We start from the raw sequence: 69,815 nt of genomic DNA, 5'->3' as shown, positions 1-69,815 counted from the left end.
CCCAACATTTATAAGCTATGCGAGCTTCATCATGGTACATCATGGTACGGCCTAGCCGGAGTGTCTTAAAAAAGGGCCACGACAGATGTAACTGCATCTCTTCTGAGATGTTTGAAAGTACTGTGTAATGATCAGGTGATGACCAATGATTTTGATATCTGGTTATTTAACTGGTAGAACAACTGGAGGACAAAATCAGCCGTTAAATGTTATGAACTTGTTGAGTAAAACAGGATAACAGTCGACCTCTCATTGTTTCTGTGCTGCTATCTGTGCTGGGGCGATTGTGGCTCAAGAGTTGGGAGTTCGCCTTGTAATTGGAAGGTTGCCGGTTCGAGCCCCGGCTTGGACAGTCTCAGTCGTTGTGTCCTTGGGCAAGACACTTCACCCGTTGCCTACTGGTGGTGGTCAGAGGGCCCGGTGGTGCCAGTGTTCGGCAGCCTCGCCTCTGTCAGTGCGCCCCAGGGTGGCTGTGGCTACAATGTAGCTGCCATCACCAGTGTGTGAATGTGTGCATGAATGGGTGGATGACTGGATATGTAAAGCGCTTTGGGGTCCTTAGGGACTAGTAAAGCACTATATAAATACAGGCCATTTACCATCCTGTGTGTGTATTACTGACCAGCATGTCTTATCATCAGCGTGTTACACTCCAGTCGATTTAGTGTAGTGGGACAGAAACCTGACCCCTCTCATGCCACATCATGACAGCTACACATTCTGTTCCATCTCTGGAGGTGAATGCTGGACCAAGAACCAGGATTCTGCTTTTATTCAATAAACTGGAGTGTATCTGTGTACAGGGGGCTACAGGCAAACGTTTGCATGATTCTTTTCCCTCTGTGTGTTTGCAGGCTCACTTCGAATTAGCCTTTGTAGTTAGATATAAGCCAGATGAGCAACCCTCCTTAAGGCCGCACCATGATGCCTCCACATTCACTGTAAACATTGCACTCAACCAAGTAGACCTTGATTACCAGGTGAGTGTCAAGCGCTCCATTTCCACCTACGTTTCAGTTAACATGTATTTTGGTTTTATTCGCACAGAGACCAAATCATTACAAATTCATTCTTTTGATCACAGAATGAAATAAACCCATTCTTCATGCAAACATTAAAAGACAAACAGCTGGTTTACCAGCAGCCCAAATCTGAATGTTGATTGTCCTCTTCAGTTTGTGGCAGTGAGGCATAGAAAAAAAGGCTTTTGTATCATTTCTGTTAATGAAGAGCTCAGGAAATTGTTGAAGGGTTGTTAATGATCATAAAACTGCCACAGCCATCAGCTGCTGATATGTACTGTTTCTTGGCTGCAGGGTGGTGGATGCAGGTTCCTCCGCTATGACTGCTCCATTCAGGCTCCTCGTAAAGGCTGGGCCCTTCTGCACCCGGGCCGTCTCACCCACTACCACGAAGGTCTGCCCACCACCGCCGGTGTCCGCTACATCGCAGTGTCCTTTGTGGATCCCTGAGCTCACAAAGATGGCTGAACTTGACCAAGCGGGACACATTGACCACATGGTCCAGCATCATTCTCTGCATTATCCGATTTAAAGCAGAATTGTTTTTGTTTTCATCAACTCATTTCCTTTATTCTGATATGGCTTCTGTCACACTCACACGGTGATTAACTATTAGCTGCATTAGACAAACTTTTCTGTAGTGAAACATGAAAAACACAATTTTATCACCACTTAAGATGAGAACTTTTATTTAAAGTGATCTTTTGCCCATGAGTATTTTTCAGCAGCAGTCTGCAGGTGTTACCCATCATATGCTCATTTGTATTCAGGCCAGTAACCATCAAAGGTGTAATTTGAATAATTGTTGACTGGCTCACTGAGGTTTGAAAGGCCTAAGTTATCTATTTGTTCATAGGTTTTGTCATAATTAAGCATTTCTGTAAGGTGCACCACTTCTTGTCAGGTTTTTGAACAGCTTCAAAGGGATATTTAAGAAACCAATAGGTGATGTCATAGCTCACACACTTCTTATGTGAAAGGAGGAAGTGAGGTTGTGGATAAGCGTGCACATAAAGACGTCACAAACACACAGGAGATGACTTTTTTTTTTTTTTTTAAATACATTTTATAATACCGTATGTTCATTTTGACTTTAGAATACTTGCAGTGCTGAAATCACCAAGAGCTCACAGAATGGCAGCATTTGTTGCTGGAGAAGCTGTGTCATTCAGCATTCATGGTGCTGGATCGATGGACAGCTGGATGTTTAATTGGTTTATTTTGCATTTCTTTGATCTCAGTTCTGTTTTTTTAAAGAGGTAACGCTGCAAAAACCAACGTGGGTCAGGCATAGGAAGCCTGTAAATGCTTGGACCCATTAGTTTTATTGGGCCATCCAGATGGCAGCTTGTGTAGTAACACAAGTCATGTTTTCAGCTGAACTTCATTGCAGGCAGCTTACCTTTGATTTGTAAAAATAAGTTTTGCTTGATTTTACGTCAGCAAATATATCTTTACTGTAGCTAAAGCAGCTTTATTCAGACACTCCAAAGCCTGTTTTGTACTGTATTAGATAAAAGCCACACTGAGAAGTTTCATATTGGAATTAGGGCTGCCACGATTAGTCGACTAGTCACGATTATGTCGACTATTAAAATCGTCGACGACTAATTTAATAGTCGACGCATCGTTTGAAGCTTTGTAAGATCACAAAGGACGCAGGAATGAGTAGTAGGATTTAAGGGTGTAATAACGGACTGAAACAGAAGATGGCAGCACTGCATGTACAAGGATGCCAGCTGCCGTTAAACCCCGAAGAAGAAGAAGCTGTGTCCCAGAATTCATAGCGCAGCTGTCAACAATGGCGGCAGCTAGTTAGTTTTAACTTTACTCTTATTATTCTTTCTGGGTCACAAAATAAACGTTTAACATATTTTCAGGCGAGAATGTAGCTGTGTAAACCTCAAATATCTGCTCAGTTTATCAAGACACCACATATTTTCAAAAGCTCTCCGACGTTTTCGGAGACGTCTGTTACCCACTAGCTCGTTAGCTAGGCGGGGGCAAGGCTAACTAGAGCCGCGAGAACACCGGACTCCCGGCAAATCGTTTTCAAACCCACCACTGTCTTTCGCTACTCAGGTTAAACATGATATATAAGTCACTTAGATAACTTAAAATGTTATTGTTTGGCTTTCTTTAGTATTTTATTTGTTCCTGAGTAAATCGGTTTGGCTAAGATTAAAGTTATAGTTTTTGCACAGCTAAATAAACTTCAAGCAGACAGCTGATCATCAGAAGTTTGAGACGCTGGATAATATACTCCGGTGTCCTGTTATATTTTAGAAAGCAAGGAGTTTATTAAACTTCACCGAAACAATCTGCAAATTTCATTAAAAATTAATAAACTACCATCTTGTCTTTATTTTTAGTTAGCACAAACACTTCAAGCTGTAAGCTAATGATAGTTATATAAGACCAGATGCTGCTGGTGCAATAAGCTGTATGTCCAATGGATGATGATCTGATTAGTCGACTAATCGCAAAAATAATCGGTGACTAGTCGACTATCAAAATAATCGTTTGTGGCAGCCCTAATTGGAATCACAGCTCACTTTTATTCTTGAAACGGATGTTCATGAGCTTAAATTTATAGGACAGTGAGATTCAGTCTCACTGAACGGTCTGACTCAAAACCATCAAGTTGTGTGTATAAACATATTTAAGAATAATGATGATTAAAAGTCTCAGCAGTGCTCAGTGAGAGGGCTCGTCTTATGAAACAGCGCCTCTGGTTTGGTGGTTCAGCTGAGAGCACCATCAGGAAACCAGCCAACCAGGAGAAGTCTGATGCCAAGTGTTAAAATTTAGATATTAAACTTTGTAATAATTCTTCCCCATGGACGCACAAGTTATTTTATTTGTATAGCACTCCAGTTCCTGGCCAATCACAAAAAGAGCTCTTTAGCAAATAAACTGGCAACTTTGTGCTGATGTCAAACAATCTGACAGAACAAACTCAGCAGTTAACAGGCCAATAACTATTGGTGGGTGTAGATGAAGTTTTATTCTGTAATTTAAAACAGTCACATTAATAAGTGTACATCAAGCAGTTAAAATACAAAGCTAAAAATGGAAAAAAAAGAAAAATGTAAAAGCAATGTAAAAACAAAATTTCAGGTCAGATATTTCTGTGGTAATGTTACATTTCACAACAAAAGTGGTCACAAGCGGAAGCGATCAGAGAAGTTTGGAGACTCCGGGACTGTAAGAGGAACTTCGCTCTTCTTCACAGCTACAGGTTTGTAGTGTCTGATGGGCTGAGCTTTGTGCACCTGCAAAGTGTGACATACACTGTGTCAGACCACAGACAGGCTGTAAAGTACTGATAGCGCAATAACATACAAGTATACAGTATCATTACACGGAGCCCTGTAATGACTGTGCAACGTTTCACACGACCAGCTCAAACTGTCTGTCACACAGGTCATCCTACTGGGACGTGGCACGGCCTTATGGTTGATATTTGATATGAAGCACCTTGTGGCAACTGTTGTGATTTGGTGCTGTGTTAATAAAATGACATTGAGTACACACACACACACACACACACACACACACACACACACACACACACACACCTCAGTGCTCTGTCCAAGTCAGAGGGTTAGCTGAAGAACACTGGAATGTGCAAATGTTACCAAAGACTTCCTCTGATAGTTTCCCAGTAAAGGTTTTAATGGTGACCACAGGAGCAGCGCTGCTGTTTTGGACGGTCGTTTTCTTTCACTTAACCTGAGCTCAGCGTCTCAGTAGCAGCTCCGCCTCTTTGCAGTGTATAAACAGACTGTAGCTGCACCTTAAACTGTGCCAGCGTCATCATCATCACTGCTGCTGTTGTGTTAACAGTCTTTGTTCAAAACTGGGGGCTGTGTGAGCTGCCAAACGTGCATTTTTCTATCCATCTGTAGCTCTAGATCTACACACACCAGCACCAGGCGCTGCTGATACTTTCTGCAGTTACCTGCTCTTGTCGCAGCCGGGCAACCTCCTCCTTCTGTCTCTGCTCTTCTTCTCGTCTCTGCTCTGCCTCCATGTGCGCCCGCAGAACCTCCTTCTCACTGGTCACTCGCTCGTACTCCTGCCACTCTCGGGCACGCCGCTCTGTTGCCAGTTCAAAGGCCTCTACAACTATGGAAGAATTATTGCCTTCAGAGTGCAGTGACAGATGACAGTGAAGACAGAGGACACAGTGAGTGACACAACCTTGAAGAGTGGTTCAGCCTCAGCAAAGCTGAAGCACTCTTCAAGACACATGCAATTTTCAGACAGTATTCAACACCAGCGCTGCACCTGCCCATTACTTTTATCATCCATTAGTCATTCTCAGATCAATCAGACAATAGTGAGATATTTATCAAGAGCCAGTAAATGTGGCTCCAGTGTTTGATAATCAAACTCAAAACTGCTTTTCTGATAATTGCACTGAATACTCGCAGCAACAACAAAGCGCAGACATGTGGCTGCAGCTGTATCGCAGCGTTCTACATGTCAGCTGAAGCAAACACCTCTGTGCCTAGGTGGAGTCTCCAGGTAATCTGATTTGCTAAGAGCAATATAACGCTCATATTTGTCATTGACATTCCTCAGAGAGAGAAATTATAAAGCATAAACTGCTTTATAGTTTGTCAGACTGTCATTTGAACATTTTGGCAAATGTGGCATTCAGCTGAGGAAAGGAGATGTGACAACAGCACAACAGACAATCTCTATACAGCTGCAACCTCCCATCATGCATCACAGCAATGATAATAAACACAAAGGATCTGTTTTAGTCTAAACTGAGCGTCCTTACCCACTGCAGGCCGGGCCTCTTTCTTGGGCCTGAAAGGCTCCTTGTGAATGACGGTGTTGGGCCGAGCTTTAAATACTGCTGCTTCCTCTTGATGTTTCTGTTCTTCTTTCACCTGTGAGGTACAGATGTTGTGAGTGTTATTCAAATAAAAAAAATGAAAATAAAGTGAAAAATCCCATCATACCATCTGCTCCCAGCGACTGTTCTTCACAGTTCCCCGTTCATCCAGAAGCAGCCTAAAAGGCTCAGGCTTGGTAGGCTCCAGCTTCTTCTTCTCTGGCAGGGCCACACTGTCAAAGTCAGGCAGCGGCTGGGCCTTAAACTGTGGTATCTGGAAAATATTCAGGCGACAGAGTCACTCAGTAACTCTGTACTGTGAAACTCTCGACGACAGACTGAAAGTCAGACTACCTCTTCGTTTCGCTTTTCCTCCAACTTTTTCTCTCTCAAGGCTTTTCTTTCACGCTCCCTCTGCTCAAAGGAGAAAGGACAGACCTCCACACGGTGGTTCTCAGGTAGCCGGGGCTGAAAGGGCAGGCCGAAGTGAGGCACTGGGGGGGCCTTAACTGGTGACGGCTGCTTGACCTGACAAAGACAGTTTTATGGGTATAGCTGCAGTAGATGGTGCACAGAGCCATAGCAAAGACACACGTCCTTACCTCCTCGACCTTGCGATCTAGTCGAACTCTCTTCTTGAGGGCAAAGGCAGGAGACTCGGGAACAGTCGGATTTGCAACTTTCTTTTCTGGCAGTCCCTGTTGATGAGAGGATTCTTAAAACAGTATTCCCACACAGTAAAATCTGCCTTTCTGCAATGAAAAAACAACTTTGAAACTCATCAGTGTTTAAACTCACCACAACTCCTTCCAGAACCTTTTTGGGCAGAGGCTTGGCTTTAAAGTTCTGGGGCTTTTCGTCATCCTCCTGGGGCTTCTTTGTGGCCTGCCTCTCCTGGAGCCTTTTTTCAATCTCCAGCTCGAAGCCTTCGGGTACGGTGGGCTCCTTCACTGCTGGCTTTTTTAGGTCCTCTGCACTCTCCAGTATCTTCCTGTTCAGCTCCAGCGCCTTGATTTTAAAGCTGCGTTTAAAAGCCAACATTAGTCAATGGTCACTAGATCAAAATGTAACGCTGTCACAGTGAAGTGACCCAAACGTAGCTTCTGCCACAAACTACAACTGTAGCGGCAAAAACACGTCACATCAATCAAGACATTTCAGCATTTTGGCCTCTGTAACTGTTGAAGCTGCAGCCATGCACATACTGATCCATGATTCCTAAATAATCAGCTGTATTTTGTATAATAACAGTCCTTAAAGAAACCCTGCAATGCCACATTTTCCATGTGTTAGCAAAAGGAGGAGGTTTACAGTGGCTCATCTGAAACATCTTAGTGCATTTATTATTTCTATGCTATTGTAAGTCATTATTGTCAGGCTGTCCTAAACACTGCATGAAAAACCTTCAGTTGATGCCAAATATACTGCACCAAAAGTACTGACAGGGACTAGAAAGTAAGAGAGCACACACTGGCTTCTCTTTAGTGGCTCCAGATTCTGATTTAAAATCCTTCCCCTCAAACACAAGTTTGGATTCAGGAGGCAGACGCTCTCTACTTTTAAGATTAGGCTTCAAACTTTCCTTTTTGCTTATAGTTAGCACTGGATCAGGTCACCCGAACACTTTAAATACAACGTTTTTTGCAAAACACCAGAAATCTGTTGTGAAACCACGTTTCCCAACACAAAGTGACGGCACATTACAAGAACCTCCAACCAGAAAAGGCCAAGCTTCTCACTTTGCAAGTTTTTCCGCCTCCTCAGCCTCCAGCTCAGCAGAGCACTTAACAGTAGGCGGCCGGCTCCTCTGACGAGTCATCAGGTATGGGGAGTGGGGCTGAGTGAGCTTCAGGTGGTTCCCCTTTGCTGTGGCGGGTCCTGTTGAAACAGGATGCAGATACAATGAAAACCTGCAATAATGTTTTTTTTTTTTAACCCTTATCTGAAAAGTGTCACAGAGAGTCAGCATGCACCACACCTCTCTCTTGACTTCTACGACTGTGCATATGGTAGCGGGTGGGGGTTCGCTTCTGGAACTGCTCGATCTGCTGGGCCATGGGCACATAAGCGCTCGCCTCTTCCGCCTTTCTCTTGTTGCCTGTTGACAGGTTGAAAGGTTTGGGCACTGTGGCACCTTTCCGAGCCTTTGCCTGAAAACAAGTATAATCAGTTTTTTTTCCCCCCATCTCACCTTAGCTTAAATATGCAGATGTTTCATCAAGTTTCTTTTAGCTGCTGTTAACAAAGATGAACTTTATAGTGGGCTGCAATGAACTGGCAATAAAGCAAGTTGTGTCACTTACTGGGGAGGACGGTTTGCGAAGCTGACTGACAAAGTCCACTTCCTTCTCTGTGTTGCATGAAGTGGAGGACTTAACACGGGTATCTGTACTGAAGTGGAAGTCTTTGGGCACAGTTGTAGACAGGAACGTCTTCTTTGGTGGTGGATCTGAAATGACAGTGGTTTGGTTTGGTTTTTTTAAACCAAACAAGTAAAGTGAACACTTTTAACCCCCAGAACTCTAAACTCATCAGAACTGCTAACAGGAGTCATTTTGACCTGCAACAACAGTAATGGCAAAGACAGCGCTTCTGGGTCATCTCAGATCCTTTAAAAATGCACATGAGAATAAACCAATAAACAAAGGGTACAACACATAAAACTGACACCTAAACAATTTACTTGAATAAGAACATTATGAAAAGTGAAAAATGTGGTAGTACATGTGCTGAAATAGAGGTGTGAAAACACTTAAACAGACCGATCAACTCATTGTCTGCATTGTAAACTTAACCACAGAGCAGGTTACAAAAATGTAAGAAACATTTAATTTCTATAAAAAGTAAAACAGTCAAGTTTCATCCGTTTCCTTCACATAGTCTTTGCTGATTGGACCTGAAGCACCACCCACACTGCAGCTCAGTTCTGACACATCTGCTTCACCATCTGATTGACTGCTCTCTCCACACACTTGACTGCTCAGTTCACCCAGCATGCCTAGCAACACTTTCATTTTACTTTAGTCTCTATAGGTCACAATGACATCTTTGACAGTTCAGAGTATGAGTGGTCGTACTATTTCTCCCCTCTTAAAAAACAAATTCACCAAAAAAAACAAACAAACAAATTTTAGGAATATTTCTGGAAACACAGGCTGATGAAAAAAAAAAAATGATGGGGTTTTATTTTTCACAGCTCCTTTTGTTTACGGTAAATGCCAAAGGGTCAAACGTACCCGTTGGCAGTTCTAGAGTTAGAGTGTTACTACTGGCTGTAGCACCACAGTCTGAAACATGTACTCACTCCCAGCTAGAGCAGCCTTGTAGCTGGCCTCATTCTTCTTCCGGTGAAGAGCAACTTCCTTCTGAAGGTTCCTGATGCGCTCCAGCTCCAGCTCCTCAGAGGTGCTCGGCCTGCGGGTCACAGATTTTTGTAGACTTTAATCTTTAGTAAAGGTACATCTGTACCCCCGTCTCTCATTTAGAGGCTCAACATGTCAACGTTCTCTTCATGACCCTACTACTTAAAAAAAAAAAAAAAAAAAAGGCGACTGGCTCAAGCTCAAGGACTCATTTACACCAAATCCCAGACACTACACCTGCTACCATCATCCACCTTCCCACATGTTTGGGTGGGGTACTGTCTTAAAGAAGGATTCCTACAATGTGAGTACTGGAGGTCAGCCCAGTACTCAGAACAAACCTGAACAAGAGAAATTCAAGCACTTCATGCACTGCAACCATTGATCATCGTAATTATTAAGCATCCTATCCTGTCAATTAATCACATAATCAGACAAGAAATTATTTTTACTTATGAGCAATAATCAAAAGAGGAAAAAAGGGTTTAAAATGAACTGCTCATTGGTTTCCATTTTACAAATGTCAGTCAAAGAACAGTCAAAGGTCAAAATCAAATAAGGTATACATAAAATCTCTACTCTGACACAAAATAAATGTCTGTGGCATTTGGCTGTTTGGGAAGAGGGAATGTTTTAGAAGTGACTTGGCAGCAGCAGACGGATGCAGAGCGACACAGGGCGAGCTTTCTGATGTGAGGGGTTTGTGACATTTAGTGTAGTCATCTGTTTTTTGTTGTTGTTTTTTTTTTTTTCAAAACAATGAGGCGACTCCTGAATGTCACAGATTGCTAAGAACCAACCAAAGGCAGGAAGAACTATATAAACACCTGTTTTTGTGAGGCCTGATGTGGCTGTATCGCCTGATACCTGTCCATGAGGAGGAGAACTCTGCAGCGGTTACCTGTGCCTCAACAACAGCCGCACACAGGAGTGACTGATACTGCAGCAGTAAGCAAAACGACCGGGCTGGAGAGTTCAAACAGCTGGAGACCAACCAACTCTCTAACCCCACTCCACACGCCAAATCACACAAATCCCCGTTTCTCCACAATAACTCAGGCTGTCAGTAGCAGCTCATTTACACTGTGGGAATGATTTACCTGACAATGGAAAAATACTTATGACACGACACTAATGTGACAAATGCAAATTTTCTGGCCATACACTGTAACAAAACACAAGATTAATGTATGGTGGGTCTTTTAGCCATTATGTAGCGCTTACCTTTGCTTTAACAATGAACAATTTGTTGTTCCCCTCCGACACGGCGCCATTATTTACCCAGCCAGATCCAAAATGCATGTATCTGTCCCTGCTTTCAAAGCTTTAATCCTGGCAGCAGTGTAAGGTGAGGGGTGCTCTACAAGCTACATGGTGGTGACCAAACTGGTGAGACTCTCACAGAGACATCACTACTTTCAGGGATTCAAATAAAGCTGCACAGTATGATCACAGGCCCCCGAAAAAGTTTCCCTCCATGGACAGATGATCCAAGCAGTCCGTCTAATATTTACAGTCATGAATAATGTTTTACCCACGAGGGTAGTGAGTCGGGTCATGTGACTGAAAACTGAACACACTTCTCACAAGTCCAGATTCTCTGTTTATAACCACTTTAAGACTAACAAATATCTGATTTTCATCCTTTTCTCTAGTTTTATACTCTCCAGCCTTCCTTCTGTTACCAGTATCAGCTCACCCTCCGTCCTGCTTACAAACTTGGAACCTGCCGTTTATTTTTAGCCGTCTTAAAACCGCTCGCTCTACCATGAAGTAAATACATATGAGCCAGTTTTACTTTATCATTCTACACAAATGCTGAACATTTCCAGCCGAGAGCATTTTAACATTAATTTCAAGTTCTTTCTCATTGTACATTCAAGGATAGATAAAGGTGTAAGGCACAGTCTTACTCTGTGAGTGTGGAGGTGGAAGCTGCTGCGTGGGTCTGATGTTCTCTCTTTGAATTTAGCCGCTCACTCCTGCGGGGACCAAACCCAGAAAGCAGCTGCTCACTCCTGGATTTTTGGGCAACAGGACATCTACATTAAACTGCTGTAACTGAAAACTCTAAGAAAAAAGCTGAAGGTGAAGAGATGGTTTCTTAGCTTTCTAACTGGTAGAAAGTGTGCATGTGCTGGACTCTCAGCTTTTTCAGGTTTAGAATGATGACAGGATACTTCTAATACTCACTCTTTGCATTTCTTTGATGGTGGTGCAGCTGGACCGCTGGTCATGTCTTTACGCTTTGAAACTCTAAAATAAATTAGAACAGAAGCAGTTCTCAAACTTGAACCGATTACACACAGATGCTGTTCTATAACCATCGTGTTTTTACGCAGGGGCTGGATCAGACAGCGAAGCTGCAGTGTTTAAGGTTTGGACTCTGCATGGTACAAAGAGTACTGCACACCCACTTAGAGGAGTTGCCAATACATACATGCAATGCCACACATTTATTAAGTATTTATTAATGTATTTACACTTGTCTCTTCCACAATGTCAGTCTTACTTTTACTGTTTTGAACCAGCTTCATTTTCACCTTCTTTCCTTCCTGCACTCGGCACCAGTGGCACTTTTATTGTGACGACTATTTTTACTTTTTATCGTTCTGCTGTAACAAAACACTTTTCTTTGTGGGATCAATAAATTATCTGTCCATATTTATCATGTAGGGTTTGTGTAGAACCTATTTAATACAAATGATATACAACAGGAAACTGTCAATGAATGACTGGATGCCAGAATTTCATGAGTGCCGTCTCGTGTACAGCCCCTTTGGCAAAACCCAACAAGTCTTCTACTGAGTGCATCATGTGGGAAAGAAACCTTTTGTGTGAAAGTTTCACATGGTTACACAAAAGTAACAACTACATCAACTGTACCTGCGTGGCTGTGCAGAGACTTTAATAACAGGCCTTTGCTTTGAACGGACATCGTTCTGTGTGCGACGTTCAGCACCCCAGGACGTCACAATGTTTGCAGGTGGAGATGCCGATATGCTGGGACCTGGAACATAAAAACAATTACAGATAGTCACACATTAACCAAGTTACAAGGACAGAAAATAATGACTAAAGATGCACGGGGGTGTTGACTAACCAGAGTCACCGTCAGTGTTTGTTTGAGACAACATCACATGCTCAGGCTCATCACTTGTCAGATGCAGCTGGTCCGGTCTCGAAGGTGTGATAAGATGATCACTTTCTCCCACAGTGTGCATTTCTGCCCACGAGAGATTCGATGGTCAAAACTTTTCAATTCTGGTCACTAGTACACTACAGATTCGATTGTAAAACCCCACTTTTTTAGTTAGAAATCCCACCTGAGGGGCCATTCCAGTTTAGGAGAAAAAGAAAACATTAACCTAATAAAGTCTGACTTTAAATGGAACGCTCAGTCAAATCCTCAGGACTGACGATCAAATAGAGCAAGCCTATTCAAATGGTGGCAAACAGGCTACATGCAGCCCAGAAGCAACCTCTGAGTGTCCCTGCCTGTGGTCCTGGCAGAATTTTTTTTTTTTTCTTACAGCATAGTGTAGACTGTGAATGCAACACTCCTAGTAGGCTAGCAACATTCAACCCACAATGCAGCGTGATGTTGTAAACATTAAGCTATCATGGCACCAGTTCCCCAATGTTAAGAAAGTAGCAGTCGTCATCCTCATCCTCTGTTTGGGTCAACGTACACATGTGAATCAAGCTTTTCACACATGAACTCAATAAAAAGCAGCTCTCGTTGTTCACTGACTGACACTTCACCACTGCCTTTGGATTACACTGACATCTTACGAGCCAAAAGTTGCCGCTCTTGTTCAGAAAAAAGTCACGTCTCCCATTAATAATGTAAGAGGTAACTGTAGCCTACATATCAACATAATGTGGGATGTCTAACAAGCCATGCCTAATTACAGGTGTTGATTTAAAACAAACCTGTATTCCCTCAGTGTGCAGCAGTAAATGTTGTATTCATATGTGTTACTGCTATGGTTTGTGCATTTGATAGGATTGATTGTTCTTTTTTTAAATTCTGTTAAATGCTCTTTAAGATGTGTCTGAGTCACCAAAATATTTATTTTATTTTGAAAGGGAATTATCAAAACGTCTGTTGTTTTTTTTTATAAATTCAAATGTGAAGAAAAAGTATTGCTAGTACTGCAGACGCTATTCAGTTATAGCTCATTTAATGTTTTTTTTATGGACCTTTAGGTGTGCATTTGTGAGCGGTCACCAGATTTAAAAGGAACAAAGTGAATAAACATTACTTGTTTTTCCAATACATTTGTGTTGGTTTGAAATTCATCATGATCTGCTGCTACTGGCTGCAAAAATATCTCTACAAAAAAATAAATAATAATAATAATCTAGCCCAAATAACTTTTTAGTTGAATAGCCGTGAAATAGAGGATCAAACTCCATTAAACAAAAAGACACTATAGTAGTTTGTTGACCTCGAGTGCTGCTGATCTGACCCAAGCTAAAAACGACTCTTCCTCCCTCATATTTTAAATATCACAGTCAGGACGTGCTGGTTAGCTCAGTGAGAGACCAGCAAACCATTGGCCACATGGCCAGAGTGCAGCGACGCATGCTTGAGCTGCAGCCCTTTGCTGCATGTCTTCACCCCTACTCTCTACTTTCTTGCTCATCTATCCAATAGAGGCATAAATGCACAAAAAATGTTTTTAGAAAACAATTAAAAAACACCGCAGTCAGGACTAACACGTGGTAATATTCCCTAGTCCTCTGGATTACAATGGAGACCCTACTCTGCAGAAGAATGCCAGAGTTACCAATCTCACAGTTAGTTGTGACAGTTTGTTGAACATGCTTCCTGGAATAGGGCCCTGTTGATGTCTTTGTTTTGGTTTTGCAACCATTATGAGGCAACAAACCACAATGCATTGCCATTCCAAGAACAATCACTGGTGTGTGTTTATATACATCATCGGGAATTCAATGGGGATGTGGCAAACAGCACCTAGAGGCCAACTTCAAGCCTGTAGCACAAATTACCATCAACTGTGGGATTTACCAATGAGATGCTCTGTCCCCACTGCTGTTCTTCACAGGCCTGAACCCCCTCAGCCCGACCATTAACAAGACTCGCTAGGGATACAGACTACAGAATGGAGCCACCTTCGCTTCATGGAGGACACGAAGCTGTATTCAAGGAGTGAACGTGGCATTGATTCACTGATCTATACAACAAGGATCTACAGTAGTGACACAGCTATATAATCCAGATTGCAGATGTGTCGTTGGACGGTAATAAAGAGAGGGGGGGTAGTCAGAATCGAGTGGGTTGCACTACCAGAAGGCAACATTGCAGATATCAAGGAAAGTTAAAAGTACTTGGGAATCCCACAGGTAAATGAACGCCACAGTCACCAAATACCCAACATGACAAATCTGAATTTTAAAAAACTGGACTAAATTTCAATAAAACTCATTTTCAATGTAAAAGATACACACAGGCTACAAAACAGATCTTTTTTTTTTATATATATAATACAACACTCTTAAAATAAATATGCAGGGACACTGAAGCTCTTGTAAATATGAAATTAAATAGTAAAATGGTAAAATGAGGAACTGACTGGTTAATATACAGCGCTTTTCTGCTCTGAGCATTCTATAAAACCGCCTCATTCAACCATTCACACAAGCAACAAATATCAAACATTAGTACCCCAATGGATGCATCAGAGAGCAACCCGGGGTTTGCATCTTGCCCAAGGATATTAGGCAAACAGACTGGAACAGCCCAGCATCAGAGCACCAACTTTCTAACTAAAGATGACCTGCTCTACCTCCTCAGCTTAAACTCTCTCTCTACATTCAAAACACTTGGAGATGACAATATGACCTGCGAGTGGACACTTTGGTTAAAACTGTTAGCCAACATCCTAAGATAAAGGATACTGGAAAATGGTAGGAATGACGTACGCAAGTTTTTGTGAAACAAGTCACCAAAAAGCCTTCTTCAAAAAGTGATCGCTGCCTGTTAGATCCGCTTTTGTAGCCCTCCATAACAACACCCACTTGCTGTATGCCCAGCAGGGTATCCTTTAAAATGCATATTGTTGGATAAAGATGTGCAGAGGACACTTACCAAACCACTTGTCGTCGGTTTCAGCATTCACTAGTTCTTTGAAGTCAACGACGTGGGACGGGGCATCAAACTCGTAGCGCTCCGAAGTATCCCCGGACTCGTTCTCGGCCATGTTTTCAGGTTATTTCTTCGACAACTCACTAAACAGGGAACTACGAAGATTGCAAACTTCAAATTATCAATCTTTCAGCCAAAAAACAGTTTTATTTGCAACAACCAAACTGAGGTGACTTGCACCCACATAAACCACGGCTAGGTTGCATTCTATCGTTATGGCTTCATGGGAGACTATTGGCCGTGTTAGCCAAGACAACAGACCAAACTGGCTGGAAAAGGTCAAAAGCATTTACTTCTCGTCTCCTACGAGAATTTATCCCACAATAATGTCACGTTAGCTTTGCAATTGCGGTTCCGAGTCGCTTTTTCTTCATAGAAACAGAATATAAACGGTAACATTGCTGATAAGGAAACAACTGCCGAGCTAGCGTTACATACGTCTTCACGAGAAGGTACTATTAACATAAACCCAACTATAAACTCACTCCATTATACACATAACAATATGCAACACTATATTTTTAGTGAGCTAAAAAACTACATCTGAAAATAAGGCAGCAATAAATAATGTAAATGACTGCAAAAACTCACCGTCTTTGCTCACTGCGACTAAAAGGGAAAACAAACAAGCCGCGCAGCGCTCAACGGAAGCGTTTAAATTTGCCACTGTTTTGAACCAGCCAATGACAAACGTTGTATTCACCAACTTGTCACTTATTGGCTTATGCAATGTAAAAACGTATTACGTAACCACGTAATCACAAAACTTAAAATCTGCGTGATTTTGTACAGTGATGTGTGTAATTTTGAATACGCCGGCTCCAGTCCACATAATACTGAATATACGTTGTTATTTTTTAGAAATACACACCCACAAGTTGTTAAATTCAGTGTCACAAACTGAATCATCCAAAAGTAGAAATGTTTAATGTGTGACTTTCTTTTCGTTCTCTTAAAGATCGTTAAATAGGCAGCCACTTTTTCTTCCTCCAAACTTTTATGTCTTATAAACAGTGTAAATGGGTACATTCATCAGCTAAGGAAAAAAAAATGCAAAAAAATGATGGAACAAAAAATAAATAAATAAAAAATCAGCAAACGTTGCAGTTACACATCATGATGTCAGTGTATGATAGCACATACAGATAAACGCACACAACTAAATTATAAAGTAATGAAATGCACGACTGATTTTGTTCCTGCCTATGTGTTAACCCTGCGACAGACTGGCGACCTGTCCAGTGTGTACCCTGCCTCTTTAACTTGTGTGGGTAATATACAGGGTAATACATCTGCAACACGAGCTATCAGCGGTGACCCTTCGGTATATTGAATCAATAACATAGAACTTCAGAAATGATGAAGGGGATACTGTGGGTGTCAGCTAACCTTGTTTCATATAATTTAATAGATAAATGCTTTATATACCAACTGCGCTCTAAACACGAACATCCCTGGGAGGCTGTACTCAGGGGCACAACCTTCAGCCTCTCGGTTAGGGCTAAACAATGACTTTTCATAATATATTATTTTGGTTGGCTAAGTTGCCGTTCACTCATGACTTCAACGTATCCTATTGGCTGAAAGTATGTGGTTTGGCCGGGACAATCCTCGTAGCGCTTTCGGGGGCGGGACTGTTAGTTCTGACAGGAAAACTAAAGAAAGGCGAGTATCTCGCAGGAAAAAGGTAAAACTCTGATTGCTCAGAATCTCCCTTTGCTTTTTAAAATTCTTAGCGTTGAAACTGGTATCAAGTAATATGCTTCCTTCTCTAAAGTGTGTGTGTTTAGGTCGACAAGAGGCCAGCTATCATGAAGAAGTAAGCAAAGTTAGCAAGCTAATGATTAGCTTCCGTAGACGAAAGGGAAACTGCAGCTAGGTAGAAGTTAGCCGACACTCTGGTGACCTAAAGAGGTCAACGGGCTACTTCAGAACTGAGGAAACATTAGCGTGCCAAGTTTTATGTAACTTCATTTCACCAGCGTTGAGCTGAGTTACAAGTGCCCCTCCATCGGAGGCACGTATCATTAAGGAAGTGAAGTTCTAAATCAGCATAATATTACAAAATCCCCAGATAACCGAGGCTTAAACTCTCAGCAGTGTATAACGGTAAACTATCTTGTTGTGAAGTAGTTAATGGTTCTTATAGGTATTTACAGAAAAGACTAGTCGTTTATAGTATAACTGTAAAGTTAGTTAGGAGATCGATGTACTCAAAATATGTCTGCCTTTACTGAACTGCGTTTGAGCGGACGTCTGAACCTTCAGGAAATAGTGATGTCACAGAAATACATCCTGAAATTACTGCTTTGGATAAAGAAGAGTCACAGCGCTTGAATGGGTTTATCGAGACAATTTAAAAGCCAAATTGTGGCATTTGTGAGCCAACATATTTATATTGGGTGCCATATTTAGTCAAAAGGACAGAAATTTGGTCTTAACTATCATAACTGTACTTTATTGTGTAGTGATGTGTTCAGTGTTATTGCCACACACACACACACACACACACACACACACACACACACACCAAAAATACTATAAGAAGTTTCATTTTTGACATGGTTGTCATATGTAATAAAAAGATGTCCACTAATGCTTTTAGCAAAACTCATAATTATTTATGTAAGAGATTAGTTCAGTAGATTCATTTTTCTAAAAAGGCAGCTTGGTCCAAAATAACTTGGAAAGTTGAAAAATAAAATTTAGTTTTTAATAATTTCAATTATCAAGGAAAAAAAAAAAAAACAAACTCCCTGGCCCTGTGGGGGGAAAGTTATTGGCCCCCTTGAGTTGAATTCAGTTTCACTCACCACAGGGCCTGATTACTGTCAGGCCAGTTTAATCAAGAAATTGCTTAAATACAACCTGTGTCACAACGTGAAGTAGGCTAAAAGATCTCAAAAAGTAACAAACCATGCCAAAGTCTAAAGAAACTCAAAAAGAGTTGAGAAACAAAGTAACTGACATCTGTCTGGAAATGTTTACAAAGCCATTTTTAAGGTTTTGGGACTCCAGGGCACCACAGTGAGAGCCATTATCCACAAATAAAGAACACTTGGAACAGTGGTGAACTTCCCAAAATTGACAATGGGCGATATATTTGCACATGCACAGACTTTTTGATGGGCAGAGCAATGTAATCATGGACTGATTTGCATGTTTTAAAATACAGAAGAAGGCCAAACATGGACAAACTAATTTCCCCCCAAAATTAGGGCTGTCAGCCCTAATGCGGTCATCACGATTAATGCGATTAAAATTTTGAATGCGCTCAACCCATCTGGAGCGCAGAATGAACAAACTTTGGACTAACTGCTGAAATGCGTTGATAGAGACATTTCAGGGATTTTAATTCAGTCTGCGCTCCAGATGAGTTAATTGTTCATCGCGTTGGTCGTGATGATGGCACGTTAACGCTGACAGCACTAAAAAAAAAATATAAAGTCGCCAATTTGGGATTTCTTTGGCTTTAAACCAGATGACAGAGGTAAACCTAAGGATGTAACCAAAGCGGTGTGCCGCTTGTGCAGACGTATAGTGCTCAAACACGGCTAACTTACATGAGCATGTACGTGTCCACCATCCGGCTGAGTATGCTAGGCTATCACCAGCTTCTGCAGCTCCATCAACAAGCATCTGGGCGCACTCTGAGGAAGGGGCATTTGCTCACAGATGAATGAGGGTGCTGTTAAAGCAGCGCTATTATTTTTCTTTCTGTTGACTGCTTCTATTAGCTCCATCATTATTAGCAAACTTACTCATAGGCAAATGAATCAATCAGTCAATAAATAAATACTTTTTTTTTTTTTTTACGGATCTTGGAAGCTAGCTGACCAAAATGAGTAACATCCAAGCCATCAATACATATCGCCAACTATTCATCTAATGCCCATCTCCACTAGTAAGGTAGCCGCAGTAGAAGATATGTCACTGATAACAAGAACTCCTCACAGTACTTGCAGGTCTTCACCTGAAGTCAAGCTCTTCGAGCCTTTGCAAGCAATGGAAACAGGCAAGGTGAGGATTAGTAAGTGTCAGAACTGCAATCCTTGATGAAACAACGCATTCGAAATACATCAGGAAGATGACCTCCTGAGTTTAGCTGCTCCAAGAATGCCTAAGACAGCTGAAGATGGAGAGTGATGAGGAAGAGGAAGTATGGATGACTGAGCCCCTGCGGATGAAGGAAGGATGAAGGAAGTGGATGACATCAAGAAATCCTACCAGTTCCTAGAAGAGGCCGGCCTACAGGACAGCACAGAGGCTGTGATCATGGCACATGCCTCTATGGATCTAAGCACCAGATCCATAAAGGCGGCTGTCACAGCTGACAGGACCCAAGTTACAGACTGTGCAAAGGGACCCTGGAAACTGTGAAACACATAGTACCAGGATAAAACCTGGTGAGTGTTGTTCCTGGAATCCAGCACATTCCAGGAACAACATCTGAGACCTCTTTCCAGGAGAAGAGCGCAGTCCTAGGAACAGCTAAGATACAGAACGCATAATAGCAGGATGTCAAGTTGGGACTCAATATGCCTCCTGTCTGGAAAAACTAGTCACATGCATTGTTCAGGTGTGAGTTGGGCCCATTCTTCAACACAAACATTCTTCAAATTCTGTGGTGGTCCTTGGCTCTTGGACGACACTTCTGATAAGTCTTTTCCTGCAGGGAACCATCCGATCCACAAAGGATTGGATGTTTCCCAACATCTGGGAAGAATTTTATGTCAGTAGCGCCTTTACAAATATATTCCCTTTGAAAACTGGTGACATGTTCAATACTTATTTTACCTGCTGTATTTAAAAACTAGTCCACCTACCTAGATACAGCAAGCTTCTTTATTTTATTTTTTTAACAAACCTGTGTTGTGCCTAATTTAGGGAAAATATGATTCAGCACCACTTTCCTCCTTGGGACCCTTAAAGGATGTTTTGGAATATAATTCTCAAACTTGGATAAACTTTTCTTCCATGTTTTCATTCATTGTGTGGTTGAACTTCATGCAGCTGTACACTTTTTTTTTCTTTTTTTTTGGTGTTACAAACATACATCACAACGCACGGTTTTCAAAGCTCAACTGTTGAGGATTGACCATGACATGTGTGAGTGCTCACACTCTGCAGGAAACCGTTATTTTGCGGCACAAGCAATAGAAAAGAATGTGTTTCAGATCCCTGCATTCCATTTTCAGGCAAAGCAGTGGCTCTCTGATACAGTTGTGTCTGGTTTAGTTACAGAGGGATATTAATAATGTCCTCATCAGGCACTCTACCTGCAAAGACAGGAAATAACCACAACTGACAAAAGCTAGAACTGTTTTGCCTAACGTTCAAAATAAGCTGTGATGAAACATTACAGTTGAAGTTATTTTGTGATTGTTGAGAAATGTGCAAACATTTTAGGGACCTTGCTTCAGCTCTGTCCAAGCACACATTATTTTCTTCTTAGTTTTACGTAGTATTTTCTCACCTTTTCAGATTTCTTATTTCCCTGATTTTGTGTTTTCACAAGAGCTCAAACCACTCTCCCTAACAAGTTTGTCTTTGGCAATAAACCTTTGTGTTAATTTAAATCTCTAGCTTGGCTGATGGATTCTGTACTTTGACTTTTTTCAGATGGCGGCAATCAGAAAGAAACTGGTGATAGTCGGTGATGGAGCCTGTGGCAAGACTTGCCTCCTCATAGTGTTCAGCAAGGATCAGTTCCCTGAGGTCTATGTGCCTACAGTGTTTGAAAACTACGTGGCAGATATTGAGGTGGATGGTAAACAGGTAAGCTGTTCATTCTAACAATAAATGTCAGATTGTTTTATATTTATTGTAGCACAGTAGCATAGCAGTGTGTGTGCTATGTGTGAGGCTAAGAGTTTTAAGACGGGACATATCTAAAGTACTTTAACACTAGCCAATTTCATAAATAGCACATTATATTGTAACTATTGATTGATGTATGTATGTTAATATTGAAGCTGAAACTAGCTTTAATTATTTTCTCTATCTTGGATAGCTTTATGAATGTTAATATAGATATAGCTGATAGAGTTGTGATATTCATTACTGCAAAATTTGCTTTTAACTTTTTGGTCAGCCACCTGCACAAAATGCAGCCACACGGATGATTTCTGTGGTTAATAAGTTCAGAGTTGACTTTAAGTACACCTTGAGTAAAGCTTAACAATAAATAATTTTAACATGGCAGTCTACCACTAATAGATAGTATTAGTCACATGCATTGCTCAGGTGTGATTTTGGTCCATTCTTCCACACAAACAGTCTTCAAGTCCTGAACGTTACATAGGCCCCTTCTATGAACTCTGACCTTTAGTTCTTTCCAAAGATTTTCAGTTGGGTTCAGGTCAGGTGACTGGCTGGACCATTTCAACAGCTTTATTTTCTTTCTTTGAAACCAGTTGACAGGTTCGTTGACAGTGTTGTCTTGCTGAAATATCCACCTTCATCCTGGTAGAAGGCAGCAGATTTAATCAAGAACGTCTCGCTTCATTTTTCTATTCATCTTTCCTTCAATGACATGAAGCGTGTCAGTGCCGTATGCTGAAAAACATCCCCACACCATGATGTTCCAACCTCCAATTTTCAGTGTTGGTATGGTGTTTGTGAGGCGATATGTTGTGACCTCCCAGCATGGTGTGTAGACCAAGTTTGGTATCATCTGACCAGACTAACTTTCCCAGTATTTCACAGGCTTGTTTAAATGTTGTTCAGCAAACTTTCTGTAGCTCCATAAGTGCTCCTTGGCTCTTTGACAACTCTTCTGATAATTCTTTTCACTCTTCTGTCTGAAGTCTTGTGGGGAGCATCTGGTCGTGGCTCGTTGATGGTAAAATGATGTTCTTTTCACCTCCAGATCATGGCCCCAACAGTACTTACTGGATCCTTCAGTAGTTTAGAAATTCTCCTGTAACCCATTCCATCAGTATGGTTGCAAAGGTCTAAAAGAGCTTATTTTACATTATATACATTATTTATGGACATCAGTGGTTTGACTTGTTTGTATGTGTGGATTGGATGGTTACCAACATCTGGTAGGAATTTCTGTCAATAACAACTTTAGAAATATATTTACTTAGAAAATTGGTGACATGTTCAATACTTACCTGCTGTATGCAAAGTGTTAAGGCCAGTCAAACTTCGATACAAGAGCAATGAATTTAGTTCAGCATAGAGCTGGGCGATATGAGATTTTTTCATATCACGATATGTTTTTTTCATTTCAGGCGATAACGATATCTATCACGATATAAGCCAAATAACTATATTTGTAAGATTTAAATGTGCCATTGCTCACAAGTAAAATGTGAAATAATCAGCAGCTTGTTTTTAAATATTTATTTCCCATAATAAGTTCAACAGGGTAGATGTACTTAAGGAACATGAGACTTTTTCAGATAAATAAAGGCAAATATTGCAAACTACACAAAAGCAGCCGCTAAAGCGTTTAAGTTTCAAAATAGAACAAACGAAACAGACTAAATTGTCAATTCCACTTAGAAACAAAATATTAATTCTAAAAATAAATCTTAGTTTGTTTTACAGAAGAACAGACAAAACTGACTAACTTTTGTCAATATCAAATAAACTGAGAACTAAAAGGAAATTCTCAAACTCTCCTTGTTGTATAGCTTAGCTTTTCAAACAGTTTTAACAGTTACTTTAGTCTGACAAAAGTCGAATGACGAATTAGCGCTTCCAGTCAGAGACTGAGGCTACGTCCACACGTACACGGGTATTTTTGAAAACGGAGATTTTCCGTTTTCGTTTTAAAAAATAATCCCGTCCACACATAAAGGCAGAAATGAAGGAAAACGCTGCTATGAACATGCCAAAGCAGCAGGTGGCGCTAGATTCCTAATCGTGCAGAAATGTTGGCCAATCAGAAGTCTAGAAGCCTCGGTGGGAAAAAGTAAACAAAGCTGGGGCATAGAAGCAGAACCGAGTCGTATGTGTGGACGGACAGTAACTGTGTGTACATGTAAGCATTTAAACACTGCAGAGAGTAGAATTAACAGTAACAGTATTGTAGAAATTCATTTCACCGAAACAATAACGTGGCGCACAGTGTGACGCATGCACCAGTTTATTGTATTTCCAGACTTGCTTTCGGCACAATTTACAGTGCACGCTGCTGTTTTTTGTCAGACTTGAAATAGCCGAAATACCTTCACACTACGGAACTTCTATGGCTCTTCCGTTCGACAATCTCTCCGGCATTGGAACCATCATCTGTTTTCTCTTCGGTCACGCTCAGTTGATTTTTCTAGTCGGCACACTCATTTCCTCCATTATGCGCTGGCTCCATTACCCGCTGGCTGCTTCCCAAACAAACACACGTGCGGCTTGGCACTTGTGCTGTACGTAACAAGTCACGCGACGTGACGCTGCGGCCCTGATTGGTTCGGCTCTGCGCTACCTAATTTGGATTGGCTGACCTTTTTTTTTTTTTTTTTTAAGAGGACAAGAGCGGCGAAGTCTATCGCGATAGCTTAATTTCTCTATCGAGTAAAAGTTATATCGCGATACATATCGTTATCGTTCTATCGCCTAGCTCTAGTTCAGCATAATGAGGCACATCACAAACTAACCACCTCCTATTACCAGTTTTAAATCTCTGTTTATATCTAACTGTACATACTCGTGTACATACCCTTTCAAACTGAATTTCTGTAATACTGCATCTCACCTGCAGTATCTGTGCAGCTCACGCTTTGGATTGACTGATCAAGCAAAACATGATCTGGAGCCGGGTCATAATTTTACAGCTTAGCAAGAAAACAAACAAAAATGAATCCATTTCCCTCCCAGTTGTAAAACTGGAGCGAGGTCTGTCCATCCAAACTATCTATGAATGCAAAATCAAAACAATTATCAATGCATTACTCGGTATAGAAATTACTTGTAGATCACATTAATCTTGAGAGAATGTCTCAAACAAGGATCTTGGGGGCAGATGTCACCAAGAGGTTGGTGGGTTGTGCTGCTCTTTTCTTCTCTACTGTCGCCCCCTTAAGTTTGTCTGCACCTTCATCAGTCGAGTGCTCATGCCCTCGATTTTAGGACTCTGTGTAAGCTAGAACACTAATCAATGATTTACACCTCATGCACTTACATACATGCCTGAATGGCTTCCATCCACCTGTCTTCATAGCATGCTGTTACATGATAAAAATGGGCCTGTGTTTGAGGACCCTAAGCAGGATTGGTGTGTGTAGTAGGAATTAACTATAGTCCCTCCCCTGCAGGTGGAGCTGGCCTTGTGGGACACAGCAGGTCAGGAGGACTATGACCGACTGCGGCCTCTGTCATATCCAGACACAGATGTCATCCTCATGTGCTTTTCCATTGACAGCCCTGACAGTTTAGGTGAGTCTGTTTCTGTTGGTTTCATTAAAAAAAATGAAAAAACTCTTTTATATCTGCTGCATGTTTACCTTGTCCACATTGTACCTGATGCAGAGAATATTCCGGAGAAGTGGACTCCAGAAGTGAAGCACTTCTGTCCCAATGTGCCCATTATTCTTGTGGGAAACAAGAAAGACCTGCGAAATGATGAGCACACACGCCGAGAGTTGGCTAAAATGAAACAGGTCAGTGACGGCATGCACTCATACAGTTTCATATTAATCCCACCACACAAACACTACACTAACATAACTAATGACAAAAATGTCCATAACTTTTGTGTGTCAGCCTTTAGTCTACTACAGTTTCCACTAACATTCATTAGGTTTTTTTTATAGGGCTGCAGCCACTGATAATGAAGACAAATATATTTACTAACTTTTGTTTTGATATAAAGTGTGATATAAGTGAAAAGTTTGGACACAGTTTCTCATTCAATGGTTTTTCTTTATTTTCATGACTGTTTACATTGTAGATTCTCACTGAAGGCATCAAAACTATGAATGAACACATAAGTGTGAAATAACTGAAAACATATTTGATATTTTAGATTCTTCCTAACAGCCCCTTTGCTTTGATTCCTGCTTTGCACACTCTTGGCGTTCTCTCCATGAGCTTCATGAGGTCGTCTCCTGAAATGGTTTCCAACAGTCTTGAAGGAGTTCCCAGAGATGATGAGCACTTGTTGGTCCTTTTGCCTTCACTCTGCGCTCCATCTCATCCCAAACCATCTCCACTGGGTTTAGGTCAGGTGACTGTGGAGGCCAGGCCTCCATCACTCTCTTGGTCAAACAGCCGTGACACAGCCTGGAGGTGTGTTTGGGGTCACTGTGCTGTTGAAAAATCAATGATGGGATGGCATGTTGCTGCAGGATGCTGTGGTAGCCTTGCTGGTTCAGTGTGTCGTTAGTTTTGAATAAATCTCCAATAGTGTCACCAGCAAAGCCCCCTGACACAATCACGTCTCCTCCTCCATGCTTCACAGTGCATGCATGTAGAGACCATTGTTCACCATTTCTGCGTCACGGGTGGAACCAAACATCTCAAATTCTGACTCATCAGACCAAAGCACAGATGTCCACTGGTCTAATGTCCATTCCTTGTGTTTCTTGGCCCAAACAAATCTCTTCTGCTTGTTGCTTTTCCTTAGTCGTGGTTTCTTAGCAGCTATTTGACCATAAAGGCCTGATTCACACAGTCTCCTCTGAACATGTAGAGAGATGTCTGTTACTGGAGCTCTGTGTGGCATGTATCTGGGCTCTAATCTGAGCTGCTGTTAACTTGTGATTTCTGAGGCTGGTGACTCGGATGAATGTGTCCTCAGCAGCAGAGGACTGGGGCGTCCTCATGTGAGACAGTTTCATCATAGCGTTTGGTTCTTGCGACTGCACTCGGGGACACAATCAAAGTTTTCCAGACTGACTGACCTTCAGTTCTTAAAGTAACGATGGGCTGTTGTTTCTCTTTACTTAGCTGATTGGTTCTTGCCATAATATGAATTCTAACAGTTGTCAAATAGGGCTGTCAGCTGTGTACCAACCTGACTGCTGCACAACACAACTGATGGTCCCAACCTCATTAAGAAGGCAACAAATGAACCCTGACAGGCACACCTGTGAAGTGAAACCATGTCAGGTGACAACATCATGAAGCTCACTGAGAGAAGGCCAAGGGTTTGCAGCGCTGTCAACAAAGCAAAAAAATCATATTTTGCATGGTTGGATCTTAACAAGGTTCCAAGTAGAGCTTCAATATGCAACATGAAGAAATGGGAGTGAGACAAAACAATTATTTTTGAAAACAACATTTAAACTGAAACAGGCTGTTTTACAGCTGAACAAAAGTTTAGGTCCACACCTCAAAAAAAACCTGTAAACCCCCCAAAACAGAAATCAAAGGTCCAAACATGAACTCGGTCATGAGCAGCTCCACCGTGTTGATCACATCAGAAATTACTTCCGGCATGCTTGATGATTTGCTGGTAAAGTTAAGACAGGCTTCTGCATATACCATACTGTGGACAGGTGTGCTTTATACATTTACAGTAAAGAGTTCAGATGGGGAGTGTCTGGAATTGATTGATTGTAATCTGTGGGCTAAATGTGCTCACAGCCAATCTGTGGGAGGGATCAAAGACTTATTTCACTCAATGACAAACAAATCAAGATTACTTTTATGTTTTTGTTTCTGGACCTTCGGTTACTCTTACTGATCTCCATTAAAATTAATCTACCATGAACATTAGAGTGTGTTCATTTCTTCTAAGTGAGCAAACGTATAAATCCCACAGAGGGTCGAATAATGATTTCACTTCTTCTTTTTCATTGGATTGAGCTGGTTTTCCTTCATGGTTTTGTTCTTCCCAAACAGGAACCTGTGAAGTCAGAGGAGGCGAGAGAAATGGCCAACCGGATCAATGCCTTTGGTTACTTGGAGTGCTCAGCCAAGACGAAGGATGGTGTGAGGGAGGTGTTTGAGATGGCCACCAGGGCGGCGCTACAGGCCAAGAAACGAGGCAGAAAGAGTGGCTGCCTTCTGCTATAGAGTGTCAAGTTACACAGGTTAGGGAGGACAGGAGGAAAGGATCCTTGCCAACAAAATCATTCCTCCTGTTTCTACGTTGTCACCATGCTGTGCAGAATTGAATGGGTCCTTTTCAGGAATAAGGGAGAAAATCAAACTAGGTCAAAAGGGGAGTGTAAGCATTCATGTCCAAGGTTTAATCTGCCTTTAATCTGTAATCATATCTTTGGATTCATCAAACCTAAAATCAAGAGAACATGGAAAGAAGGAACCATCTCTCTTAAAGAGGTGCGTTGGGATTTCCAGACCTATGAAGTGGTCTCCGTTATTCTAAATTGCAGCCTGATGGTCTGTACACGAGCCCATCTTTAGAACTGATCCATCCCAGGTGTTCAGTACATTCACAGCTGTGTACCATATGAACAAGTTTCTGGAGGACTTGGCTTGTGGCGTTTCTTTCAGTTAACATCCTATTAGTCTGTACTTTTGTCATTTCCTTTATTTCTCTGCAATGACCATCCAACTCTATACAGACCTGATTTCCTCCTTTATGATGATGAAGTAACCTGTCGCTGCAGGTTCACATTCAAAATCCACACTACCGCTCAAAAGTACAAGTTGCCAAATGTCAAATTAAATAATTCAATAAAAATCACACTTTTATTCTTTATTATTGATATTAAAAAGTTAGAAATAATGATTTTTGCAAAAACAATTGAGTCTTTCCAGCATTCTACCATCAGTTTGCTGACATTTTAGTTCATTCTTCCAGAAGCTCCCAGTTTAATGTGGGTGAGAGTGGACTGAGATCCAATGACTGTGCTGGGTTCTCAGCTGCTTCTGTATAGTTTAGTCATTCTATGGCTCACTGTGCTGTTGCAGTCAGTCAGCATCCACAGGATCCGATGTTGTCCTGAATTTCCCAGAATTTCCCACTTCACCCCAAAGACCTCCAAAACTTATACAAAGTGCCACTTGACAGGTGGCAGGCACACCTCCACGATCCTTCAGTCTTTGTCTCAGAAATATTCTTTTTGACCCAAATACCTCTGTTAGGTTTATCTGTTCATAAAACTTTCTCCCTGACTTCCTCTGTCCAACATCTGTTCTTTTTTCCCCACGTTATTTCTAAAGCACTTTAAAAACAACATAACAGCTGACCAAAGTGCTGTACAGAAAATAAGAGAACAAAAGAATAAATCAGTAAAAGTACATACAAAGGGTAAGAAGACGACAACTCTCACTGGGTTAAAAGCCAGGTGTGTGAGTTAAAAGTTGTGTTTTTAAACGGGTTTTAAAAACAGTGAGGGATGGAGCCTGCCTGACCTCCAGAGGCAGCTCATCCCACATTTTGGGAGCCAAAGCTGCAGAAGCTGGGTCTCCTTTGGATTTATAAAAGCACCTGGTTAGCTGATGTAAGAGCATGTGACGGCATGTAAGGGTGAAGCAGCTCAGGGGCAAAACCATTAAGAGAATTAAAAACAAAATAATTTTAAAATGGATTCAAAACCTTTACCCATCTATTCATTTTATAAGGTGGTCTCTTTTTTCCCCACTGTTTTTAAGCAGGCATTCCTGATCTGCTTCTCAGCTCTTGTTGTTTAGTGTTTAACAGGTGTTGTTCTCAGACAGCAGACTCATGTATTTGGCCTGCTGCTCAGTTGGGCTGTTCTATAAAGGGAATAATATTGTGTACAATGTTCTGGGCAGTTTCCTGCATGCAATAGCGTTCACTTTCATAGCACATTATGGTTGAACACACAAAGGATGATGTTTCAGTTACTCAGCTAGCTAAAAGTTAAAAAATGTAATGAATTAACATTCTAACATGATAAACTTGAATTAGTAACAACATGCCATTGGAACACTGTGTGCTAAAAATCGGCCTTTCTACTCCAATACAGGTATTCCAATAAAATTACAGTAATGCATGATTACATTAGTTGTGTATGATGTAGTCATAGACTGTGGTTCATTTCTGACTTTTTGTTTTTCAAAATAAAAGTCTGCGCTTCTCTTTCAAAACAAGGACTTTGTGTGATGCCAAACCTTGTGTGTAAGATTAAATTACCAGTGTTTTGTACAACTTTTCAAAATTTGATTGCTCGATTTTGTTTTTCAAGTCATTAAACTGATGTGGACTGTCTAACACTGTATGTAGTTGGCTATAGAAGCGCTAACAAAGGCAAATGATCCTGAACAGAGTTTTTGTTAACTGTCAGATATTAAAGAGGCCTCGGTGTACCTCTGACACAGAGGAGTGGATGTTTATAGAAGAAAGGATTGTGTTCGAGTTGAGCAGTTCCAGTTTTAATGCCACACCTCCATGTTTCTGATCCGGTCTTGTTCACCTGCTGTCTTGAAGAGTTAATATAATGTACAATTTCTACAACACTAATTCCATCAGTGCTACAGTTAGACTGTAACTAGAAGGCTTTTAAGACTGGACACACTTGGTAAAGAACAGTGTTTCTCTTCTAATATCTTTGTGTTGTACTGATGGAATTAGGGCTCTGGAAATTTACATTATGCTACTTTAAAGCATGTTGTGAGGCTAATATGTAACTCATTATTTAAGTACAAGTTTGAACATTTATAGTGTACCTATATGTTTTGTTTTTCTTTCCTGCTCTGCATTCCATTGTATGCTATTTTAACTATGGGATATTCCATCAGCTTACTTTTGTATTATTTGCACATAGCTTCAAATGTCTGTGTCATATAAAAACACACAATGTCCAAATTCTGAAATGCAAAATGCAAGGATCTTCTATAGGATTGGTTATTTGTAAGCAAAATATTCTTTTATATCCAGTAGTCTTTTGTAAAGTTTTCTAAAGGAAATACATTCGAGAATGACCAAATCTGCTGTGTGTGTCACTTCTCATGTGTTTTGTCCTCTTACCCACTTAAGAGTGTCCAAGTCTTGGCTCAAGATGGTGAGCATGATGGTCTGTGTAGATGTCCATGTGTCTGCAAACGTATAACAGGAACATATTCCCCATCGATGCTATAACCTCATCAATAGCCAAGTTTAATCCCAACTCCATACTGCAAACATTCAACTGTTATAATATTCAAGTATTCCAGATAAGCAATGAGTCTAGTTTTGCCTCACAAAGGAAAAATAACATAAAAACCACAGTGTAATTACTGGCCAACACTTGGCAGACTTATGATGTAAGTGTGTGTGAGCCCCACATTTAAGGGCTTTAGATGCAGAGAGATGCAGAGAGGCTGGAGAAGGTTATGAAAGCCATTCTAAAAACCTGACAGTTTAGCAGTTCAGCGGATAAAATGACTGTTGCTGTTTTTTCAAAAACAATGCACTGCACATCAAACCTCATCCCAACAATGACATATGGTGGAGGAAGCATGTTTTGGGATCGACGCCTGATCTCTTCATCCTCAAATATATTCCATTGTGGACACAGACAACTGGAGACCCCGAGGAGTCATTACTTTAAAGTCTGACACTAGTGGGCATGCAAGTGGAAGTACATCTGAGGCTTTACAGTCATTAAAGGAACAATAAATTGAATCAATGAGTCTGATTATTTGCACTGGATCTAGCGAGCGATTCACAAGTTGAATCTTAGGACAGTTTGATGAAATAAGATAAATTACCCAAAGCATGGATGTAAATTAATATCAGAATTATTCAAAAAAAAATCAGGGAGGCCTGTGCTTAACCCACATGAGGTGGTGTAGCATGATGCGATGATATTTTATAATCAAGATATTCCATAACTGTTGATGAACTGAAACACCTCGCAGAAGGACTGGTCCAAAGTTGTTCTTCGTTACTGTGCAAGTGTCACGAGCAACTGTAGAAAAACCTGTGATGAAGACTGGTCCAGTGAACACTCGTTAAGATTTTACAACAGAAAGCACCAATAAATAAAGATGAACTCGCAAGTTCCACTTTATTGCTGTGAGGAATCTCAAAACATTCTTCTTTTGGAGTGTTATATGTGTATATTGTCGTATATATCACTGTGTAAACAGTTTTTCAGCTGTACCAAACACAGCTCCACGCTCTGTCAGGTTTATGTGACCAGTGCTGGATCCCACAAACCACCCGCCTACACAGCAAATATCCATGTGTGCTTTACTCTAATGAGGTTGCTTATCTTCTCTTTGAGCTCTACATACTCAAAAGAATAACACAACATATTTTTCTTCTCTACATTTTTATCCTATAGACTTGCAGTATATAAGGAGATGACTAGATTTGAATCAAGTATGATTACTGCATTTAATGGGTGGAAGTGCAGAAACTGAAATTGCACTTTGAACTTAAAAGGTCGTACTATGACTATAGATAATATAGAGCATATTTACTCTGAGGTCTGCATGACACCTGCAAAGTGTTGTGCATGATAACTCTTACATGTCATTCTTAGATCCAGCACTCATGTGGTTCAGCCATCCTCTGAACCACTCACCTGCAGTTATCAGGCTGAACCCACTGAACAAAACTGCATGAAAAACACCTGCGAAATATAATAACTCACTATATTTAATATTAACATGTTGTACAATAAAGTGTATGACTTTTCTTTAGTGTTTCTGAAGAAACACTAAAGAAAAGTTCACATTTTTATGATGTTTCTTGCAACTGTAAATGTGAACAACAATGTTGGCACCACATGACATATGGTGCCTCAGGCACAGTGAGTAATCTTCATCTTCGTTCTATAATATCTGGTGGAGTCCTGTCACAAAGTCCTGATAGTACGGCTCTGAAATGATAACAAAAAGAGAACTAAGGCAGTGAGCTGGTTTTTTGACTGGACATTTTGCAAACACCCACAAACCTGTGTCAGGGTCAATGTACGAGTGTCTTATGAGAAAGTCCAAGACTACCATGGCAGAGTTGGGTTTGAAGTCATCAGTGACCAGCAGTTCCTTCACCTGAAACAAGATGCTATATTTTATATCTTTGTGTCATCTATATCTCAACCCATGCAGTACTGGCTCCTAGAAGCTGAATTCCCAAATTATAGTATGAGAAAAACACTAACCTTATCTATGGGGAGGAGGTAAAACTCCTGCACCTCTCCATCCCCTATTATGGGCTTAAACTCCAAAGGAAGTTCCAAATCAAAGACAAACTGGCTTTCTGGAAACACACCCTCTTCATCCTCATATGTGTAGCTTGAAAATAAAATAAAACAAAGGCAGCTAAATTGTCTCTTTGAAAATCCAATTATGTAACTAACTGTTTCATAAAGCAATGATTCTCCAGAACAGGAGGTTCTTCCAGAGGTGTCACTGTGAGGCTGTGATCCAGCCACACCAAAGCTGCAGTATATCAACACCAGTACCGGTGCCCTTCTACCATTCTGACTACTAAAACGCATGTTTTCTTATACCCAGTATTTAATTCATTTTTATCACACTATTCCAATTAATGCAAAAACAGTGTTCACAGACTTGTGTTTGTTCTGCCTGTTATAGCAACACGATCGAGCTGCAGCTGCTGAGAGGTTCTAAGCAGCTGCGCAGGCTTTGAAGTGACAGATCTGTAGATCACAATCAAACAATCAACAATCAAAAATACAATGTAGAAATGTAAAAAGATATTGCAAATAAAAATAGTTCTGGTTTTATAGACAGAAGCTGTTTGATGGTTTTCTGTGGTACATCACAGCGGAATGAGCCTTTTCCACAGTGACTCCTGTTACTGTCCAGCAACAAATATACTGATAAAAATAACAAATTCAACTTCCACATTTTGTATACATACATATATGTATGTATGTGTATATATATATATATATATATATATATATATATATATATATATATATATATTAGGGGTGCAACGATACACAAAATTCACGGTTCGGTTCGGTTCGGTACTTTGGTGTCACGGTTCGATATTTTTTCGATACAAAAAAAATGTTCATGCCTTTTTAATTTGTCATTTATTAAAATTATAAATATATATTTTAACTCAAAAGTACAGTTTTTAAATTTAACCCTAACCCTTGTGCGTGTTTTTTATTTTGACAGCGAATGCGCACCTGCAGACCACTTATGTGCAGCCCTGGTTATTTAGCTCGTCATATTGCAGCCACAGAAATTCTTTTGTCCATGAAACCATAAAGCTGCACTTTCTTTTTGCCTTATAGTCTGATTTGTCATAACTTCTCCGTTTTGTGGTAAGCTTTTCTTTGGCTGTCACTTCTTCACCCTGACCTGTCTTATTTGGCTCAGCAGAACTAAAATATATATGCTGCTGGTTTTACACACGCACTCACATAAGCTCAGCGATTCTCTGCGCGATCAACCTCTCACATGTTTAAGCTGCGGGAGATTTCACTTGTCATGTTTGCATAGTAAGCTAACGATTAATAAGACGATGTCAGAGGAATTGGTGCACAAATTATCATCACTCACAGATCAGTGCTGTCGCTCTCTATACACAGTTCGCACGATTGCAAAGTGAAAGCAAAAAAACAAGCGCATATTGAAACGCGATTTCAATATGTCACATATTGACAGTGGCTCACCGATGCCAATGACATAAATACCCAGCTACATTTCTGAAAGAATGCAAAAGCATTGACATATATTTTTCCTTCCTACAATAGCCCGACGGGCAGGGAAGAGATAGATTTTGGTAGCCCGACTGAAAAAATTGCTAGCCCCAGGACGTCGGGCTAGCGATATTGCGAGCCCTGTATCTGATTGAGGAATCACTCATCTTTGGAAAAGAGAGTTTATTACAGAGAAATGGCTCTTTCCAAAATAAAAGCTATACTATCCGCTTCTTCTGGGCTATATTCTCAGCAGCATAAGGAGAATCATGTGCTAACAGCTGTCTAAATGACTCGGCTAAAGTTAGTAGCATGCTTGTTGTTTTTGTCTTTGCACTAGGATGATGTCGGCGTAAATGTGCAGTCATATTCGTTGTGTTCCCACTAGTGCTTTCAGGTTAATCTCGTTGAAATGACCTTAACGCCACAACACGGCAAATCTCCGTTAACGAGCTACCGCCGATCGCCCCATGCATGGGGCTAGACGGCCAACACGTTAACGAGCTAACTGCGCTAACACACTAGTTCCCACCCATGTAATTGAGCATTGCATGGCACATCCAACATACTGTTTTACTTTAGTCCATGACTCGCTTACCTTCAGGGTCATACGTCACATGAAAACCAAAATAATTCCAAACGCCAGATCTGAATGAGGGTGGGGGAGGTCCATGTTGCAAGGAGAGCTTAACTTCTGTCTTGCTAGCTTGCCCTGCGCTCTTCCTTCTGACTATGCTGTCTGTGTTGAGCGCTCAGTGGATCTGCGCTGGACAGTGCAGCCTAGGCGGAGTAGTCGAACGCAGATTCACTGAGCGCTCAACACAGACAGCATCGTCAGAAGGAAAGTTGATAAAATAAATTACAAATGTTATATTGTTCGATACATATGCGTACCGAACCGAAAGCACTGTATCGAACGGTTCAATATCGATACGAATATCGTTGCACCCCTAATATATATAGGAGCAGAGGATCGCAAGTTTGATCCCCGCCTGGGGCGTCTGTATCCAGTAAGGGTCCTAAAGCTAGACCCCATATGCTAAGTGAGCCTACTGCAGACATGAGCAAGACACATAAATATGAAGGCATGCCGGCTCGGTCGTCGCCCGGATCAACGAGGTCCGCGTCAGGTGTTGAGGAACCAGGGCACCCTGACGAGAAGCGGGCTACTAGAGACGAAAACAGGGCGTTGTTGGAATGCTACTACGCAAGTAACCCTGGCGGAATTGGTTACATGAATAGGATGAGGGACCTATGGATTCTTCGATACCCAACATCCACAATGACGGCGAAACAACTAGTAGCTCAGTGTTCCAACATTCGAAAGAAGGGACTACTCTCACAGCTAGAGATTGACGAGGTACAACATAAATGCTACGGCAAGGGGGAGCCAGGACGCCAGGTCAGGGGGGAGATTGGGTACAAAGCCCCAAGTGCGATAGGAGAAGGATCGTTGAGTGCGAGAGGAACTGACCTGAAAGATAGGATCATGGCCAAGCTTGAAACCTGGATCCCCCGTAGCCGGTTACCAAGATTACGTGAAGTACCCTCAGAAGGTCTGCTAGATGATGTTAATGCAGCACTACGGATGATACCTACAGCCACGCTTACCGACACTAACAAGCTGATCTACAATACGGCAGCAGTGATCAGTGAGATGCTTGGCTACAAGTTGAACAGCCACAAGGGGCAGTACCCTCCATGGAGAAGGAGGCTAGAGGGCAAGATCAAATTAGCACGGAGGGAGGTTAGCCAACTAACAGAATTGCAGAAAGGTGCGACAAAGAAGGTGCATAAAAAAAGTACAGCAAGCTGTCCATACCTGAGGCCTTGGAAACTGCCAAGCAAAGATTCACAGCCTTGGCCAGCTGCTTGAGGAGGTACACAAGAGATAGAAGGCAGGAGAATAAACCAGCTGTTCTCCACAGAACCAGCAAAGGTGTACTCTCAGTGGCAAGGGAACAATAAGAGAACAGCACCACCAAGGCTGGAGACGGAGCAATACTGGAAGAGCATATGGGAGAAGGACACAACCCATAACAGCAATGCTCAGTGGCTAGTGGATCTGAGGGCAGACCATAGCAACCTCCCTGAACAGGGTCCAGTAACCATCACGGTGGCAGACATCCAAGCAAGGGTCTCTAGTATGAAGAGTTGGACAGCACCAGGCCCCGACATGGTTCACGCCTACTGGCTGAAGAAGCTGACTGCCCTCCACGAGCATCTGGCAGCACATATGAACCAGCTGCTAGTTGACGAGAGACACCCGGAATGGCTAACCAAAGGTCGGACGGTCCTGATCCTCAAGGACCCCAAGAAGGGATGGGTCCCATCCAACTACCGACCAATAACCTGCCTCAGTACTACATGGAAGCTCCTGTCAAGCATCATATCGGCTAAGATGAACAGGCACATGGGTCAATACATGAGCGGGGCACAGAAAGGGATTGGCAAGAATACCAGAGGCGCAAAACACCAGCTACTGGTAGACAGAACAGTCAGCCGAGACTGCAAGACCAGGGTCACCAACCTGTGCACTGCCTGGTTGGTTACAAGAAGGTCTATGACTCAATGCCCCACAGCTGGATACTGGAATGCCTAGAATTGTACAAGATCAATGGGACCCTGAGAGCCTTCATCAGGAACTCAATGGGGATGTGGCGTACAACACTAGAGGCCAACTCCAAGCCCATAGCACAAGTCACCATCAAGTGCGGGATCTACCAAGGAGATGCTCTGTCCCCACTGCTGTTCTGCATAGGCCTGAACCCCCCTCAGTGAGATCATTAACAAGACTGGCTACGGATACCGACTATGGAACGGAGCAGTTGTCAGCCACCTCCTGTACATGGATGACATCAAGCTGTACGCCAAGAGTGAACGAGACGTTGATTCACTGATCCACACGACCAGGATATACAGCAATGACATCGGGATGTCATTCGGGCTGGAGAAGTGTAGTCGGATGATAACAAAGAGAGGGAAGGTAGTCAGAACTGAGGGGATCGAACTACTAGAAGGCAACATTGCAGACATAGAGGTAGGGATGGGTATCGTTTAGGTTTTATCCGATACCGGTGCCAAATCGGTACTTTTGAAACGGTGCCGGTGCTTAAACGGTGCTCGAACCGGTGCTTAAAGAATGGAGAACACAAACTTTGTCCAAAAACCTCTCATGTTCAGCTGGGTTTTTTTGTAAAAAGATAACAATGTGTGCCTTTTCTGCAGCTATGTGGCATATATGGCATCACTCTTGGCTGGAAGCAGTGCTTAATCAATGGAAAAAACACAAACTTTGTCCAAAAACCTCTCATGTTTAACTGTTTCCCACTTTTTCTTTGGTCATTTTAGCCTTTTTGGCCAGGGTGAAGGGAGTATCTGCCATCAAACAAGAAGACAGCCGCATGTAGCTATGATGATGTTTGCTAGTTCACCTCACATGCATTAATGTAATAACGTGGTTAGCCTACTCAACGTAAATTACACACAAACAACATGAAGCTACTCACGCAGAGAAGAACGGCTGCTGCTGCATCATCATCCGTCATCATTTCTGCTACACTGGCAGGGCTAGGGGCCAGGACTCTATTCTTCGGGTTTTTGGGGGATGTTGCTCTGGGTCCGATAACTGGCAACCCACCCGACATGCACGGTGTGAGGTCTCGCAGCAAGCTATCAAATACGGCGCATTTCTGGGCTTTTTAAAAAAAACGCTATGCGTCGCCAGGTGTTTCATCGGATTTGAGGTGTTACCTCCTTTGCACAGTATCACAGTATCAGCTTAAAGCACTTGTTGCAGGCTGCTGAGTTTGCTTATTTTGCTGTGAAGTACAGCCAGACTTTTGACCGCTTCGCCTTGGACATTTTTAATCTGTAGCTCTGCTCTAACAGAACGTACGTACCCGGCCCCGCCTACTATCCTCGGAAACGTAAAATGATTGGCTAGAAGTGTATCACAGCTCAGGAAAAAAAAGCACCGAAATAAAGCACCGAAATGTGCGCTGCTTTTCGGTCTGGTTACTACCGTTTATGTCAGAACCGGTGCCACCGGTACCCATCCCTGTGTAAAGATGCCCCTGAGATAATCCAGCACATAACAGCAGGGTGCAAGATGCTAGCAGGCAGGGCATACATGGAATGCCATAACCAAGTGGCCAGCATAGTATACAGAAACATCTGTGCCGAGTATGGCCTGGAAGTTCAGAGGTCAAAATGGGAGACGCCCCCAAGGGTGGTGGAGAATGACCGAGCTAAGATCCTGTGGGACTTCCAGATACAGACGGACAAAATGGTGGTGGCTAACCACCACAAAACATAGTGGTGGTAGACAAACAGAAGAAGACGGCCGTAGTGATCGATGTAGCGGTTCTGAATGACAGCAACATCAGAAAGAAGGAACACGAGAAACTTGAGAAATACCAAGGGCTCAGAGAAGAGCTCGAGAGGATGTGGAAGGTGAAGGTAACGGTGGTCCCTGTGGTAATCGGAGCACTAGGTGCGGTGACTCCCAAGCTAGGTGAGTGGCTCCACCAGATCCCGGGAACAACATCGGAGATCTCTGTCCAGAAGAGCGCAGTCCTGGGAACAGCTAAGATACTGTGCAGGACCATCAAGCTCCCAGGCCTCTGGTAGAGGACCCGAGCTTGAAGGATAAACCGCCCGCAGAGGGTGAGCTAGGTGTTTATATATATATATATATATATATCTCCACAGCCCCATCCCCCTTATTATGTGGGGATCTGGAGGCTCTGTTTTTGCCTTTTGATCTGTTACTGTGTAATCACTGTTAGTTGGAGTCTTTTCGGGAGATATGTCAGTAAGAAAACAAAATGTAGACTACCCTTAGCGTTGTTCTTTAACCCCCTTCTTCTTAGCAGTGTATCAAGCTCACCTTACTGTTGCAACTGGACGAGCCTTCTTAGCTATGGCTGCTGGAACACAGGCTTCCTCCTGACACTCTTTGACCAGAGTGTGTTTGATGCCAACACCAGCAGCCAGCCCACCTGCTGCCTTTGAGGATACAAGCAATACGCTGAAGAAACTGAAGTGGAATAGCTTGACATGAGATGCTGCACCAATGCTTTCATCACACTGTCTCGTATGTCAGTGTTTCAGTCTATTCTTACCATGTTATCCAGGAGCCCAGGGTACGTCTGCTTGGTGTGGGAGCGCCGTGCCAACCACATACAAACCTCCTGACTGTCACTGACAGTGTAGCCATTGATATGAACTCCATACCGCTTCACCCCAAAGAGACCTGCAGTGTAGCAGCATGGTCTGCTCATACAGCTCAAACACAGGTATAATATAAAAGCCTGAGACGGTGCTCCAAAACCTACTTGTAGCTGCTCTTTCCATCCACATCAAAGGGCAGTCTGAAAATCTGGGCATTACACTGTATTTCTGAAAGAACAGATGTTTTAGTGTTATAAGTGAGAACATGTAAGTTGATTTAACCTTGAACATTTTTTCACACCTTCCACCTATATTTAAGACAGTGAAACTATCTTGCTTTGCCCTTTTCATTCCACCTGCTTATAACCATTCAGAGAAGTAAACAACTGAACCCAAAGCCAAAATGTAATGCAATGCAATTTGGTTAGCATGGTGGTTAGGACTCTTGCCACACAGCAAGAAGCTGCTGGGCTTGACTCCACCATCTGGCGGGGCTTTTCTTTATGAAGTTTGCATGTTCTCCTTGTGTCTGCATGGGTTCTCTCCAGGTTCTCCGGCTTCTTCCACCAGTCAAAGTCATGCAGTTAGTGGGATTATTTAAATAGATACATTTACATAATCCCATAATCCCACACAACATCCAGCCCATAAAGGGCTGGATGTTGTGTGGGATTGTGTAATTGTGTAATTTTCTTCTCCTACAGTCAGATCAAACTGATGCTTTTCTACTTGGTCTTAAATCCTCATAAGCAGGGTTTTTAATCAAATACTGCTAAGGCATTACCTTTGCCTTCATTAACACTGTGCTAAATCTTGGAGCTAATTTGACCAGCACATGTCCTTTAACATGCACTTTAATAAAATATGTGGGAGTGCTTTTTTTTTATTTGCAAGATATTGCAAAAAATTAGAAACATCATTTCTCAGAGTGATGTTGAAAAGCGTGTTCATGTTTATTAATTCTAGGCTGGACTATTATACTTTATTATTATCTGAGCAATCTAATCACTATATGCATGTGTATATATATATATACATATATATATATATATATATATATTAGGGGTGCAACGATATTCGTATCGATATTGAACCGTTCGATACAGTGCTTTCGGTTCGGTACGCATATGTATCGAACAATACAACATTTGTAATTTATTTTATCAATTTTCCTTCTGACGATGCTGTCTGTGTTGAGCGCTCAGTGAATCTGTGTTTGACTACTCCGCCTAGGCTGCACTGTCCAGCGCAGATCCACTGAGCGTTCAACACAGACAGCATAGTCAGAAGGAAGAGCACAGGGCAAGCTAGCGAGACAGAAGTTAAGCTCTCCTTGCAACAGGCAAATTGAACCTCATTCAGATCTGGCGTTTGGAATTATTTTGGTTTTCATGTGACATATGACCCTGAAGGTAAGCGAGTCATGGACTAAAGTAAAACAGTATGTTGGATGTGCCATGCAATGCTCAATTACATTGGTGTGAACTAGTGTGTTAGCGCAGTTAGCTCGTTAACTGCCCCATGCACGGAGCGATGGGTGGTAGCTCGTTAACGGAGATTTGCCGTGTTGTGGCGTTAAGGTCATTTCAACGAGATTAACCTGAAAGCACTAGTGGGAACACAACGAATATGACTGCACATTTACGCCGACATCATCCTAGTGCAAAGACAAGTGGAAGCAGACAACAAAAAGCAAGCATGCTACTAACTTTAGCCGAGTCATTTAGACAGCTGTTAGCACATGATTCTCCTTATGCTGCTGAGAATATAGCCCAGAAGAAGCGGATAGTATAGCTTTTATTTTGGAAAGAGACATTTCTCTGTAATAAACTCTCTTTTCCAAAGATGAGTGATTCCTCAATCAGATACAGGGCTTGCAATATCGCTAGCCCGACGTCCCGGAGCTAGCGATTTTTTCAGTCGGGCTACCAAAATCTATCTCTTCCCTGCCCGTCGGGCTATTGTAGGAAAAATATATGTCAATGCTTTTGCATTCTTTCAGAAATGTAGCTGGGTAATTATGTCATTGGCATCGGTGAGCCACTGTCAATATGTGACATATTGAAATCGTGTTTGAATTTGCGCTTGTTTTTTTGCTTTCACTTTACAATCGTGCGAACTGTGTATAGAGAGCGACAGCACTGATCTGTGAGTGATGATAATTTGTGCACCAATTCCTCTGACATCGTCTTATTAATCGTTAGCTTACTATGCAAACATGACAAGTGAAATCTCCCGCAGCTTAAACATGTGAGAGGTTGATCGCGCAGAGAATCGCTGAGCTTATGTGAGTGCGTGTGTAAAAGCATTTCAGTTCTGCTGAGCCAAATAAGACAGGTCAGGGTGAAGAAGTGACAGCCAAAGAAAAGCTTACCACAAAACGGAGAAGTTATGACAAATCAGACTATAAGGCAAAAAGAAAGTGCAGCTTTATGGTTTCATGGACAAAAGAATTTCTGTGGCTGCAATATGATGAGCTAAATAACCAGGGCTGCACATAAGTGGTCCGCAGGTGCGCATTCGCTGTCAAAATAAAAAACACGCACAAGGGTTAGGGTTAAATTTAAAAACTGTACTTTTGAGTTAAAATATATATTTATAATTTTAATAAATGACAAATTAAAAATGCATGAACATTTTTTTGTATCGAAAAAATATCGAACCGTGACACCAAAGTATCGAACTGAACCGAACCGAACCGTGAATTTTGTGTATCGTTGCACCCCTAATATATATATATATATATATACACATATATACACATATATATATATTCACACTAGAGCCCAACTTCAAGCCAATATCACAAGTTAACATCAAGTGCGGGATCTACTGCTGTTCTGCATAGGCCTGAACCCCCTCAGTGACACCGTTAACAAGACTGGCTACAGATACTGGCTACAGAATGGAGCTGTTGCCACCTCCTCTACATGGATGAAATTAAGCTGTATGCCAAGAGTGAACGTGACATTGATTCATTGATCCACACCACCAGGATCTATCTACAGGAACGACATCGGAATGTTGTTAAGACTGGAGAAATGTAGTCTGATGATAACAATGGAAGGTAGCCAGAACTGACAGGATTGAACTACTAGAAGGCAACATTGCAGACACAGAGGACAGCTACAGGTATCTGGGGATCCCACAGGTAAATGGGAACCATGAAGAGGCCGCTAGGAAAGCTGCAACCACTGAGTACCTGCAGAGGGTCAGGAAAGTCCTGAGGAGTCAACTGAATGGTAAGAAAAAGATCCAGGCTATCAACACCCCGTGATCAGGCACCCTGCTCGGTTAATAAGCTGGCCAAAGGAGCCACTGACATCAAGACCAGGAAACTTCTGACCATGCATGGAGGGTTTCACCCCAAGTCCAGCACCCTGGGGCTGTATGTTAAGCGTAGGGAAGGAGGCCGGGGACTAGTGAGTGTCCACAGTCCAGGATGAGGCAACGAACATCCATGAATACATCAGGAAGAAGGGGGCCATCTTCCTGACTGCGTGCTCAGTGAATACCTCAGGCAGCAGAAACCCAAGAAAGTAAAGGAAGAGGAGAAACCATCATGGAAGGACAGGCCCCTGCACGGTATGTACCACTGGCAGATAGCGGAGGTGGCTGATATCCAGAAATCCTACCAGTGGCTGAAAAAGCTGGACTAGAAGACAGCACAGAGGCACTAATGAGGACTTCCAGGTTATACTCGGCACAGATGTTCCTGTATACTATGCCAGCCACTTGGTTATGGTGCTCCATGCCGGCTAGCATCTTGCACCCTGCTGTTATGTGCTGGATTGTCTCAGGGGCATCTTTACACAACCTGCATCTGGAGTCTTGCCTGGTGTGGTAGACCCCAGCCTCTATGTGCTCAGAGCTTGTTCCTGTGCTGCCATGATTAGTGCATCTGTGCTGTCTTTCAGTCCGGCTTTGTCCAGCCACTGGTAGGATTTCTGGATGTTAGCCACTTCCTCTATCTGCCTGTGGTACATACCGTGCAGAGGCCTGTCCCTCCATAATGGTGCCTCCTCTTTCTCTGCATTCTTGGGTTTCTGCTGCCTGAGGTATTCATTGAGCAAGTGAATGAAGGCTCTTAGGATCCTGTTGACCTTTTATAGTTCTAGGCATTCCAAGATCCAGGTGTGCGGCATCGAGCCACAGGCCTTCTTGTAATCAATCCAGACAGTGCATAAGTTGGTCAGCCTGGTCTTGCAGTCTCAGGCAACTGCTCTGTCTACCAATAGCTCGCGTTTGGCTCCTCCTCTTGCCAATCCCTTTCTGTGCCCCGCTATCGAGCTATGTGTCTGTTCGTCTTAGCTGCTATGATGCTTGACAGGAGTTTCCATGTGGTACTGAGGCAGGTTATTGGCCGGTAGATGGATGGAACCGGTTCCTTCTGGGGGTTAACCATTCTGGGTGTCTCTCATCCACTAGCAGCTGGTTCATTTGTGCTGTCCAACTCTTCATACTGGAGACCTTTTCTTGGATGTCTGCCACTGTAATGGTTACTGGTCTCTGTTCAGGGAGGTTGCTGGGGTTTGCTCTTAGATCCACTAGCCACTGAGCATTGCCGTCATGTGTTGTGTCCTTCTCCCATATGCTCTTCCAGTATTGCTCAGTCTCTGTATACCTTGGATGGTTCTGCCTTCTATCTTTCTGGTGTACCTCTTAAAGCGGCTGGCCAAGGCTGTCAGTCTTTCCTTGGTAGTTTCCAAGGCCTCAGGTAGAGACAGCGTGCTGTACTTCTTAGGCACCTTCTTCATCGCACCATTTTGCAGCTCCTATAGTTGGCTAACTTTCCTCCATGCTTCCTTGATCTTGGCCTTTAGCCTCCTTTTCCATGGACTGTACTGCTCCTTGTGGCTGTTCTACTTGTAGCCAAGCACCTCATTGATCACTGCTGCCATGATGTAGATCAGCTGGTTAGTTGCAGATGGTTGCAGTAGGTATGGTCCATAGTGCTGCATTCACATCACCTAGTAGATCCTCAAAGGGTATTTTACGTAGTCTTGGTAATCGGCTACAGAGAGTCCAAATTTCAAGCTTTGCAATGTTCCTGTTTTTCAGGTCAGTTCCCAATCTCAGGTGGGCTGTTCCCCCCTTGCCGTTGCATGTGTGTGTGTGTATATAAAAAATAAAAATAAAAAAAATACTATTTTGCTATATCATATAGTACTCTGAAACTGAAGTGCATGATCCTGCTGTATAACCCATACAGCATGATAATGTTCTAATACACTTGCAAGTCATGACAAATGGTTTGCACTGCAGTTCTCATTGCCAAGGGTAGCACAACCAGTTCTTAGGTTTAGAGGACAAATGAACCTCTTTTCCACTAGTACCTACTCATCTTGAGTCAACTCAACTAGACTCAACTTGGATTAGGTTGTTTTCCAATATAACTGAATACCATACCAATATGTTCACACTGTGGGAGTTAGCTAGCTGGGAAAACCTCTTACCAGCTCACATCAAGAACATTTGTGTGGTAGCTATTACATCCTTGGAGACACAGCTTGTCCCTTGCAAAGCTTGTTCTTGAAACCATTTCATGACACTGGACATTTAAAAAAGAAAATCATTTGAGCATGGCTGGTTATTGATAATGCTTTCAGCAGACTGAAGGGAAGGTGCCGTTGCCTTCCTAGTCATGTCCCCACAAATGTACTCTTGTTTAATGTCACTATGAATTTTGACAATAAAGTTGTGTTCTGTCTCCATCTTTGTTTCTAAGTTTTATTTTTCCTGGTGACCAAGATTCAGTGATACAAATTAAATGTTAAAAGATACATTTAACTTGTTTGTGTTATGTTAAATCCTATTAAACACTAACAGAGTTATAGGAAATGCCGACACCAGTATGACACAGTTTCTTGATATACTGTTGCAATAACTAAAATGTGCAATATCTTCTGCATTGGCGCATCCAATAATATAGTGTTTTTTGTGATGACTTTACCTGGCGAAGAAGATTATTTCTTTTGGTTACTTTTTATTACAAATGAGCTGTCATTGCACCAAAATTTCACTGATAATTGTTTGGTTCATACTTTTTTCCTACTGGTGTTGTAACAGACAACCCCCCCCCAAAAAAAAAAAACAAAAAAAAACTCACATACACAATGGTCACTGAATTCTTTATTATAGTCAGCAGCAAAATCCAAACGATTTACAATGTGCAAAATGAAGGCTGAAAAGTTAAACTATATACATTTATTGCATTCATGATGTAAAAATACTGGTGACTGCCAGTGCTACCCCTCAGCCTCCTACTAGCCACACCTATGGTATTAATTTCAAAATCCTACATTTTTGAGTTATTGCTTTCACAAGATTTTCAGAAAACTTGACCTCTGACCTTTCAAGTCAAGGTCACTGAGATTTAAACCTGTCCCCGATTTTTAGTAGTTGCACCTATGGTTTCAATTTAAATGTCCTACGTGACTTCCTTCTTGAGTTATCACATTTACAAAATTAGGAGTCCATGCTGCACGCTCGCCAACAGGGTGACGACGATACCACATCAGCCTTTCATAGCTGAGGGGTAAAAATGTCACTCATGCTGGCAACTCATTGCCTGTACAAGCTCACCCAGCACAAAGAGGAATGCCTGGATGAAGGTAGCACTCTATAATCTCCTTCCTCTGGAAGATGGCTTCTTGCTCCATTGCCTTACATCTCTCACTGAGAAGCAAATCGATTGTGCTGTTCATGGTGGGCCAGATTTAGGACACTGAGCATGCATCTCTTCAAGTACACTTGTCAGGTCCGGTTTGGTGTGGGTCCTCTTCCTCTTGCGAAAGGCAGAAATGGGAGATGGTTAATGAAAGCCAGTTTAACAACAATATTGTGGAAATGCACTTGGAGCTAAAAATATTTTGTTCTTGGAAGTGACTACTTGGAGTTAGAGTTGATAGTTAACCATCTAGGTTATTGTCTGCATATAGGAGACAATGGTATTACCTTTAAAATATTCTTGTGAGTTCAAAGTGAGGATAATTAGCATAAAAGACGCATTAACCCATAAAGAACTCACCATCCTCATTATGGTTTCCAACAATGCTGTAGCCGAGTCAAGCCCAATCTTCCTCCTGTTGCTTGCCAGTCAGTGCCTGCAGATGCAGTCCATTTGATTGAACCATTTCCAATCGAACCACTCTGACCGTGGTGGTCCTTGATGGTCCTGCAATCGCTTTTATATTTGATAGGTTTTTGTTGAGATTGCTCTTGTACGTCCTCTGGTATCCCTGAGCAGCCATCAGCTCACAGATCTCCTGGTACACATTCTCATTTCAGGTTGTTCTGCCTGGTTCCTGCTATCATCAGTCACCAAGACCAAATAAATATGCATATCATGATTGGTCTAAGGTATTGGTTTTTGCGTAGACACTTCCCCAATTACAAAAATGGCAGGTTTGATTTTTGTGAAGGACTTGCTTTTATGTGACATTGAGTCAGTGGTTCCCAAACTTTTTTTTTCACTAGGCTCCTTTGTTTTACAAGAAAATCTTCGCACAGCCTCCTAAACTGCAGCCTATTTGTTGAATCAGAGGTTAGATCAATGAACTGTTCCTCCTTGGATGTGCTGAAGTCAGCAGGGGCTGTTCATCATATTTTCTTGTCTTTGGCTTGGAACGAAGTTAGTTTGGCGATGCTTCATCTTCTGCTTTGCATTTGCGTGGGAGCCCCCCCACAGCACTGAGTGATGTCACTGACTGGCAATCGGTGGAATGCAGTCTACCAATGTCACATTTTTGGATCGACTCTGCTCACTTGGAATCCCAACAGATAGTAAAAAAGTACCTGGAATAAGGAACTACTACCCAATGGAAAACCCAAAAAACCGAGTCGAGCCAAGTGGAGCCAAGTAGGTACTAGTGGAACAGAAATATGACTCTTCCCCCCCCCCCCCCCACACACACACACACTTTCACTTAGGCCTAGGCACATAAAAACTAATGCTAAGAAAGGTGGCAAAAACGTTTTCAAAGCAGTGTTTATTGTAGGGCATAGGCCTAGAAATCAAAACACACTTTATAGCTGGAATTGGAGTCACAAAATTTAAAAAAAAATTCACTTTCATGTTGGATTTAGAAAACAGGACAAATTGTATCACAAAACAGAGGACAGTGTAATCCACCCACAACGCCAAAGGTTTGTAGGAACCCTTCAGTTTCTACAAACACTACTTCCTCTACATTTGCGCGTACTTGAGTCTCAGATGTTGCAGTGAGGACACACTTGCAAACAATGTTCCCTCTAAGCTGCGCGCGTGCGCAATTGCGCACTGCTGGCGCGGTCTCTGCACACAAAAAATCTGCGTTGCGCACAAAAAAAATTACAATTGAAACTTAACAATTCTGTTTTGCAGTGTTAGTCAGTAAGTGACTGGCTGCGCCCGTGTAAGTGGGCTAAAGCAGTTAATTAAAAGTAGTCTAACATAAATGTAAATGCTGTAATTTGCTTATTTTAATAAACCATATAATTTGGATGGATTCGATGCTGGCGTGACCACAGTAGACATGTCTGCTGTTGCTCACAGTGGTCCAAGGGACCGCTCAGGGAGTTTGTGTGTTCGCTCAGACACATGAAAAATTAGAGGGAACGTTGCTTGCAAAGTTGAAAGGTTTTTAGTAAATTCTGACTTTGGCACAGGGCTGGGGGTCAGGCTTGGTTTTACAACTCGTGATACAGTTGGCCACGGGTAAAGAGTATGTAATGCTTCCAGTGAAAAACCACACAAAGACACGTTTGACTTGCGCGCCTCACCTCATCTCTCCATCCTTTAAGGCAGGTTAAAGACTGCTCCTGTCTGAGAGCTTGCAGTACATGACTCACAGCCTCGGATCTCTTTTCGTACGAGTCCAGGCCGTGGCAGAGGGTCACTGCACCCTGGTGTGGCGGACTGAACACGTCTGGATAGCGTGCTAAAAGCGAAGCTACGTGAGGAGGTATCCAGCCGACCTGGGCTCCTTCAATCTCAAAACGAAAGCAGCTTGAACGACACGAACCTGTGGAGAGAAATATAGACGTGGTTACTTATCAAACTGCCTTCATCCGTTTCATCCTTTCTCTTACTGTCACCCGCATACCTGGTAAATAAAAGTTATTCATTTTACGGAGGAGCTGGAGTATGTTTTCTGCCCAAGAACAACTAGCCATTTTAAATGTCTTTAAATAACTGCACACACAACTCAGCTGCTAGCACTGTAGCCACTCTACTGCGCATGCCCACGATACAGCCGCTGTTGTGAGATTTCTCCCTGAGATCTGCTTGTCAGGCAGCACTTCCACTGACCCGCTGGGTAACGGGAAAAATGACGGCAACAAAAAGGTCACTGAAGTAAAGATTCTTATTTTATTTTATTTTTTTGCCCATTCACATCTCATCTCCATCATTTTATCATGAGGTCTCCCCCCCACTAGTGCTATGCGATGATATTGCAAATTTTGGTAGTGATCCGATACAGGGCCTGCATATCAATACTGATACTGTAACTTATAAAGGCAGCTTATTTCGAGGAGAGCAGCCATGATCTTCATACATTTGCAAATTTGCAAACACATTATAATGACTACTAAGTCACTGTTATTTCCACTAACCTCCCCGTTCATATTCGCACTGCCGAGTCTATCCAGTCTTTTAAATTACGTCTTAAAACTTATTTTTTTACTTTGGCTTTTGATTCTGTCTAGTTGGCTGTTTTAGCTTGTTGCGTTGTTACCTATTGTTTGTTGTCCTCTTCTATTGTTTGTTTTAACTGTCTCATGTTTTTATTGACTGTGAAGCACTATGGTCAACACTGTTGTTTTTAATATGTGCTATATAAATAAATTTTGATTTGATTTCAGAATCAGAATCAGAATCAGAATACTTTATTGATCCCTGGGGGAAATTATTTTTTGTTACAGTGCTCCATTTTAAACCAACATTAAGACAAGACAGACAATACACTAACTAAGAATAGTACAATATATACATATACATATACATACATACATACATAAGTCACTCATAAATAAATAGTTGGAAAAGAAACATGTGTAGTTGTAGCAGCAAACAGTGTGTTAAGTGGATGCGTTGTACAGGGAGATGGCCACAGGCAGGAATGATTTCCTGTGTCGTTCAGTGGTGCTTTTCGGTAATCTCAGTCTCTCACTGAACGAGCTCCTGTGACTGACCAGCATGTCATGGAGTGGGTGGGAGGTGTTATCCAACATTGTCTTTATCTTGGACAGCATCCGCCTCTCCGACACCACCTTGAGGGAGTCCAGCTCCATCCCCACAACATTGCTGGCCTTACGGATTAGTTTATTAAGTCTGTTGGCATCTGCGACCCTCAGCCTGCTCCCCCAGCATGCAACAGCATAGAGGATCGCACTGGCCACAACAGACTCATAGAAAATCCTCAGCATTTTCTGGCAGATGTTGAAGGACCTCAGTCGCCTCAAAAAATAGAGACGACTCTGGCCCTTCCTGTAAAGTGCTGTGGTGTTTTTAGCCCAGTCCAGTTTATTGTCAATGTGTACTCCAAGGTATTTATAGTCCTCCACAATGTCAACACTGACCCCCTGAATTGAAACAGGGGTCAAGTGTTTCCTGGTCTTCCTGAAGTCCACGATCAGTTCCTTGGTCTTTGCCACGTTGAGCTGCAGATGATTCTGCTCACACCACGTGACAAAGGAGTCGACCACAGCCCGGTACTCTGTCTCATCATCCCTGCTGATGCATCCAACCACCGCAGAGTCATCAGAAAACTTCTGAAGATGGCATGTCTCTGTGCAGTGGCTGAAGTCTGTGGTGTAGAGGGTGAAGAGGAAGGGGGAGAGGACAGTCCCCTGTGGTGCCCCTGTGTTGCTGATCACCTTGTCAGACACACACTGTGGGAGACGTACATATTGTGGTCTTCCTGTCAGGTAATCAACAATCCAGGACACCAGAGAAGCATCCACCTGCATCGCTGCTAACTTATCACCCAGGAGGGTCGGCCTGATGGTGTTGAAAGCACTGGAAAAGTCAAAAAACATGACCCTCACAGTGCTCGCCGGCTGGTCCAGATGGGTGTAGACACGATTGAGCAGGTAGATGATGGCGTCCTCAGTTCCGAGACGAGGCTGATAAGCGAACTGAAGGGGATCCAGGTGTGGTCTTACTATGGGTCGCAGCTGGTCCAGGATGAGCCTTTCCAGGGTCTTCATGATGTGGGAGGTCAATGCCACGGGCCTGTAATCCTGGGGGCCACGTGGCGTCTTTGGTACAGGGACGAGGCATGATGTCTTCCACATCACCGGGACCCTCTGCAGACTCAGACTCAGCATAAACAGTTTATGAAAGACTCCACACAGCTGGGGGGCACAGGTCTTGAGGACAAGGGGACTCACTCCGTCTGGTCCAGCAGACTTGCCTGAGTGAAGTCTCCTCATTTGCATCTCAATCTGGTATTGAGTGAAGGTGATGGGTGGGGGAGGGGTGTCAGGAATCTCACAGGAGGCAACATGTGAAGAGAGAGGCTGGCACAGTGGTGTGGCTCTGGATTCCAGGCTGACTACAGGTGAGGTTGTGGGGGTAGGAGCAGACACTGTGGTGTCGAATCTATTGAAAAACAGATTCAACTCATTGGCTCTATTCTCACCTCCCTCAGTTCCCCTGCTGTTGGTTGGCCTGAATCCAGTGATGGTCTTCATGCCCCTCCACACCTCTCTCATGCTGTTCTGCTGGAGTTTCCACTCCAGCTTCCTCCTGTAATTGTCCTTAGCCTCTCTGATCTTGTCCTTTAGTAACACCTGGATCTTCCTCACCTCCTCTTTGTTGCCCCCTCTGAAAGATTATTAAGATTTGATTTCCACAATAATTAATTAACACAATAAACACACCTTTTAACCTTTAGTGTATTTTAAAACTTTTTTAAAAACTATTAACCTGGATTTTTAATGTGTCTGCCCTCAAAATACTTGGGGGCAGTTTCTCCTCTTTAAATGTGCTCTGTACATAAAATAGACTTGACAGTCAACACAATATATTTATATATTCCTTATGTCGTGAGAGCAGGAAGGTAGTTCCTGGAGGATGATGGAATTGATACCATCTAATAGAAAACCTCTGGGACTTTATTTTTGGTCTATCCAACACCACCAGGTTACACCTCAGACTGTTTTGGAGCTCAGTGATTTCCTGGTCCATATGTGGGAGGAGACTCCAGGACTCCATTGGTTGTCTCAATAGGACCATGCCCTGATGTTGTTAGACATGCTTACAAACCTCGTTGTTTGCCTATTGTTGTTTGTTATCAACATTATCCTAGCCTAATGATAATAAGCCCCAAATCTGCTAAGTCTTTGGTGATTGATGCACTTGCATGTTTTCAGGAACAAATTAATTTCATTTATGTTTGCTGATAACACCCATAAATGTCTTGTTTAATCTCTTACTTTAGAAAATTCTGAAACTTCTGTGCTGCTATGGCTGCTAGTGTGTGCTGCCAATTTCTATTGCAAGGCTCTGTGATCTGGCTTTGTTGCAAAATAAATAAATACATTTTAGAAAAGTAATAATCCTTTTGTTCTCATGCTTATAGCATTTAACTGTTTCCTTCTTATTATTAGCAAGAACAATTAGCTGTACAAAAACTTATAGAAACTTAGTAAATATAGAAACATGTAAAAAGTCTTGATAGCTTTCTTATTTTTTAATTGTAATGCTCCTAAGAGAGAACCTTGGGAATGGAGCAATCACTGAACAGAAAATACAACACACACGCGCGCACACACGCACGCATAGGATAGGACTGCAAAGGAAGCCACAAAGAGTCTTTCAGCTGATCTCGCCAAACAGACTCTGTTAGGACAAGGATGAAGGGCATAACAAGACAAGGAATATAGGAAAGGTGGTGAGAGCACTGAAAGGAAGATATGAAGGGACAGTGCTTTTACAAAATTCAAAGGAAAACAGAGAAACGAGAAGCACAAGAAAGAACAGCAGAGAGGAGACAGTCATATCTGGACTTAGACTTGGACACACTGGTTTAAACAGAAAAATACCACACAGGAAAATGTGTCTGCAGTGGAGAACCATAGAACATGTTTTATTGCAATGCTGAAAATATGAGGGTATGCATAGACAACTGATCCAAAAACTGAAATGAAACTGGACCTTATTGATTTATTTATAAAGAACTGAAGACGTGAAAACTATCAGGCTATATTTCATTTTTAAGACAGCCTAATTTGTTAGGTAGCTTCTGTTTTTTGTATTTTGTGGCATTTCAGCCTCCACACCAATGGAGGGCAGTAATGTACCATCTGGGAGCGCCAACCACCAAGAAAAATAACAAAGGAAGAAGAACTATACAGAAAACTATTCATGCTAGCTGGGTACGAGCAGGAAATCTTAATTGTATTTGTTTTCAAATTTAGGCTTCAAAAATAGAGCGACAGTTTTCTGTATGAAGACGAAAGGAGACGGATATCATCAGCTTTATATTTTGACAGTAATTTACTGGAATAGGTTCAGATTTACTAGATAGCATCCTTTCTGTCGGGACGACACCAACACACCGTTTTCAACATTACGTCCCAAGGCCAAGGTAAGCTTATTCAGCTCCCTCTATAATACTCTAATCTGCGGGAGCGTCGTTACATCCTGTTCGATCAGGCCAAGAAAGCAAACACGTTCAGTTCATTTCAATATGTTAGTTAGTTTGTTGCAAACAAATTCAAACCCCAACAATTTAATTCCGTCACAAAATAGTGATGTCTCCTGTAGTTTTTCCAGTGTAGACAAAGTACACAGTAGATGCTGTCAGTGTTTACTACAGCTAGCAGCCATTTAGCCCCGTATACAGTTACGGACGCTCTGCAGTCATTCCCAGTATTACTGGAATAATTCTGCACATTCCCACCCTTCTCTGAACTATGGTGTGTTTTTGCTATAGTCAGGAGATCATTTATTCTAATTACTAAATCTTTTACAACATTATACAATCAGTAACATCTGTCCACCCCCTGCTGTCACCTGTCTGTAGGTGAGCTCCTCCGAGTCTTCATGGCTTCATCAGATGTAAACATGCAGGAAATGAATGAGGTTGTGATCGTCACCTTACCGGAGTCGGGGAGCGAGGACCTCCCCTCTGTGGCAGAGGAGGATAAAGCAGTGCTGGTCACTGCAGAGTTGACCCCTCAGACCGGGTAACACATACTCACTGCACACATGGCCTTGTGGTCAAAATGTAAAATAAATGGGAAGGGGCAAATTTACTGAAAGATATAAGATGAGTAATAGTGAGATAGAAATGCAAAACTGCTATAAAGAGACAAACAGGTCCAAAGATGAGCAAGATGTCGACAAAAACACAAAATAAAAATATGCAAAAGTGCACGCTACAAAGAAATGCAACAAACACAGAAATGTAAAATCACTGAACATGTACAAAAATGGAAAATAAATAAAATAAAATGACTGTCATGCAAAGTGAGAGAGATACAACATTAAAAATAAACTCAAACAACTGTAATAGGATGCAGAATAGCTACATAAAGAACAGAAATACTGTAGGTGGACTGCCAACTCCACTTACTTGACAGTCATATATATACAAAATAACATATTGTACATGAAATCACATACAGCAGATGTACTGATATGCAGAAGTTTGCTGTTTTTTCCCCCTCAGGGAGAATGTCCTCACAGTAGCACCAATGGAAGCAGAGGCCATCAGAGCAGATTCACTGGCAAAGGAAGACGCAGTCATTGGTAATTTGAACTGAACTTTTCTTTATTAGCTTCAGCTGGATTAATTTTTCTTGTTTTCCACTTTGTTTGCATAATTTTCTGTAAAGAATAAACTGCCGTGCCATTTTTCACTCTTCTGAATTTTTCAGAAGTAAATAAAAGAACGTGTAAGTGATGGTTTACTTTACAGTTTACTATGTGTCCTTATGAAGATGTTTGCATCTCTGTCTTTGCAGTGAAATTAAGTGAAGAGGTGGATGTGGAAGCTGACGTGTTCTACCCAATCACATGCGGAGACGTCAAAGCCACTCTGATCTGGAAGAAATTCGTCTGCCCTGGGATAAATGTGAAATGTGTCCAGGTACACAGTCGTTTTTAAAGCACTTAGCTTGTCCTAAATCTACACTGACTTGTTTTTCTTTCCTCTCTGATCAGTTCAATGAGCAGCTCATCAGCCCAAAGGAGTTTGTGTGTTTAGCAGGGAAATCCACTCTGAAAGACTGGAAGAGAGCTATCCGACTCAATGGCACCATGCTCAGGTCTGGACTTGTTATTAATAGACAGTAACTGTAGTGGATACAAACCCCACTGTGCAGTATATTTTTCAACACAATGTAATTTGAGAGAATCCAGTATTTAACCTTTTCAGAGTGCTTGTGTGCAGGACTTCTTATAGCTGCCTTCATCAGACTTGATCGTGTTACATTGTGTGTTAGTTTGCGATCTCAAATCAGCCCTTTGTATTGTCGTCACCTCGCTGGGCGGGCGGGTGCCGTGGACACCTAAGTTTGTGAATGCAGTAATTGGAGAAAGAGGCAACGTAGGAGCTTCAAATTGACAGCATAGGTGATTTCACTAAAAATCGTGCACAGGTTTGAATCTCAACACACCCACTGGTCGGACATGTTGACGCTTACATATGAAAGATCTAGCCAGGATCTGGCCTGATGGCTCGATTTTCCCCCGATATTTAAAATCTTTCACACAAGTTAGCCATCATATGATTCCTTCCAGCGTGGGCTGTAATATGATGAGTCTGTCTCAGGTGTAATATGAGAGTATTTAGGTAAAATGAATGGTGCCTGAAATCATGTGGCATCACTGAGCGGCTTAAACTTCCTCTCACTCTCATAACTGGGTTCAACCCATACAAAGGCTAAGTCTCTTTACTCCACCTTTAACATCATCATGTCTTCTGCAAAACTTTGACTTTAATAATAATAATAAAAATAATAATAACAATAGACTTTATTTGAGGGCGCCTTTAAAAAGCCAAGGTCACCTTACAAAGAACAACATTAATAAAAGGAGCAATAGTCATTAAATACATAAAGAAAGTTAAAATTGCAAAACAGAACTTGATAAAAGATAAAAATCAGCACTAACGCGAATGAGCCAGTTTGAACAGATGTGTTTGGAGCTGTGACTTAAATACAGGAAGAGAGTTTATATTTCTAATGGCTGGAGGCTCTGCTCCTCGGAGTGTTGAGACGTGAGGACGGAACAGTAAGATGAATAGCAGATGAGGATCTGAGAGGGCGAGAAACAGTGATGATATGGAGCAGGTCACACAAATAGGAAGGAGCAGATTTATGGATACACTTGTACGTGAGAAGTAAGATTTTGAAGTTTATCCTTCTATGGGCAACCAGTGAAGCTGCTGAAGAACTCGGGTAATATGAGCTCTGGACGGAGTACGAGTTAGAAGTTGGAGTTTATGAAGGGACCTTTTAGGGAGACCAAATAGGAGGGAATTGCAGTAATCAGTACGGGACGTAATAAGACTATGGACAAGGATGGCAGCAGCATGGGTAGGAGGGAAGGGGCGGAGTCGGTTATTATTACATAAGTGGAAGTATGCAGACAGGGTTATGTAACTAATGTGAGGCTGGAATGAAAGAGTATTATCAAGTATGACACCCAAACTCTTAACCTGAGGGGAGGGAACGGTGGGAGAACGTTCAATGTTAATGGAAAAACTGTGGGATTTGGTTAAGATAGAGGCCGTGCCAATGAGTAAAACTTCAGTTTTATTACTGTTAAGTTTAAGAAAATTGGAGGAGAACCAGGATCTAATCTCGATAAGACAGTTTGAGAGGGAGGTAAGTGGGACGGATGAATTGGGTTTAGAAGAAATGTAGAGCTGGGTGTCATCGACATAACAGGGAAAATGTATATTATATTTTCAGAATATATGTCCAAGAGGGAGCATGTAAATAATGAATAAAAGAGGCCCTAATACTGAACCCTGGGGCACACCAGCAGAAACAGGATAGAGACTTGAAGAGCGTGATTTCAATTGGATAAACTGAGTGCGATCTGAGAGATACGAGGCTATCCAAGCAAGGGGTGGGGGGTGTATGTGGGGATATTGTGAGAAATGGTATCAAACGCTGTCAAGAAGAATGAGGATATATAGGAGACCAGAATCAGCTGCCATCAGAAGGTCATTGGTAATCCAGAAGACAGGCTTTAACTAACACAGTGGGAAGAGGGTCAAGGTGACAGGTGAAGGATGTAGATTTTTTTAATAAGATTAGATACATCAGTTATGGAGGGAAGAGTAAAGCTTGAAAATAACTGTGAGGAAGACAGTGGGGGAAACAGGAAGTCTACTTCAGAGTCAGAAGCTCCTGCAGAGTTAAGTTGACGGTAGATATCTGAGAATTTACGAGTGAAAAAAGAGACAAGCCGGCTTGTTGTTCCCGACAGCAACCAGTAGAGGGCCTGGTGGTCTCACAGTCTTGGGTGCAATGCATTAAAAAAGAACTTTTTCATTCAAACTAGTAATTTAAAGTGCTTAAATGTACTTTTTTTGTGTGTATATATTTTCTTCCCTCCCCTGTTTGCATTTAATTTATTCATAAACTTGTAGAGAATCCCACGCTCTCTGGTTATTTATTTATTTATTTATTGTCTATACTTAAACTCTCCCCTAGATATTTTTTTTGGCCTTTGGTTTGCATTGTAACTTATTTTCAACATGTTTTGCGTCACGATGGCACTCTTCTGTCAGACATGATAGACAGTTACAGCAAATTGTGCCTAACAGCCTTTCATCATATTTAATTTCACAGGAAGATCATGGACTCTGGTGAACTGGACTTCTATCACCACACAAAGGTCTGCTCCAACACCTGCCGCAGTACTAAAATAGACCTGGTGGGAACTAAAGTGTCCATCAGCACTGATTCGTCAGACGATGTGATTCCCGCCACGCCTTCATCAGCTGATTGTAAGTCCTTTTACAAAATGATTTGGTGCAAATCAAATACACTACATAAAAAATAATGACTGTGATGAAGCAAAAATAAACACTTTAAACAGTAAAAATTAACAGATTCTATACAATGTAGCTGCCATCGCCAGTGCGTGAATGGGTGGATGACTGGATATGTAAAGCGCTTTGGGGTCCTTAGGGACTAGTAAAGCGCTATATAAATACAGACCATTTACCATTTATACACTATACTGAAAACAAAAATAACTTTGCAGAGTCTTGGAGTGTGTTACATCTCCATGTGCAGGTTTGCAAACATGATGAGGTCAGAATCATGAAGATTAATCAGTAATCTTTTGCATTAGCCTCACTTAATGTAATCCTGCCAACACAGATTTTAGGTTCGGCTCTGGCCCCATGTATGAGTGTGAGCACAGTTTTAAGAGCTTTTTAAATCCTTCATCCAGCAGTATAGTCACAGGCAAACAGAAAACCAATGGCACCATGCTCAGGTCTGGACTAGTTATTAATAGACGGTAACTGTAGTGGATACAAACCCCACTGTGCAGTATATTTTTAAGATAAGATAAGATAAGATAGAACTTTATTAATCCCTCGGGTGGGTTCCTCTGGGAAATTCGACTTCCAAAAAAAGCACAGCAACGACCGAAGTTACAGTTACAGAACTGTTATATATATATATATACACACACACACACACACACACACACACACATATAAATACAGAGACAAATATAAATAAAATATACAAAGGGGATAAATAGAATAAATAGGAATAAAAAATACAAGTGAATTGCACATTTCAAGTATTGAGTCTATTGCACTGTTGACTATTTACAAAAAGTATTGCACAAGGTATTGTACAGTGAGGTGCAGAGGCACTACAGCTTAGTTGTTCCCCCCTCCTTTGTCCTCCTGTCTCCCCTCCCTCTCCCCTCCAGAGAGGAGTTAAACAGTCTGATGGCGTGTGGGACAAAGGAGTTTTTAAGTCTGTTAGTTCTTGTCTTGGGGAGAAGCAACCTGTCACTGAACAGACTCTTCTGGTTGTTTATGGCCGTGTGCAGAGGATGCCCAGCATTGTCCATAATGTCCATCAGTTTCTTTAATGTCCTTTTCTCTGCCACTGTCACCAGAGTGTCCAGCTTCATGCCGACCACAGAGCTAGCCCTCCTGATCAGTTTCTCCAGCCTGGATGAGTCCCTCTTTGCTGTGCTGCTTTTCAACACAATGTAATTTGAGAGAATCCAGTATTTAACCTTTTCAGAGTGCTTGTGTGCAGGACTTCTTATCAGACTTGATTGTGTTACATTGTGTGTTAGTTTGCGATCTCAAATCAGCCCTTTGTACTGTCGTCACCTCGCTGGGCGGGCGGGTGCCGTGGACACCTAAGTTTGTGAATGCAGTAATTGGAAAACGAGGCGACGTAGGAGCTTCAAATTGACGGCATAGGTGATTTCACTAAAAATCGTGCACAGGTTTGAATCCCAACACACCCACTGGTCGGACATGTTGACGCTTACATATGAAAGATCTAGCCAGGATCTGGCCTGATGGCTCGATTTTCCCTCGATATTTAAAATCTTTCACACAAGTTAGCCATCATATGATTCCTTCCAGCGTGGGCTGTAGTATGATGAGTCTGTCTCAGGTGTAATATGAGAGTATTTAGCTCGATGCTTTGGCCCCATGTACGAGTGTGAGCACAGTTTTAAGAGCTTTTTAAAACCTTCATCCAGCAGTATAGTCACAGGCAAACAGAAAACCTGACTTGTTATTTCCAAGCTAGTTTTAGTGAAGACTGGGAAAACATGTTACCTGTGAAAAATCCCATTTGGCAGTAATTCAGTCACAGTGTGAGTGACTTTGCATCCAGGAGTACGTCATTGTTATAAATAAATATAAAGTGAAGCCACGCGCAGCACAGATGAGTGGAGCTTCTGAACCAGCACCACAGTCTGCACTGCAACCACGTGTGCCGTCTCTGTTGTAGTGAATGGAGCTGCAGCATCATTTCCAGAGGTGATGGAGGAAGCTTCAGGCTGGGTCACAGCCATCGGAGGTGATCAACAACCTACATACACACAGACACCATCAAGTGGAGTCACCTGACTCAGAGAGGTAATCATGTTACTGATGTGTGTGTTTGTGTGCACAGAGGACTCCATCGCGTTCTGGCGTGCGGTGAAGGAGGCAGGGCTGCTGGAAGAGGTGGTAGAGGACTTCCAGAATGAGCTGCAGGAGGTGCTGAAGGGGCTGCAGGAGAGAGTGTGTGACCCACCGCTGCAGGTCAAAGGTTAGAAACACACACAGGTGTGGGTCGGTTAGTCACCTGCCACAGACGACTAATAAAAATACTGATCGTGAAATGACGCAGCGTGACTGCTCTGTTTCTCAGATGCTGTTTTACTCAACAACATAGTGCAGAACTTTGGAATGCTGGACCTTGTGAAAAAGGTTCTGGCAAGTCACAAGAGCCAGATGGACCGTTACAGAGAGCAGTACACTCGCAGCTTAGCCGGTCAGTGCAGAATCCTAAGTGGTCTTCCTTGTGCTTGTGATTTGTGTAACTTTGTAGAAATGACTGCATTCTGCATGAAGGAGTAACAGCAATCTTGTGGTACTTCACCGTCTCCCCCTGTAGCCCTGGAGCAGCAGTGTGACGAGCACAGGAAGCGAGCCAAGGAGCTGAAGAGCAAATCACAGCACCTCAACAACGTCCTGATGACCCTCACGCCGGTGCCTGCGCCTCCCGGGCCCAAGCGTCCCCGGCTGACGCGTGCTGTCTCCGGTCCTGCCGCAGTCAATGCTGCACCCACCCAGATCACCCTGCCTCTTAGCCAGCTGACCAGCCTCCCACTGGGGAAGGTGCTGACTGTGGCAGGAGCCCAGCCCAGCACCAATGTTGGCGCGTACACCCTCCTGACCTCCTCGCTCTGTGGGTCAGAGCTTTCAGCTGATGGCTCTAACTTGACAGTTTTGTCCACTGCTGCCGGTCAGGAAGGGGCAGCTGGGGCCAGCAGCCAAGCAGCCTCCGGGGCCTTCGTTAAGTTGGTGGGACCTCAGTTCCAGCTGGTGACGCTGCAGGGTCTGGCCACCACACAGGGCGCCGCTGTCCAACAGCAGGTTGGCACCATCAGTGTTGTCGACGCCTTGGCAGCCACTGCCGACGATTCCGAGGAGGCAAACCAGCTAGATGATGATGATAAAGGTCAGCCAGAGCAGGTTAAAGAGGAAGACGGGGACCAGCAGGACCAGCAGCAGTGAAATACAGCCTGGCTGTTTGCTCCCTCGTCTGGCTTCTGATTGGCTTCAGTTTGGAGTGGACTGAAGGTGGAGGTGAAGGCCTATGAACCCTTTTCCACACCATTTCATGCATTTCAAGACATCCATAGATCTCCATTAGAAACTGAACAGGTGTTGTGACTGTATATTTCATCCGTAATAAAATATGTATCACGTCTGTCTGTTTATTCCACACAGGAAGATTGTTTAGTTTGATAATAAATGCTTGTTTTTTTTAAAGAAAAGTTCAGGACTTGAGGATTTTTGTAAAACGTATTTTTATAAAAAAGAGTGAAGGGATTTTTGAATTGTCCCGACCTTGGACGACTGTTTGCTGTGATGTTACTGGCTTCATAGATTCTAAATTCACTTGGATTATAAAACACTGTTAATGTACTGGGTCTTATATCGTTCTTTTCTATTCTACTTGAACACTCAAAGCACTTTGTACAACATGCTTTATGCTTTTCTGTCTAACATTCATCCTCTGACACATGCATCCGATAGCATGTTGGGATTTAGCTCCACCAACCTTCCAGTAGATGACCTGCTCCACCTCCTGTTCTTGGGATGCTTTGACCACTGGGTGTGGTCAGGAGAACACTTTAAAATGGGGGTAAAAAAACATTTATGTGAAGCTTAACCAGTACATGACTTATGCTGGCTGGAGTATGTATCATGAACTCAGCATTAACATGTAAATTACAAAAACTTTGTGTTATTTATACTTCACATTGAAGAAAGCAAATGTACAGGTATTTAATTGATCGTTACTCTTGTTGCGTTAAAGTTTTGTGACCCTACTTTGCATTAAAAGCTTTATTCTCCCCCAGAACATGAAGTTTATGAGTAAATCCTTCAGCTTTATAAGCAAAGCAGCAGATTGCAGCAGTCATTCCAAACTTAGACACGAGCCCCAGTCATCGGATGGTTGGTGGAAGAACTCTTAACTAGAAGAGATCTGCAGCAGGTTCTTTAGTTTTTGCATTTGCACACTTACATATTTCAAGTCATAGAACAAATGTTAATATTAGAAAATAGTCTTCTGTTATGAGAAAAAAGTAATTGCACTGTAAACCCAAGAACTGGTTGTGTTACCCTTGACAGAGCAATCAACTGATGACTGGCACTGAGTCATTCACATTACTGTGGAGCAACATTGGTCTGTTTTTCTTTGCAGAATTGTTCTAATTCATCCACACTGAAGGGTTTCTTTCATGAATCACTTGTTTAAGGTCATGCAATTTATTCACTTTCCCTCTGGGGTTAATAAAGTTTCTCTGATTCTGATGCAAGTTTGAGTTTTGAATAAAGAAGTGTAAAACTTTTGGGGGTTTTTTGGCATTCAGAGGTGGACGTGCTGCATAACACAAATGTGCTCGAGCTCCAGGGTACAAACTGATGGCTGGACTTTTTCTGATCAAGAGCAGAATTCACTGTTATCAGTTACAGAAAGTCATCCAGGTGCTGAAGCAGCAAAGTGACTCCAGACTATCACACTACCAGTACCATGTTTGACCGGTTAGTATAATATAATGGGACTCAAACCTTCTCATCAGTGCACAGGATATTTTCCCTAAAGTCTTGGATCATCAGGATGCTCTTTGGCCAACCGTGATTTTCATCGTGGAACTCTCCAGTCTCTTTCGTTCTGTTGGATCATGAACTCTGACCTCCACTGGGCCAAGTGATACCTGCAGTTCTTTAGATGTTGTTCTGGCTTGTTTTATAACCTCCCAGATGATTCGTCTATGCACTCAGAGTAATTTTGGTAGAACAGCCACTCCTGGGAAGTTTCACCACTGTTCCAAGTTTTCTCCATCTGTGAGATTGGTGAACCACAAATGAATCTCACTAAAGTTTGCTGGAGCTCCAAATCCTTAGAAATGGCTTTGTGATGCTTTCCAGGATGGCATATGTCAATTACTTTGTCCATCCAATCACCTATCAGAGTCACACGAGGGCTAAAACCTTTCCCAGCTACCACAGGATGAGAAGCAGGTTATCTTTGTCTAGTCTTTGTTTGATCATTTGTCTGCATATCTTTTTACATGGGCAGCAGGTGGCCCGGTGGGTCGCACTGTTGCCTCACAGTAAAAAGATCCTGAGTGTGACTCCACCTTTCTCCCCCTGTTCTCTCCGGGCACTCTGGCTTCCTCCCACAGTCCAAAGACATGCAGTCAGTGGGGTTCGGTTAGTTCCTCTCAGGAAAAAAGTTTTTGAACCTCTTGATCAGCTGGGCCCTTTTTCTGTGGATTTTTCCTGTACCTTTGTGGGTTTCCTACAGGCACTCCTGGCTTCATCCCACAGCTGTTTAGTTCAACTTGTCATTGTAAATTAGCCATGTACATGAGAATTATACAGTGAAGGAGATATGCTAAAGCTGGTAGTGTAAATTGTTCAGTAAGAATAGAAAAATGCCAAACGAGTCTATTTCTTTGCTTAGGCTGCTGCCCCCGCGACCCGGCCCCGGACAAAGCGGATGAGGATGGATGGATGGATGGAGTCTATTTCTATTTTTTTCTTCTGCTGTTTTTCTTTATAATAAGAAAAGGAATTTAAAAAATCTGCATATTCTCCTGTGGTGCTAATTCATACACATTCATTCATCGTGAATGACGCCTTTATTATTAAAGTGCTTTAATTCCTGTTCTGGGGGGAGACTTCTGACGCTTGCCCACACCGTGGCGCAACAGCATCCTGTTTTAATGACTTCACAGATTGATCAGTTTTCTGTCTCAGGATCAAATTCTTGGCATCTGCGGTGCTGTTATATTCATCCTGTAAAACTGTTTATCTATATTTTGGAAAACTTGGGAAAATGTGTAACAACAACAACAACAACAACAACAACAACAATAACCTAATATAATAATAAATATTCAGGTTGTGTAAAATTTAGTTGGCATTTAGATTCTGTAAAGTGACAAAGTTAAAATGACATGCATGATACAGCAACCGATCAGAAACGTTCAATTTATGGAATATGAAGCGTACCATTGCCTCGACCTGATTGCTCCTAGATGTCCTATCCTGACCATACAAATGAAATGTTCTCCACAATGGTTTTATTCCAAATCACTTTAAGCTTTGAGCTGGCCTTGATTTTTGGTGTCGTTAGAAGTAAACAGAATTATTTTCATTGTTTGTTAATATTAATTATATATATTGTTTTTAAAATTAACGTAAGTATCTATTATGTCAAGTATTGTTTTCAATAATAAAACGGGAACATTGACACAAACCCTACATCGTTTTACTGGGAAATTCAAAATTGGGACAACAACAAGCAGCCTGAGAGTGCAAACAGCGGCCGCAACAAGAGAAACAACAACGTAAAATTGTTAAATCGCTCTCAAAGCGAACACCGCGCCATATCGTCCTGTGTGCAAAAAATCAAATACATTTAAAAAGAGGGTGATTTTATTTATGATTTTATTAAACAAGCATTTATTGAAGGAAAGGCGATGATGCAAATTACACAAATGTTACACAGAAGGCAGCCGAATCTAGGCGAGCTCAGCAGGCATATGATACTTCAATTATGGCATTTCAAGTAAACCTGTGCAAGTTCCTTTGAGTTCTCCTACGACTGTGTCTATAGGGTCAGCTCGTCATAGGAGAAATAGGGCTCCTCTACTGAGCGCATAGAGATTTTGAAGTGACGGCGCAGAAACCCTCCGTACCGCTTGTCCCACTTCAGGTTGTTCAACTTTGGTCGGACTCTCCTCATGAAGCCTCCGTAGCGCTTCTGCAGCTCCTCGGGCTCCTGGTCCTCCTGCTCCACGGAGCTACTTCTCTTTGACTTTGGGCCGAATTTCCGTAAAAAGCCGCCGTAACGTTTAACATAACCACGGAGGATGTGATCCTCTGGAGTGTCGTCTGCCTGCTCCGCTGTATCTGCGTCTCTATCTTCCAGCTTCTTCAAAAAAAGCTCATATTTTTTGGGCAGCGAGGCACCTTTCAGGATGTAATTGTCGCGCCACGGAGAGGCGAATATTTTGTTCTTGTTCTTGTCGATCCTCTTGATGAAGCCGCCGTAGCGTTTGACCAGATCTGCCTGCTGGCTCTCCTCCTCCTCCGCAGCCTCATCTTGGCTGAAGTCGGCCAACCGCGGAGCCTGGCTGCAGCTCTCCAGCTGGCCCTCACAATCGGCGCTGCACGACTGCAAGACACAGACAAGATCGGGAAACCAGGGGACATCAGCAGGGCGCACTATACCTGAACGCACGTTACATTTCCCACTTGTGAGTTTTGTTTGTGGTAAAGCTCGGCGGCTGCGCCTTACTTCCCAGTCGAACGAGAAATTTCAAAACTATATATACACACAGGCTACTGCATATTCCAAGATTTTATTAATGGTTTTGCCTGATTTTTAACTCCAAGATTTAGACGATTACAGTTAGAATAACACACTGAAGAATTTTCTATCATTTTGGATCAGCAACAAGATTATGAAGTCATCTTAAATTTCCCTTTTGAACTTTCTTACCAGGCTGCTGTAAGCTTCATCGGCGCTAAGAATTTGCTGCGCGCATTTCTGACACTGTGAAGAACAGTCTGTGTGGATGCAGGGCGGCAAGCTCAGCATCAGCACCAGGACATACCACTCCATTCTTCAAAAACACACACACACACACACACACACACACACACACACACACACACACACACACACACACACACACACACACACACACACACACACCAGTCGGTGAGGGGAGAGAAACACCACATCAAATGTTTCACCAGACTGGAATTAAAGAAATTACTGAAACTGAGAATCACGTTAGCGGAGAGCGCACGTAAGTTTTTTTTTATGTTCCTTCGTCTACTTGTTATCATTACCAATAAAAGGGAAATAAAATGTTCTCTAGTTTAAAGTTTGAGAGAAAGAAAAAGTGTAAAAACCAGTACCTCAGGAATCGGACCGATACTTCCAGCCTTGTTAAGAGTCGCAGAGGCACATCTACCACGAAACTGCTCGCTGTCCGCCCTCCGACACCCGTTTCTCTAGCGCGTCTTGGCGTCTATCTTTTTATCACTAGAGATTTGGCTGTGTCATCAGAACAGCTTCTATAATCGGACCAATAGGAGGGAAATATACTGCGTAAATAAACGCACTGCCTCCCCGCTTCAGGAGTTTTAACAACGCCCACACAGAGACAGGAGTAGCAGCGCGGTTCATCCCATCAGCACATCGTTATTGTCATCATTCCATCTCTGAAGTGACCAAACCCCTGGCTGTAAATCATACTGACATCAATAAGAAAATGATTTTTCTTTTTCAGTGGAACACCATATACCTGAACTGAACAGGAAATGGATCCAAAAGTGACCATTGTGCGTCAAAACAGAGCTTTTCACTCAGCGGCAAATCTTCTGGGGTTCAAGGCACATAAGGCCCCTCCAGGTTCACCGCCATTGTCTTATGTAAATAATCAGACACCACCACCGTCAAAACAACGCCCTATTAACATTTTACGCTGCTCAAAAAAAATTAAAGGAACAATTTAATTAAAAAATCATGCTGGGTATCTAGACTCATATGGACTGGGCACAAAAAGATGCCACATTGTTGGATGGATCTGAGGGCTGAATTCAAAGACACCCTGAAAATCAAAGTGAAAAAAGGATATGGTGTGGTGGACCACTAGAGGGCTCCACTCACACCCAGTATATCCGGTTGTTCAGTGATGACACGACGAATCCTACTTCCGGGCCTAAAGTAGTCTGCGTTTAATATGGCTTTTGTGTTGTTAACATGTTTAATGTTATGTATTTTCTTCTATTTAATCTCAAAAAGCTCCTAAAACAGTCAGTGATCACTGTTGATCTCCCTCGGCTTTTATTACCGCTAATCATTTATTTAAGCTCAGTTTTTAAAACCTTACGATGTAACTACAGCCCATGCCGCAGTATATGAATGACTAACCTCATATTGTGGATGGATTATCTCAGTTGTTCTCCTGGCTGAAGTTTGGTCCTTTTACAGCATCCTGCCATGCGATTACATTTGTTCCTGACCACCGAGAACACTCACGTTAACTTTTATCGAGTGGAAAAAAAAGTTAGCTTGTTTATATTATTCTAACATAGCTGTGTCGCTAGCGGTCACGTAGCACATCATTATATACCAGCTAGCCCAACTTCAGTAACCCTACAAACGTCACTGCTTTTTAGTTTTCTGTTTTCATTTATGTAGTTTTCTGTCTTCATTTATGCTGGAAGTGATAACAGAGCTGTACGTTTTAATTTGTTTCCAAAACCCCGCAGTCAGGACATGCTATATTGTATTTAGATAAAAGCTAGCGAGCTAACTCCCTGGTAACTTCTAACTCCGTTAAATGTCATAAATTCCATTTTCATGGATGCCTGGATGTTAAACTCAATTGTTACACCTGGTAGAGCAGAACGCTGATCATTTTATTAAAGATGAAAGATTTTAGACAGTTTTTCAACTCTCAGTAATGCCATAGTGATCGTTTGATATATGGACCAGCAGCGGAGTTTAGGTCCAGACACGGCTAGTGACGCCAGACTGAACAACCGGATATGAAGTGTGTTCCTGTGTTTTGTGGCGCGATATGCGCAGTTGATGTTGGAGACGAATAAAGAAGGAGTGAGAACTGAGAGCTCTGTGTCGTTGATGCTTACCTCCACATTGTTGACCCCTGACTCGAGCATGCAACGGGCCGCAGATAACGCAGACTCCGCTATGGATGCATCAGCGGCCGCCGGACCTCCGCCTCCTGTTGCAGCTACGTTCGCTGTGGCGATGAAACTGCCGGACTTTTGGCTCCATGACCCCCCGTCATGGTTTGTACACGTGGAGGCTCAGTTCGCCCTTCGCGGCATCTCGGCTGACGACACGAAGTATCACCATGTGGTAGCCTCGCTCGACCCGCTGGCCACCCGTCGCGCGATGGCGCTCCTCCGGGACCCACCCGCCCAAGGGAAATACGCTGCCCTCAAAGAGCTGCTTCTTCGGCGCTATGCCCTCTCCGACACTGAACGAGCCGAAAAGCTCCTCAACCTGTCAGGCTTGGGTGGCGGTACCGCGCTCGAGCTCATGGAGAACATGCTATCGTTGCTCGGGCCAGATGACGGTGGTTTCCTCTTCGCCCACCTCTTCCTCCGCCAACTACCGGCTGCCGTGAGAGCTGTCGTCGCAAACTCTCTGCTTCTGCCTGCGAAGGATTATCGCTCCCTGGCTGAAGAAGCAGATCGCATTCTTCTGGCTAGCCGCACTTTCGACGTTCACGCCCTGGATACGGACTCGCCGGCGGCACCTTCCACGCCTCCACCTGCCTCCCCCGGAGCATCCGCCCCCTTGTTGACTGCAGGGATTGCTACACGCCAGCACCGCAGAAAGAGCATCTGTTTCTACCATCAGCGTTTTGGCGACAGAGCGCGTCGCTGCCTGCCGCCTTGCGCTTTCACGGCCCAGGGAAACGGACCCGCCAGCGCGCCATAGCAGCCGCGACCGCTGGCAATACAGAAAGGCTGCTCTTCATAGAGCTTGTTCGAGTTTTTGCGCATGCTGTTTGGCCTGAAAGGTGCCGCCCAGACCTTTCAGCGGCTGATGGACTCCGTTTTGCGTGGGCTGCCGTTCGTTTTTGTTTATCTGGACGATATATTGGTGGCCAGCTGCTCAGCGAGCCAGCACGAGTCCCATCTGCGCCAGGTTTTCCAGCGTTTGGCAGCGCATGGCCTGATCATCAACCCTTCCAAGTGCCAGTTTGGGTTGCCTGTTCTGGATTTCCTCGGGCACCGCATTTCCGCTGAAGGTGTGGTTCCGTTGCCCGACAGAGTCCAGGCCGTTTCGGCTTTTCCGCCGAAAAGCGCCGACTTGCTGAACGCAAGTCCCACGTCGGTTAAAGCGTTGCAGGAGTTCTTGGGGATGATAAATTTTTACAACTGCTTTCTCCCCAGAGCTGCCCACCTGCTACAGCCACTCTATGCTGCCTTAAAAGGTAAAACAGCCAAAGATCCGGTTGACTGGCTGCCGGAACGCGTCCGTGCATTTTACGCAGCCAAGTCTGCGCTGGCTGACGCCGCCCTGCTGGCCCACCCGCTTCCATCGGCGGAGATCGCGTTGACCACCGATGCGTCTGACGTGGTAGTGGGTGGGGTGTTGGAACAGCGGGTTTCAGGTATCTGGCAACCACTCGCCTTTTTCAGTCGTACGCTCCGGGATGCTGAACGCAAGTACAGTGTTTTTGACAGGGAGTTGCTGGCCCTGCACCTCGCGACGCGACATTTTCGTTTTTTCCTCGAGGGTTGCAACTTTACTGCGTACGTTGACCACAAACCTTTGACATTTGCGATGTCCAAGGTCTCTGACCCATGGAGCGCACATCAGCAGCGCCAGTTGGCGGCCATTTCAGAGTTTACCACAGACATTCAGCATGTGGCTGGTAAGTCCAATCACGTCGCTGACTGTCTCTCACGTGTGTTGGTTTCTCCGGTGTATGTCGGCATCGACTACGCTGCCATGGCCGCCGAGCAACGTGCTGACCCGGACGTCCTTGCCCTTCAGTCAACAAAAACGGGCCTCGTGCTGGAGGACACCCCAGTGTGGGACGGCGGTCCGCATCTTCTTTGCGACGTTTCCACCGGCCGCCCCCGCCCGGTGGTTCCCCTTTCGTGGCGTCGTCATGTTTTTGACTCAGTCCATGCCCTCTCTCATCCCGGCGTCCGGGCCTCGGTCAAGCTGGTCAGCGCCAGGTTTGTTTGGCCGGGCCTTCACAAGACGGTGAAAGAATGGGCGGCGGTTTGTATCCCATGCCAACGCTCGAAAATCCACCGGCACACACAGGCACCCCTCGAACCTTTCCGTGTCCCGGGTAGGCGTTTCGATCACGTTCATGTGGACCTGGTTGGTCCCTTGCCGCAGTCACAGGGTTTCACGCACCTTTTGACTGTGGTGGACCGCACAACCAGGTGGCTGGAGGCGGTACCCCTGGCTTTGCTGGGATTGCGTAGCGCGGTTAAAGAAGACCTCGGGGTTTCCCCGGCTGAACTGGTCCTCGGCCAGCCTCTCCGGGTCCCCGGGGAATTCTTACCTGAGAGCCCTCCCCCATGTTTCGATACCTCTTTGTTGCCTTTTCGCCCCCCAAGAGACTCATTTCCTGTTCCTGGTCCTGTGCACCACTGCCTGCCTGACACTTTTGTTCCGAGTTCGTTGGACTCTGCTCGTTTTGTTTTCGTCAGGCACGATGCCCATAGGACTCCGCTGCGTCCACTATATGACGGGCCATGCAGGGTTCTTAAACCAGGCAACAAACATTTCATTTTGGACTTTGGCGGTCGGCAGGAAGTTGTCTCTGTTGACAGACTTAAGCCTGCACATGTTATGCAAGAGGATCAGGTGGTCCCGGCCCAGGCCCCTCGCCGCGGCCGCCCACCTGCCACCGGGCTGATGGATTCTGTTTTTTCCCCCAGGAGCGACCCAAAATCAACGGAGTCCGAGTCGTCTGCAGCTTTT

At 42.9% G+C, this 69,815-nt stretch overlaps 6 protein-coding genes and 1 long non-coding RNA gene across 15 annotated transcripts in view; 3 read left to right on the top strand and 4 right to left on the bottom strand.

Moving 5' to 3' along the window:
- The window catches only part of plod1a (procollagen-lysine, 2-oxoglutarate 5-dioxygenase 1a), a 28,300-nt gene extending 26,248 nt beyond the window's left edge, over nt 1-2,052 (top strand). The window contains exons 18-19 of the mRNA XM_082519977.1: nt 855-980; nt 1,317-2,052. Of these exons, the coding sequence (XP_082376103.1) occupies nt 855-980; nt 1,317-1,472 (282 nt within the window). The 3' untranslated portion in view covers nt 1,473-2,052. The remainder of the gene's footprint in view (nt 1-854; nt 981-1,316) is intronic.
- A 1,948-nt stretch (nt 2,053-4,000) lies between these two features.
- tpx2 (TPX2 microtubule nucleation factor) lies at nt 4,001-16,112 on the bottom strand. Of its 4 annotated transcripts, none has more exons than XM_082519978.1 (17): nt 16,003-16,112; nt 15,355-15,506; nt 12,340-12,462; nt 12,123-12,246; nt 11,430-11,492; nt 11,150-11,254; nt 9,179-9,288; nt 8,178-8,323; nt 7,853-8,024; nt 7,614-7,752; nt 6,673-6,895; nt 6,477-6,572; nt 6,229-6,402; nt 6,002-6,148; nt 5,818-5,929; nt 4,987-5,171; nt 4,001-4,297 (listed from the first exon to the last, which is right to left on the bottom strand). In XM_082519978.1, the coding sequence occupies exons 2-17, from the start codon at nt 15,464-15,466 to the stop codon at nt 4,187-4,189; spliced, it is 2,142 nt and encodes a 713-aa protein (XP_082376104.1). In that variant the 5' UTR covers nt 15,467-15,506; nt 16,003-16,112; the 3' UTR covers nt 4,001-4,186. The 4 variants fall into 4 exon arrangements, with proteins under 4 accessions (XP_082376104.1, XP_082376105.1, XP_082376106.1 ...); XM_082519979.1 differs by having other exon boundaries at nt 4,987-5,153; XM_082519980.1 differs by having other exon boundaries at nt 11,150-11,218.
- An 881-nt stretch (nt 16,113-16,993) lies between these two features.
- On the top strand, nt 16,994-30,221 carry rhoaa (ras homolog gene family, member Aa). 2 transcript variants are annotated; one of them, XM_082518524.1, is made up of 5 exons: nt 16,994-17,076; nt 21,034-21,189; nt 24,675-24,795; nt 24,889-25,019; nt 27,205-30,221. In XM_082518524.1, the coding sequence occupies exons 2-5, from the start codon at nt 21,034-21,036 to the stop codon at nt 27,376-27,378; spliced, it is 582 nt and encodes a 193-aa protein (XP_082374650.1). In that variant the 5' UTR covers nt 16,994-17,076; the 3' UTR covers nt 27,379-30,221. The 2 variants fall into 2 exon arrangements, with proteins under 2 accessions (XP_082374650.1, XP_082374649.1); XM_082518523.1 differs by having other exon boundaries at nt 16,994-17,098.
- A 1,375-nt stretch (nt 30,222-31,596) lies between these two features.
- tpk2 (thiamin pyrophosphokinase 2) lies at nt 31,597-48,324 on the bottom strand. Its single transcript, XM_082518515.1, has 8 exons — nt 48,167-48,324; nt 47,844-48,085; nt 39,245-39,308; nt 39,032-39,162; nt 38,797-38,915; nt 32,385-32,517; nt 32,178-32,274; nt 31,597-32,102 (listed from the first exon to the last, which is right to left on the bottom strand). Exons 1-8 carry the CDS (start codon nt 48,234-48,236, stop codon nt 32,056-32,058), a joined length of 903 nt encoding a protein of 300 aa, XP_082374641.1. The 5' UTR covers nt 48,237-48,324; the 3' UTR covers nt 31,597-32,055.
- Nucleotides 45,200-47,835, bottom strand: LOC309696970. Its single transcript, XR_014273711.1, has 2 exons — nt 46,111-47,835; nt 45,200-45,867 (listed from the first exon to the last, which is right to left on the bottom strand). It is a non-coding gene; the product is annotated as an uncharacterized lncRNA (long non-coding RNA).
- A 4,052-nt stretch (nt 48,325-52,376) lies between the features above and the next one.
- On the top strand, nt 52,377-61,652 carry gmeb2 (glucocorticoid modulatory element binding protein 2). Of its 2 annotated transcripts, XM_082519417.1 has the most exons (10): nt 52,378-52,657; nt 53,096-53,258; nt 53,744-53,823; nt 54,039-54,163; nt 54,238-54,341; nt 56,880-57,037; nt 59,034-59,102; nt 59,199-59,336; nt 59,439-59,561; nt 59,685-61,652. In XM_082519417.1, exons 2-10 carry the CDS (start codon nt 53,116-53,118, stop codon nt 60,305-60,307), a joined length of 1,563 nt encoding a protein of 520 aa, XP_082375543.1. In that variant the 5' UTR covers nt 52,378-52,657; nt 53,096-53,115; the 3' UTR covers nt 60,308-61,652. The 2 variants fall into 2 exon arrangements, with proteins under 2 accessions (XP_082375544.1, XP_082375543.1); XM_082519418.1 differs by lacking the exon at nt 53,096-53,258 and having other exon boundaries at nt 52,377-52,657.
- Nucleotides 61,653-63,776: 2,124 nt separating this feature from the next.
- Nucleotides 63,777-67,206, bottom strand: pdyn (prodynorphin). 4 transcript variants are annotated; one of them, XM_082517414.1, is made up of 4 exons: nt 66,261-66,496; nt 65,243-65,401; nt 64,818-64,941; nt 63,777-64,490 (listed from the first exon to the last, which is right to left on the bottom strand). In XM_082517414.1, the coding sequence occupies exons 3-4, from the start codon at nt 64,938-64,940 to the stop codon at nt 63,924-63,926; spliced, it is 690 nt and encodes a 229-aa protein (XP_082373540.1). In that variant the 5' UTR covers nt 64,941; nt 65,243-65,401; nt 66,261-66,496; the 3' UTR covers nt 63,777-63,923. The 4 variants fall into 4 exon arrangements, with proteins under 4 accessions (XP_082373540.1, XP_082373539.1, XP_082373537.1 ...); XM_082517413.1 differs by lacking the exon at nt 66,261-66,496 and adding an exon at nt 65,632-65,724; XM_082517411.1 differs by lacking the exons at nt 65,243-65,401; nt 66,261-66,496 and adding an exon at nt 66,983-67,206.
- Nucleotides 67,207-69,815: the final 2,609 nt, after the last annotated feature.

Source organism: Aulonocara stuartgranti (genome assembly GCF_965226115.1).
Source record: "Aulonocara stuartgranti genome assembly, chromosome: 20".
In the NCBI taxonomy this organism is placed as follows: domain Eukaryota; kingdom Metazoa; phylum Chordata; class Actinopteri; order Cichliformes; family Cichlidae; genus Aulonocara; species Aulonocara stuartgranti.
The sequence above is the reverse complement of the archived record's forward strand: the minus strand, read 5'-3'. Positions and strand labels throughout refer to the sequence as shown.

Bases quoted from the DNA above. Each gene is read 5' to 3' on its own strand.
- tpx2 (XM_082519978.1), bottom strand. From the start codon at position 15,466: ATGGCCGAGAACGAGTCCGGGGATACTTCGGAGCGCTACGAGTTTGAT. The intron at 7,753-7,852 runs GTGTGGTGCATG...CTGTTTCAACAG, and splicing joins TCGTAGAAGTCAAGAGAGAG to GACCCGCCACAGCAAAGGGG. The intron at 5,172-5,817 runs GTAAGGACGCTC...TGCACTCTGAAG, and splicing joins AGAGGCCCGGCCTGCAGTGG to GCAATAATTCTTCCATAGTT.
- rhoaa (XM_082518523.1), top strand. From the start codon at position 17,000: ATGTGGTTTGGCCGGGACAATCCTCGTAGCGCTTTCGGGGGCGGGACT. The intron at 21,190-24,674 runs GTAAGCTGTTCA...CCTCCCCTGCAG, and splicing joins TTGAGGTGGATGGTAAACAG to GTGGAGCTGGCCTTGTGGGA. The intron at 25,020-27,204 runs GTCAGTGACGGC...CTTCCCAAACAG, and splicing joins AGTTGGCTAAAATGAAACAG to GAACCTGTGAAGTCAGAGGA.
- tpk2 (XM_082518515.1), bottom strand. From the start codon at position 48,236: ATGGCTAGTTGTTCTTGGGCAGAAAACATACTCCAGCTCCTCCGTAAA. The intron at 48,086-48,166 runs GTATGCGGGTGA...TTCTCTCCACAG, and splicing joins GAATAACTTTTATTTACCAG to GTTCGTGTCGTTCAAGCTGC. The intron at 38,916-39,031 runs GTAAGAATAGAC...GTATCCTCAAAG, and splicing joins CTGGGCTCCTGGATAACATG to GCAGCAGGTGGGCTGGCTGC.
- gmeb2 (XM_082519417.1), top strand. From the start codon at position 53,116: ATGGCTTCATCAGATGTAAACATGCAGGAAATGAATGAGGTTGTGATC. The intron at 54,342-56,879 runs GTCTGGACTTGT...TTAATTTCACAG, and splicing joins CTCAATGGCACCATGCTCAG to GAAGATCATGGACTCTGGTG. The intron at 59,337-59,438 runs GTTAGAAACACA...TCTGTTTCTCAG, and splicing joins CCCACCGCTGCAGGTCAAAG to ATGCTGTTTTACTCAACAAC.
- pdyn (XM_082517411.1), bottom strand. The intron at 64,491-64,817 runs GTAAGAAAGTTC...TGTGTCTTGCAG, and splicing joins ATGAAGCTTACAGCAGCCTG to TCGTGCAGCGCCGATTGTGA.